A 62,504-nucleotide genomic window follows, 5' to 3' on the forward strand; every position below is an offset into this window, starting at 1 on the left:
CTTCTCAGTTAGTACTGAACTGGTGTCCCTATGATGTTAAACGGGCACTGAACTCTTAGAAATGCTCACGGCCGCCCAGAGGAGGGGGCAAGTGGGACAATTTGCCCCAGGCTCCGCAGGGGTCCCCACGAGCATGGCTGAAGCTTCCCCACCCGGCCCCAGTCTCCTCCCCACCCGTCTCCTGGAGCCTCAGCCCACGCAGCAGCAGCAGCAGCAGCAGCAGGGCCCCTGAGGCCCCCCCCCCGCTCAGAGCCGCGTGGTGAACGGGCACGGTTGCGAGGAGCTCAGCTCTGCGTGGCGCTCCCAGCCCCCCCCAGACCACGTGGCTTTGAGCGGGGAGGGTCTCGGACCCCGCCCCTGACCACGTGGCTCTGAGCAGGGCAGAGCTCAGGTCTCGCCGGAGACACGCTGGAGCTGTTGAGTGGAGTTACTGGATACGCTGAGTCTCCGGGTGAGAGGGAGCCAGGGTTAAGGGGCAGGGAGTCCCGGGGACAGGGAGGGGGCAGAGGTTGAGAGAGTGGTCGGGCGACAGGGAATGCGGGGGTTGGATCGTGGGTGTTCCAGGGGGTCTGTCAGGACTCAGTGGGGGGTGGCTAGGGGTTGGGGCAGTCAGGGGACAGGGAGCAGGGGTGGGGTCCTGGGGTGGTAGTGGAGGGTCTCTGGGGGAGGGGGGCAAGGAGCAGGATGAGTTGGGGATTCTGATGGGGGTGGGCAGTCAGGTGCAGGAAGTGGGTGGGGGTTGGATAGGGGGCAGGCGCTAGGCTGTTGTGGAGGCACAGCCTTCCCTACCCTAAAGCTCATTCAGCAGTTTGAGGCTTGCAGAAGAGCCAAGCTGTTAGCTTTTCCATTAGGGCTACCATCCTTTTTCACTTCTCAAAATGCCAAATTATAGTCTATAATTTAATTTCAGTGCCCATAGGGAGATTCATGTCAGGGGAAGGTAGCTTCATTGAAAATTAGCCACGGGGGAGGGATCACATGAGAAGAGCAATATTCTACACCACCTACCTCCTTCCCAACCCTTCCCAAGGGAGAACCCTCCCTTACATTTCCTGAGGTTCCAGAGGGGTTAATTCAGTGGTTCTCAAACTTCTGTACTGGTGACCCTTATCACAGAGCAAACCTGTGAGTGTGACCCCCCCTTATCAATTAAAAAACACTTTTTTAAAATATATTAACCTTATTATTTAGCCCACCTCAAACCGACTGCTTTGCCTCTAGCATTTATAATAATGTTAAATATATTTTAAAAAAGTGTTTTAATTGATAAGGCGGGGTCACACTCACAGGTTTGCTCTGTGAAAGGGTCACCAGTACAGAAGTTTGAGAACCACTGAATTAACCCCTCTGGAACCTCAGAAATGTAAGGGAGGGTTTCTCCCTTGGAAGGGTTGGAAGGAGGTAGGTGGTGTAGAATATTGCTCTTCTCATGTGATCCCTCCCCCCGTGGGCTAATTTTCAATGAAGCTACCTTCCCCTGACATGAATCTCCCTATGGCACTGAAATTAAATATAGACTATAATTTGGCATTTGAGAAGTGAAAAGGATGGTAGCCCTAATGGAAAAGCTAACAGCTTGGCTCTCTGCAAGCCTCAAACTGCTGAATGAGCTTTAGGGTAGGGAAGCTGTGCTCCCAACAGGCCTAGCCCTGCCCGCCGTATCCAACCCCGCCCCACTTCCTGCACCGAACCATGTCTCCCAGAACACTGGCGCACGGGAATGTCTGCATTTTAAAGCAGCAGTCTCCCTTGGTTATTCTCGCTGCAGGTCTGTGCACAGTGTTGGGACAACACTAGCTGCAGTTCTTCTAAGTCACTGATGCATCTGAACTGATTGTAGCAGGTTCAAAAAGTTTTGGATTTTTTTTTTTAAGCATTTTTTGTTGTTGTTTCTTTAAACAGTCAAACACAGCAAGCAGCAGATATTTGGCCACACACTTCTGAAACCCCAAACCATATTCAGGTTATGGCAAACTAATTTCAGCTTTTCAATTAAAAAAACCACAACAAATTTTGAAGGAAAGCAGACGTTGTCCGTGATATTTTTCTGCTTTTTAAAAACCCCTAGTTTTCAGTCCAGAAACAGTTTTGACGGCACATATATTTGTCCAACCCTTTTAATGAGCTTTAGTGCCTTGTAGCACTAGCTGATGCTGAGACGCAGTGATACCTTGTAAAGAAGTTTTCTCAAAACTGGATTTGTGCTGAGATGCAGAAGGTTTATTTTTCCCAGGGCCGGCCATGGGGGAGGAGCAAGTGGGGCAATTTGCACTGGGCCCCACAGGGGCCCCCATGAGAATATAGTATTATAATTTTTTTTATGGAAGGGGACCCCAAATTGCTTTGCCCCAGGCCCCCGAATTCGCTGGGCGGCCCTGGAAATGCTCAGTGAAATCTTGGCCCTATTGAAGTCAATGGCAAAATTCCCATTAACTACAATGCAATCAAGAGTTCGCCCTGAGTCTGTTTATATAGGAAAAGACAACACTTCTGATCACTAAAGATCATATAGTAGTTCTTAAAAGAGTAGGGATATTGGTCCTGATATCATGGCTAAATTTCATCCTGGGCAATTACATTTCTCCTACATAAAACTCCCCCTGCAATTTCAATTGGATAAGGGATTCGTCATATCCCATCTTCAGCTGTTGTGTGGTGTTGGCAGTGCCTTGTTAAACAGCTGCCACATTCCACTCTGAATTAGTTGCATTTGGGATATGGCTAAAGTGATTGTTATGCATAGTTGGTTAGGTTGCTAAAGTCCTTTGGGGAAAGAAAGCATTTATGGAAGGATATAATTAGTGTCCCTGGTTTTACATCCAGCTGAGGAGCCATTCCACACATTCCTCTCTGCTCTCTCAGTCTTTATCGCTTCAGATTGTTGAAATCAGATATACAGACTCAGGAAACTGAGGTTGTTGAACATTTTATTTATATTCAAGCGTTGCTTCCCATAGCATTTAGAGTTTCCATTTTAACTGCTTTGTGCGGGAGGTGAGAAGGATTAGGTTCCTCATTTTAGGGGTGTCACCCTTTTTAAAGCCCTGACTATGACTCTCAGTTGGGCCATGGCAGTGGCATGCTGTGTAATGCAGTTTGGGCTGAAGCAGATGCACTGGAGAACATCAGTTTGGATCCACAGGCAAAGATATACACACTGTACTTCTCTCTGGGGGAAACTTTTGTACTGACAGGAGATTGTACTATGTCAGGTACTCAGCTGGCACTGATAACTATAATTCCCATCTTTATGTAAACATTTGTTTGTAGAAAGTCTTATCAACAGATATCAATTAATCCTTGCCATTTGTACCCCAAAAGTGCTTATATAAGCCACAAACACTACAATTCAGAGTAAATTTCCTCCTAATTACAGTGATGTCATGTGAGTTAAGGATGCATGAAGCTTTTTTCCATTACAAAACTTCTATTTCCAGGGGTGTATTGCTTCCCAGCAAGAATCAACTGCAGGGGGAGACCAGCCATACAAAAATCTTACCTTCTAGGAGGGTTGTTTTCATTGTAACAATACAACCTGAAATAAACATTACATGTGATGCTTATTACACAGTAGTGGTTGACTAAGTCTTTCATGTTGTTGGTTTGCATTCCATTTTTAACCCCAGAAAACTGTTTGCATTTATCCAGAATAAAAAGTGTCTGTTGTGTGGACTAGCAGTCTGGAGGATGAGGAAGAATTAAACATGACTGCAGTGGTCAGGCCAGTGCTCAGATGGATATGGTATACCTGCACTGCTCACTGCTACTGAGTCAAAATTCCTGCTCCCATTCCTGGAGTGTTCTAGCTAGTTGCCACCCTCTACCCCAGAAGTAGCTGCATTTAAGCAATACCCAGTGATAAGCAGTGAGTGATCAGTGAAAATGAAAGGTGATGTGTCTGAATAAGATACTATTGTGATATTCAGATTTTGCTCTCATTTTTTGTTTTCTTAGCTTTTTAAACTTTTTAAAGAAAAATATATATATATACTTTCTAAAACTAAAAAACAGCAGGTACTTATCCCAGGGGTGGGTGGTATCTATGTGGCCACAAAACAATGAACAGTTACATTTCCTTAATACCAGCATGGAGGTCAGGTTGCTTTGTATTTGCTCTTCAAATGCATTACAGCTCAGACATTCTGCCAAGGGCATTTATAAGTCTTGACATCTGCACTGTCCAATGGCTGCTCTTCCTGGGGTTTTTCTCTCTCCAGCTTTTCGGGAAGCGGGTTGCTTGTGAAGGGTTAACTCTTTCTCCTGATGGCTCTGGCATTGCTGCTGCTGAGGATAAGGTGACACTTGTCTGACCCAGGCCTGAGAGCTGCAGAAACCCCAAACATGCTTAAGGATGGGAAAACTGCACGTATATAAACACAAGTGACAAAAGGCATCAGATTTATCAACGGGGCAGCAAAGTGGGAACGTGGGAGCTGTTGCTAAAATGATAAGTGAGAGCGCCAGATATTGCAAAACACCCATCTGCCTCCATTCAAAGCATGCAACCAGACTTGCTTATTTTATCTATAACTAACATTATATTTTACTTCTTTCTCAGTGGGACCAGAAATCGCTAGTGCACATAGCATGGTTATTAAAGGCAGCGGAAAGCCCTTGATATGACTGGGAGTAACTGATAGATAAAGCTGGAGGAAAATATAACATTATATATATTTAATCAGGCTGCTTAGAATAGTTAAACAAAAAGGTGTCTCTCTCCCCCCACATCAGCTACTGTGCAGGAAACAGCTTCTGTGATGCCAGCAGCATGTCTGGGTCAGAAAGCCTGTGAGAGCACTGACTGAAAACAAGAGCATTGCAAACAAAACTAACCATCACCTTATTCCCCAGCAATTAAAATGGTTTGGAGCAAATCCTCACCTGGACGATGCTTTGATTGGCAGGATGGCTGGCTGCTGTGCTTCATCCTTCCCCTGCACTGCTGTTGGAGCTCTTAGAGCAGGTAGATGATATAGGAGAGGATCACCAGGCCGATGATGGCAAAAAACATTAAGATGAAAATATCCAGCATGGCGGATGTGGCGGAGGCAGGGGCACAGGCTGCCTGTTTGGACTGCAGGGGAGGGAGAGCCTGAGCCGCAGATGCTGCTGCAGTGAGGGAGGCAGGCACGGTGGCTGTAATGGCAGAGAGGAGGACTAGCCTAGATCTCGTTCCCCAACCCCCACAGTATTTCCCTCCTCTCCCAGCTGGAGGACAGGGAGCCATGCCCAGGACAGAGTGAGGATGCCTGATCATACTGAGCTATAGCTTTTCATCAAGGACCACAGCAGAGTTTTAAAAAAATGAAAAGGAGGGGTCAGGGTGGAGAGCAAAGGTTCAAACTAAGGAGGAGCCCCCCCCGGTTCCTAAGGATCTGACTGTACACAAAGGGGCTCAGCCCACAGTTGAGCTAGCAGGAAGAGTTGCTTTGCCACCCGCTGATTTGAACAGACCAAGCACCAGGCTGCAGCTGGTTCAGAGGAGGCTGAGCTAAATGGATGCATTGCTGCTAATATTTGCAGCTATGGGCCCAGGCTGGGCAGAGTCACAGGTAGGAGCGAGGAAATGGGACAGCCCATTGGGGCCTGGTTTTGTTATGGCTCAGACGTTTATTACTAGCAGTCATGTTATGGGGCTCACTTTTAAAGCTGAGTCATCACTGCAGCATGTCTGGATAGTTTGGTGCCTTTCAGGGCATCCCAATGGAGGCCTGAGCTACCCTGTTAAGGCATCACCCTTGAACACAGGGCTTGCTGTGTGTTTGCATGGCTGGCTGTAGAGAGACAGTGAGGATGAGGCAAGCCCCAGGACAGCCCCTGGTTGCCTTCCCAGAGCCAGCTGTTTACAGAATGATCCACACAGGGCTCCTCTCTTCACTATGTCATTAGTGGCAGGGGGGGACGGGCTATTTAACTGGGGATGTGGCCTTGCTTTCTGCCTGTGAAATGGTAAATGGGTTCTTAGCTCCTCACACATGCACTGAGCCCTGGGGAAGGTGTAGGGCCCAGATCCTACACAGCAAGCAGAAACCAGCAGCATTTCAGAGCCTGGATCTATAGACTGGGGCTTTTGCAACAGTGCTAAAAATAGCTGTGAAGCAATTCTGAGCCTAAACCTTTACACAGGTAGAGTCCCTAGACCCGGTCTCTGAGACTCGCTGCTGCAGGTTTCCACTTGGGGTGGAGATGTCGCTGGTGAGTCCTGGTAAGTCAGTTATAGAACGGGAGCCAGGCCTCTTGACTTCCAGCTTGATGCCTTTCCCTTGGCATGACAAGCAAAGCCATTTTGATGCAGTGACGTGGAACCAGTTTAAAAGGGAACCTGCAAAACTTCCTTCTTTGGATTCTGACACAGCTGCTCCCTGCAGAGACACTGCTACTTGCTTTAATTTCTCTAGAACCCCCATTTGCATGGGAGGGAGTTAAAAAGTAATGGTGACCTTTCCCCCCCTCATGTAGGTCTAAGTAATATTCCTCTCTCTTCTTTCAAGGGGATTTTCTACTCCTAAATCTTTCAGGTATCCTTGAAAATCTCACCTTGCATGGCTCTAACAGCCAAAGTGAAGCACTAGCCGCCACCTTCTTTCTGACAATAGAATTTAGTCACCCGCTGGAGGAATGATGGGCTACTTAGGAGGTATTCAAAGTTCAGGTGTAACCAGGTACACTGTAACAGGAGTTTTCCCCTCTATAGGGAAAGGTCTCCAATTTGACCAATTAACTTGATGTCTGCAGCGATTGATAATTTCTACAGGGAGGGCATAGAAAGCCAGGTTTTGCCAAATGTTTTAACTTGCTAAACTCACCGACTTCTATCGCCCTCATGACAATGGTATCTGAGAACCTCATTCAGAGATTTATCCTCCCCTCTGCGTGGAAGGGAGGTATTTCCCCATTCTGCAGAGGTGTTGAAGGCACAAAGGTTAATGAACAGATATATGGGAGACCAGACCTCCTATGGGGTGCAATGGGAGCTACCAGACACCTAGTGTTGTGGAGCTCTGAAAATTGGGACCAGGCAGCTAAAGGTTTGGTGTAGGGCCCAGATCCTCAAGAAATGTTTAGGTTTGTAACCAATTTCAGTGGAACCTAAATACCTGTAAAAGATCAGGGCCTAAGCGACATGCTAACAGTCACACAGGGAGTCCATAGCAGAGCTGGGAATAAAACCCAGGTCTCTGAAAGCCCAGGCACAACCATTCTCCTCCATAGCAGCAGGGCTGGCTCTACAGTTTTCACTGCCCCAAGCAGCGTGACAAATTGCTGCCACAGGTGGCGGGGGCAGTCCATGTGCCCTTAGGGCGGCAGGCATGTTTCCGCAGCAGCGGCAATTCGGCAGCAGCTTCTATGTTTAGCTGAAGCCGCCGCTGACAAACATAGAAGCTGCTTCAAATTGTTGCTACCGTGGTAACGCGCCTGCCACCCTAACGGCGCATGGACTGCCCCTGCAGCCCATGGCGGCAATTCGGCATGCTGCTTGGGGGCAAAACAACAGGGATTGCTGCCCCTTGCACATTGCCATCCCAAGCACCAGCTTGGAATGCTGGTGCCTGGAGCCAGCCCTGCATATCAGGAACAGACATGGCTCTGAGCTAGGCAGACAGTTATTAGGAATGGACTAGAAGCCTGGCTGTTGATTTAGCTCCCAACGGACTTCACTGGGCAGCACACTGTGCCCATGAAGTCACGTCACTGCAAAGTTGTTTTTAAAATATCCCAAAACTGATTCAAATTAATTTCCTTTGTTACTTGCCCTCCTGCTTCCAGCACAACTGGTAACCTGTTTAAAGCCAGAGGAAAATTAAAAAAAAAAAAAAAAGACACAATTAAGACCACAGCAGTCAGCAGGTAAAAATTATATTTTTATTTTAAATTTGAATAAACCCAGAAGAGGATTTGTTGGTTTGTTCCATTGAATGGTTCAGTTAAAAAGGCCAAATACATTTCATTTTCTGGGGGGTGTTCAGGCCCATCGGAAGAAATATACAGACAAAAAACTCACCAATAATAATAAAAAAAATGATCTAAACCTGGCACTGAAATGCAACTTGGAAAGCTAAGATGTAAGACTTGTTTGTTTAAAAACAAACACACATTAATGAAATGGTTACAATGATGCAAATTTAGCTTTTTTTTTTTTTTTTTTTTAAGATTTTACTTATTTATTTTAAATACAGGTTTAGGTGCTTTTTCAGCTATGAAAAAAAGGCAAAAAAGTGCATAAGTCAGAGAAAAGGCAGAAATCAAGCAGTAAGATGTCTGTTTTTCATGTCAGAAGGAAAAAAAGTGGGGGGCAGGCAGGAGAAGGGGAGGATAGGGACAACAGTGTCAAGTTAGCATTAAAAAAGTTTTAGGCCCAAAAACTTAAGTTTCCTGTGTTTTCATTTGGTCCATTAAAAAGTTTATTCACATTGTTACTTCCCCCCTCCCCAGACAACTGGCTCTAAGAACAGAGTATTAGTAATCGGGAATGTGCATCTCTCCATTCCCCCTGGTCTTGTGCTCACATGTTTCAGCATCACCAAGGATTTCAATTCCCTGCAGCCCATCGCTGTCACTTTTATGCTGTGCCCAAGGCTGACTGCATCTTCTTTCAGCCACGCCCCTCCAAAGTCTCCCACAAGCCCTTAGATGAACAGGAAAGTTGGTTAAACAGAATGTTCGCCATTATCCCCAGCCCTGCTGCTAGCTGGCTCATCCAGTGGGATGGAACAGCTCAGAAACCTTTTTCGTAAAGTACATTGATCTGTGGACAGGAGACCAGAAACCCTCTTGCCCATACAAACTTCAGCACTATAGCAACTACCAGAGAGAGAGACTAGGAAGTGACAGGTTTCAGGGCTCGCTGCTGCTACCCACCCCTTAGGCCCTCTCACGCAAACATTTCACCTTCAATTCAGTGTCCCTTAGGCACGGTTCTGCATCTCCATTGTGCTTCTGGAAGTGAAACAATGAGCACATGAGAAAGAGGAGAGGCCATGTGTGGAGTCCTCTTCCATATTTCAGGGGTGGCTTCCCCATTTTAAGAATCTAGCAGCCTGTTTCTCCCTTCCTCCAAAAGGGCAGCACCAAGGTAAGAGTGTACAGAGCAGAAGTGGAAGTGTACAGAGGGGTAAACCCAGAACAGTGCGCTGGGATTGAGCGGAGGTCTCCAGTGCGCTCAGTGAGAAAGGGGCACCGATCAGGGAGACTCTGGAAACTGACATGCTTCTCAGCTTAGTCTCCACATTGATTCTTAAAGCCAGATATCAAAACTCAATTAAAAATTACAAAATGTTTAGCCAGGCCTGTCTGCTTAGAACTTACAGACCACCTCACCGGATGCACCATCAGGTCAGACTCCCCTGGGATAACGAGGGCCATCATGCTACATGGAATTCCAGCTGAGAGGGAGAAAGGCACCAGGGAGTGGGGGTCTCAGCATGCCAAGGCAGAGAGGGCAGCAGAGTTGATCCACTGGGGAAATGTGGGAGGATTTGCAGCTAGCTATTATCAATGCCCAACTTCCTTAACCAAGGACAACATAGCACCGTCTTCTCTGCATACAGATTTCCAGTTATAGTGGCCCCTGGGCCCAAAACATTGGCTTGGGTTGGGGGATGTGCTTTGAAGTTTTGGTCCCTGATGCGATCCAAGCCAGCAGGAGCCTGGAATGTCTACCACCAGCCTGGACCCAGTGAGAATGCAGCGAAGGTGGGGGTGGAATGTATCTGTTCATTGCCCTTCCTGGTCCCTTTGCCACTGACCCTTCCCTTCCACGGAGAGAAGGCTGTAAACAAACATCCCAGCTCAAAATGGAATGGAATTGGAACTAGAACTGGCCCTGCTGCCCCTGGGAAAGGCACGGATGGAACTGGCTGGCTCCCTCGCCTCCTTCCAGCTGAGGGTTGGCTGACTTATGTGGGGAGGTTTGTTCTACTGAGCAAGGCACATGCCAGTGCAAAACAGAAACTAAGTGGAACTTGGTAGAGCCAGTCCCTGGTCTTTGCCCCCCTCCCCCTCCCCCAAAACCCCAAGGCACCTTGTGCCTTTTTCACAACATCTCCACCAGCCACTCATGGCAGAATCTCTCCCATGGTCAGCTCAGTTCGTTCATGGACATAGGATAAAAGCAGAGCTAGACTGAGCAGTCAGTGGCTCCAAACAGCCATGGGGCAGGGGGTAGTGAGGGGGCACTAGAGAGTAGGAACCACTCCCCAGACCCTGCTCCACACGGCCATGCAGACAGGGAGTTCATCCAGCAGCAGGGATGGGAGAGTGAGCAGTGACCCTGGCTGAAAGCTGCTGAGCGAGGTGAGACAGAACCCTTCTATGCACATGGGCCATTCCCCTCTGCTGGAATGGTATTTGGTTCTAGAGGAGGTTCTGGGTATTGCTTTCCTCCTCACCCCCCCCCATGGGGACTCCTGGATGACCATGGGGGAGGCAGGGAGTCACCCTCTGCCCATAGCTCTCAAACACAAGCAGCTCATCCAGCCTTAAGCCATAAGCAGCCCATGGGCTACTCCTCACTCCCAGGGCAGCTGCAGTCACCCCACAGAGCGTCAAGAAGGCCCAGAGATGAGATGGCCCAATCCAGGGGAGCTCAAATGGCATGGCCAGACCTGTGCTGCTGCTTTTAAGAGCCCTACCCTGTTCGAAGGACCACAGCCCCAAAGCCCCACTGCCTGCCACTTCTGCCTCAGTCCCCCTCAGATCCTGGGGATCCCAGCACCTCTGCAGGCAGTGACACAGCCCAAAAGTCAAGGAAAACACTAGAGGAACAGAGCGAAAAAAGATTAAAAGGTTAATCGATTGATCTTAGATTCTTTGGAACTAATATTTTTTGTTTAAGTTGGTGAAAAAATGAGGAGTGGAAGGGGGAGGGAGAGAGACTGAATGGAAACATTTAATGGTGGCAATGAGGTGGGAGAGGCGACTAGGGATGGCCCAATGCGAGATCCCTGCAGGCTTCCCTGCTGCCAGCTAAGCCCTCCCTCCAGGTGGGAGGTACTTATGGCTCTAGAGAAGGGGATCCCCACTAACCCCCTCCTCTAACTTGCTGTTAAGGAGACACCCCCTTGTCATTTGTCCCTTACTGTCCCTCCAGCTGCCTGGCTTGGGCCCTAGCAGAGGTGGATGGGTTTGGTCCTATCAAACAGGTCAGCTGGGATCCTTTCTTAGCTCAGGATGGCAGCGATTCCAGTTGCTTCCCTGGGGATGCAGGGCATGCGCCTGGTAGCTAGGCCCCCACCCCTTCAGAAAGATGGAGGTGAAGGGCGAAGAGATTAGAGGAGGGAAGCTGCAATGCTAGGGCCAGCCTGAGTGGCCCCTGGAGAAGGTTTCCCACCTAGTCCCAACAGAGTTATAATAGCTACAAAACAAAGCTAAATTGGCAAGAGAAACCAGAGCCCGCTGCAGAGTATGGATGGGCCAGGGGTGCAGCTCTGATGGAGTAATGGCAGAATGTGGCAGAGAAGGAATGCTGGGCGAGAGAGGGGACCTCGGGTGGGCTGGATGCTTCAGGTGTCACTCCACACCCCCTCGGCCACAGCTCAGATGGCCTCCACGTAGTTGGCAGGGAGCATGCCGGTGTCCCCTGTGCGCTCGACCGTGCCGTACATCCAGCCATCATCGATCTGCTGCACGTTAACGATGGTGTCCCCATCCTGGAAAGAGACCTCGTCTTCGTCAGCAGCGTTGTAGTCGTAGACTGCACGGAACCGCTTCTGGGGAGCAGGGAGAGGAGGGTCAGGAACACGTAGGGGCTCTAGCTCCCGCCCCTCCCCCCACAGCCTGTTCATGGCAGCAGCCTCTGCTCTCCTTCCAACCAGTAAAGTCCCCCCAGAGCAGCTGAGCTTTCGATGGGGAAGAGCTTGCAATCAAGGGGAGTTCAGGAGCATTGAACTTTGAAGGATCCACTCCTGGGCTCTGTAGCAACAGCTTCATTGGTCAGCGAGCTGCAGGGCTGGGCCCAGCTCACAGCATCCCAGTGCAGGCCAGACACTGGACTGGAGGGCTCAGGAAGCAGCGTTCAAGCTCTTCCCCCACCATGGGCCTTAGAGAGCAACCAAACGGCAAAGTAAGGGGAAATCCCTGATGATGGCTGCAGTAGGATAGCACAAGGGGTGGGCCCCCCCAGGTGGCCCCCCCCCCAATCTACCTGACCCTCACCCCCACGCAAGAGGGTTTGCAGCAGCTGGGATAGGTTGCATGACTGGAGAAAAATGCTGACCTGCACTAGTGGCCACTACGGGGATCCCACCAACTAGCGTCAGCGCTTGGTAGGTTAAGTGCTATTGCCGCCCTTTGGGCTATACTCACTCCTCCTCCTCCTCCTGAAGGGGCATTACGCTGTGTAGAGGCTGGTGCTGCAGGCTCCTTGAAGCCATAGGGCTGAGATGGAGGCTGCTGCTGCTGGTAGGCTGAGAGAGAAACAGTCCCGGTTAGTCATGGCAAACTGTCGGAGAATTGGGTTATGGAGACCCAGAGCCTTGCATCTCTCAGGAATGCTGCCCTTCTTTGTAACGAGCCTCACTCATAGCTTGGGCTGGGGGAGGGGGCTTTAAGGGGGAGCCACAGGTGGGCAGACATGTTGGGAAAAAGGTCCGCATCACTGGGCATGGACTCCAATAGCCCCACTGCAGCCAGCGAAATGAAACCTGGCTTCTTTGGGGCATCGATGTCAGAAGATGAAGGTAGAAGGGGGAGGTTGTGCAGGAGACAGGCCCTACCTGCGTAATCAGGGCTCCCCCCAGAGAGTGTTCAGAGCTCCTTACCAGGGCTGCTGGGCTGGACTTGAGGAGGCGGCTGATGCTGTTCCACAGGTCTCCTGTAATTGGCACCATCCTGGGAGTTCCTGCGTTCCATATCACCACCCTCGCCGCTACTTGGGCCCATCCTGCTCTTCTCAAATTCTTCATGGTACTTGATCTACAAGAAGAAATTTAGAATTAGAACAGTTTGGGGGGGCCTCTGACCCAGATGGGGGCCTGTCCATGCCAGTCACAAGGTCTGCCCCTGGAGAGCAGGCTTTAACCCATTAAGAGTGCTCTCCCCCCCTCCAAAAAAAACAGTTGCATCAGACCCATTAGCGCAGCAAAGACTAGAGACAGGACTTTTGCAATCCCCAGGCAACAGCCCCAGCAAGACCTCACCTGGACCAAGCCTCAGTGCAGTTGTCTAGGTGCACTGGGCGCTACTCTTGTGTGCCAGGCCCACAGCATGGTGCTGTGTGCTGCAGCTGGAGAGGTCATCTTTGCGGTCATTGATCCCACAGCCCTTTTCACAAGGGGCAGCTAGAATCCGGCCATGACTTCCAGGCTATTTACGTTCTGCCCACCTAGGATTCCACCAGACAGTTTCAGTGGTGTAGCTCTCGCTGCCTGTCCTGAAGGGTCACAGCATTAGCAGGATGTCAAACAGTTCTGTCCTAGCCCAGAGCTGCAGCGCAGCCAATCCTCCACGCTGCCTGAAAAAGGCTGCGTTGGGACCGCTCGAGAACTATTGCTATTCATGTGCCAGCCCAGCAGGTGGCACTGCAGACTCTTGGCAATTCCAGAGAACCCTGGTTGGGGGAAAGGAATCAGGCATCCTAGTCCCCTCCGCCCAGCTGGAGGGTTTAACAAACAGGAGAGGCGATGCTCCCCCCACCACCACACACACACTTGGTTTGGACAGATTCCTGGCAGGTGATACCCTTTTTCTCCTGCCACCCAGCATCAGTTCCTCACCTTTGCTGCACTCTTCTAGAGCCCTTAGCTGAGGGGCCCATTTGTGTCACTGTATGCTACCCAGGTCTTCATGGGAAAGGAGCTTTCTGGCTGTCTAGGCTGCTGGGACCCCTGCCCAGGATGCTGGCCAGTGTTGTCACTGTTCTTGTACTCCTCCCCCATCTGGCACTAGCCACCTGCCTTACGCACGGATTGTGAGCTCCTTGGAGCCTGGCTGCAGTGCCTACAAGGCCCAGGCACGGACCAGGACCCCTCGTGCTAGAGTTCAGCAGTGTATAAACAGCGCCCCATCACCCAACAGTGCTCGAGCAGGCCTGCTGAGACAGCTGGGAAGGGGCAGCGATGTACAACACTGCTAGGCCCAAGTCAGCTGATGGACACTGCTGGACTCAGGGCTGGCTCCTAGGCCTCCCTCAAAGGAGGCCAGCCAGGCCCATGGGGCAAGGCCAAGGGGAAGGATGCCACAGGGATTATTCCAAGAGTGCAGCTCTAAAAAACAGGTTGTAAATCCTCCCCACCCCTCTCCCGTCACCACAGTGTAGCCTTCTGGCCAGCTCAGGAATGCTGGGGACAGTAGCTGGCTGATGGCATCCCCTGGAGTGATAGTTGTGTGTGTGAGGGGTGTATATAAAGTGTGCTATAATGGATCTGCCATAATGATAGTGAGGGCAAGGGGGATGAGGGGAGAGAAGACTCTGAAGTGACATGATGAAGCAAGGGGCCTGCAGCCAGTTAGTGAACTTGACCTGCAGCCACTGCTATGCCAGTCCTAGAATCCCCCCTGTACCTCTGCTGCTGCCCCTCAATGCCAGCCACAGCCCCCCTTCTATTCCAGTCCTGGGCTCCCCATGCAGCTCTGCCAATGCACCTAGATTGTGATTTGCAGCAGCCCTGTCTCTTCACATTCCCAACAGCTTCTGTCTGAGGGTGGCAGGTTAAGGCCAGGAACGCTCTGAGGTGGTTTATTTGGTTCCAGCTCATTTCCACTTGTGACCAAGGCAAGGTTTGGACCTAGGTCCTCAGAAGAAAGGCTAATGCAATAGCCACCTAGCACCAGCCTCCACTGTGGCCCATTTCTCTCCAGTCCCCCCAGCATCCTTGGTCCTCACTGACGCTTTGCAAGGGAAGCACACACGTGGAGGGGAAGACACCCTTTTCAGGCTGCCGCAGGCTCTTGGCATGGCTGCACTTTACAGCCTCACACCATGGCAATGCCTCCAAGAGTGGTGAGAAGCTACAAGCCTGCAGAATCCCCTGGGCAAGAGGCCTCAAATCTCCCAGGCCTGACAGAGGCTGCTGAGGAACGTCCACCCGCCCCCCACCCCCAAAAATCTGGCTCTAAGCAGATTGCAGGCACACATGCCTGCAAGTGTTAGCTTCTCTCCCTCCCTGACCCCTGCTTTGTCTTGTGCTTCAAGTCAGGACAGTATTCAGTATGTGTATTACAGTAGCACCTAGAAACCCCAGTCAAGAACCAGAACACCACTGTGCATGGTGCTGTACAAACAGTGCATCTGTGACTGTAGCCACATTATAGGACATCTTGAACACATCCCCTGATGCTGTGGCAGCAAGTGCCAAGGGGGTTTTAAAGCAGAGAACAGGCCCCAAAACCAACCCCAGATGTTGCCTTCACTCAGTTACACAGAGAGCCTGGCACACAGCCTCTATGTCCTGCATCTCAGCTCAGAGCCCCACCACAGCAGATACAGTCCTTCTGGTCTCCTTCACATCTCTACTGGGATCTCAGAACTGCTCCTTCAGCAGCTTGGCTCAGAGTTACTTAATTGACACTTAGGTCCTGCTCACATCAAGATTAGAACCATGCTTGAACACAGCTGGCAGGGGTGTAGATGGTGTCCCTAGCTGGTGCAGATAGCAGTTACTCTGAGAGCCACATTACGTTGTTAACAGTTCAGCCAAAGATATAGGCAGCTTGGGTACCGATGGTGCCCTCATACACAGTCAGGGAAGCAGGGCTTTGAACTCTGCTAGCAGCAGCAGCTGCTTTTAACAGCTGTCACTAGAATGGATCTGAGGGCTGTGTTGGCTCCCTCGGTCTTCAGGCTGCTCTGGGAGAATCCCTCACTCCTGGCTTTGGCCTCCAAGGCACAGTGGCTCAGCCTCAGATTCCTGGAACTGGGAATACTCCCAAGCACCCAATTAGGGCCCCGCAGCTTGGCAGCTAAGGAGAAGCAAAGAGGCTGCTGTCCAGGAAATCAGAGGGCAATTATTCAATCCAAATGCTGCAGTATTTATAACAAAGTGAGACAAACAGAGGGTGTGGGAAGGGAATCCCAGCAGAGGATCTAAACAGAGGGCTACAGATTAGATTCATCACACCACACCTCCTCAATTAGGTTCCCCACATTAACCCTTTGAATGCCAGCTCTCAGACAGCCAGAAGGAGCAGATTATCTAGCCACAGTCTGGAGATGTTTTGCAGTAAGGATTAGAGGAGGTCCCAGTTACCCATCCTGGGTGCAAGAGCCCCCACACCACCCAGACAGCATATGGAGGACAGAGCCAGGGATGAGGCCATGTGCTAGAGTCTCAGTCAGACCAAGAGGGGCAGGGTTAGTCCCCTCTACTGTACTGAAAACACAGACTCTGAACCAAGTCAGATGCTTCAGAGTGTCTCAATCAGCCCTTACTTGGCAGACAAGCATCCTGTAAGTGGGAGGCTGGTACTACTTGTCTCTCCACCCCTGCAGCGATGCTGCATGTGGCCAGCCTGCTAACAGCAACAATGCTACTGAGTGAGAGCAAATATCAGAATCCCCAGTCAACTCCCTCCCCAAGTACTAAGCTAAGTGCTTGTAGGTGTTTGTGCTTAAAAGCAAGGAGAGAAGCTGGCGCAAGACCAGGTCAGACGGAATCCTTCCAGTGCACCTACAGCCATTCCTGACCTGCAAAAGCCCCCTTGCTATTCCAGTCCTGAGCCCTTCCTGCTTATTTATGATCTGCTAGGAGCAAAGTTAAATCCCACCACCCCCATCTCCTCCCTCATGAGCCCAGGCAGATGTGAAACCTAGGTTCTACGAAGTGAAAGTTTAGCACATGGACCTTAAGGTATGTGTCACCCTTCCCAAACCTGTCACCACAGAGACCCCCAAAACAAAGTCAAACTCTGGCAAGCGCACTACCAGAGTTAGCCCTGGGGAAAGGAGGATCAGCATGAGGAGAACGCTTTACAGCGACTAATAGGGTATCTGTCCTACACATCACTGAGGAAGATCAGCTATGGGAAATCCTCCTGAATAAGGACCTGAACAGTTAACAGAGCCAGGGAGACTGCTGGGAAGGAACCAACCGGAAGAAAGGAGGAGGCTATTGTATTTTCTAGAGGCAACAGTTAGCCCCCCTGCCCATTAAAGCAGGGATGGCATGTTGCTACCTTCTGCCCAGTTTCAGGGACCTTCGTAGTAGAGAAGAGACGTGACTTAATTGCAAGTGAAAGCAAAGGAGACCGCATCCAGCAGCCTGAAAACAGAGCCCATGAGAACCATGGGGTCAAGCTCCCAGACTTGTAGTCTCTCCAAGCTGGGCCTGGACCCAGTAGCCACAGATGGAATTGCTGGCTGCACTACACTGTCGAACCATGTCTCCCAGAACACTGGCGCACGGGAATGTCTGCATTTTAAAGCAGCAGTCTCCCTTGGTTATTCTCGCTGCAGGTCTGTGCACAGTGTTGGGACAACACTAGCTGCAGTTCTTCTAAGTCACTGATGCATCTGAACTGATTGTAGCAAGGGACACGTCCTAGTGTAGACAAGGTCCTGGGGCCCACCCCTCAGCTGCACGTCCAACATCTCTCTACATGGTATGTAAACAGGGCAGGGGTGTTCAGGTCATTGGCAGAGCTACCTTAGCCATGTATTACAAACGGGCAGAGTGCGCACACAGGCATGGGCGAGGATCAACTAATCAAACAGAACCTCAGAGAAAGTATTTAATATTAAACATTCTGTAGCAGGCAGGGGCAGTTTTCAAGGGTACCCAAGTCCCCTTTTCAAGAGATTTAGGCTCAAGTCACTCTTGAAAGTGGTACTGGGGCACTTTTCAAAGTGTTACCCAACATGCTCTGGGCTACTGGTCAGATGACTCGCATCCACCCGTGACACTGCAGCCTGCTAATCTATTGAACCTCTGTCCACCACTAATTAAACTGATTTTGGTCTAGAAATCAGAGGGGGTCCTAATCACAGGCTCGGCAGCCTAAGCAGGCTCAGAAGCACAGCAGATGCCAACTAGATGCACTGGTTGTGTACCACGCTCACAGCCTTCCGTCTCCCACTGCAATCTGTTTCTGCTTCACTTTTGCTCAACGGCAGGCCAGGAGGGCAAAGGGTTAACGTCTGGGTGTGGGTGTAAAAATTAATAGCTACTTGAGTTAATGAATACACAGCCAGTGCAGGAAGACACCTGCAGCCCATTTGTTGGCTGGTTAAACAGTTATTTGCTGCAGGACATGAAGCACAGGCAGGAGGGAAAGCCTGGCACAGAGCTATGCTTCTGGGAGGGGAACTACCCTGAGCAAAATAGTTTGCTCTATAAGTCAGTGAAAAAATTGCATCTCTCCCCTCCTTAAGAGAGGTTGAAATCCTGACCCGAGACAGCCATCACCTTGCTTACAAATCCATGCTGTTGCGTGGTCACAGAATCAGGACTCTGGGTTCTATCACTCCCCGGCTAGAATACGTTGCACCAAAAGGTGCCTGAGGCTGTCAATGTTTGCCATGGACTGCTAGAGCCTCTGGAGAGAGGCACCACTCTGTCAATTCATAGAGAAGCTTTGAAGTGTGAGGGGGAGGGGCAGAGCAGAGAATGGCATTTGTCATGAGCACTCCCCTCCCCCATCAAGGTTTGGAGAAATGAATTCAACATGCTGGGGGCCAGGCACCTTGCAGCCCAGGTACCCCCCAGCTGCTAATTCCCTGTAAGCCTTAGAGCTCTGCCTGTACTCCCGGGCCCTTTGTTCAGGTCAGAGTGGGTGTTTGTATCTTTATTAAATAAACTAGTTTTATTGGAGGACAAGTTGGGCAGGAATGATGCTAGACAGCACAATGGGGAATCCTCCCAGCCCTAGGGGTGGGGAGGGAGGTGGCTGAGATAGACCAGGGAAAGTGAAAGCTAAAAGGCCCAGTGCCGCTCTCCTGAAATCCACAGCAAAAAACTGCTTGACGCAGCAGCAGCAGGACAGAGCCCACCCCACATGGCAGCATTGAGCCGCCACACAGCACAGATGGGCTCAGGGCTCCATTGTGGTTCTTGTTCCTTGCCGAATTGATGGGAAGCTGCTGACCTGCCCAAAACAAAGCTATTGTTTCTATTTAGCAGTAGACAGCACCCCACACTTACCCCAGCTGCACCGCAGGGGAGCAGGCTGCAGCATCCATAAAGCACCTCACCTTGGTGAATGATTCCTCTGCACCCAAATGGCTGCTGGAAGTGCACTGGCACAGGGTGGGGAGGGAGAGACGTGCCACTCAATTTCAGCTCCCCCCCAGCCAGGGGTTATGCTTTAGTCTCCCAAGGAGATAACGCTGCACCACTACATGCTGCCATGGCTACCTGCTCTCTCCAGAGGCCTGCATCTTGCTCCTCTTCTCCCACTGAGTCTTTCATGCCTACCCAAGGGAAGATCCTCCATGTAAAATTCCTCTTGCCCCTCCCCAGGCTCATCCCTTCCCTTTCACTGTTGCAGGCTAACAGGGTGTGTGGATTGGGGCTGGGGAGAATTGGTCTCACCTCAATCATGCAAGGGCACCTGGTTTAGCACCGCACGTTGGAACCCTGCAGAGATCTTCACTAGCTTGCAGAAGCTGCCCTACAGCATCAGGGCAGGTGACCACTTTGGAAGCTTTGCCCCTCCCCTTCCCCTGAACATTTTCCTAAGTTGGTACCAGACCAAGTTTGACGGGCTATCAGAAAAAGGAGCAGCTAAAACCCAGCTGTGGTAGTGTCCTCTGGGCACTGCTGCAGAAACTCTGCATCTGCTCTCTTCACAGAGAGGGGCCAGGATACTTGTACATTCTTAAGGAGGAGTATCTCTAGCTACAGCTTTACCACCCAGATTACTGCTGGTAGAGATCCCCCCTACCCCACCCCACAAAAAAAACACGGGAAGGGCAATAGTCTGCCCTCTACTTCCTACTGGAGGTGGTTATGGGACAGGACAGGGGACTCAGCTTCCTGGCCAGGACCCCATCTGGCCACGCCATCTTTTCCAACTGAGCTGGGGCAAGGCCAGAATCTTACCAGCCCCTGGGCTACATTAATCTTGGACGTCCCCAGTTCATCCCTGGGACCAATTTCAGGCCTTAGCCCTGGCTAAGGCAGACACGAGATCTGCCCCAACTTGCACCCTGCATGCCATGGCCACCATAAGTATCATGGAGGCTGGAGAACAGCCAAGCACAAAACTGAGAGGCTCTGGGCTCCAGGGGTATTCTCTGGGGGGCATTACAGTTGCTTTGCAGCCTTTGTGCTAGCCCAGGCCTAGGGCATCAGAGAGCTACAAATCTCTAAAGAAAGGGAAGTGACTAAATGGAAGCAGGTTGTCAAGTGGAAAGTGAGCAGGCAAGATCACGTGCAAAGCTACAGCACTGAGGTTTGGTTTCACTAGCAGCATTCTGTGGATCCTGCCCTTGACCACACCAGTTTTGCAACAGCCTCAGTCTGATAAGAAAGTTAAATACACACAGGGCAGCAGCTAAAAGTTAGTTAACTCTGTGTTCTGGAGGAAGCAGATGCTGTGCACCCCCCCCCCCCACCACCACCACTCAAACCCTACCGGTGTGGGAGATCTCACACTTCCTGCCAGAAGGAGTGACCCAAACCCAGTGCACTCCTGCACAGGGCATGGTACATGCGTGCACACCTGGCCCTCCCTCCAGCTGCTTGTGGGGAAGAAACAGTAACGCACAGACTGGCTGGCATCACACAAGCTCTGGAACTAACTGTGCACCAACCCAGACCCTTTGCAAGAGGACTGAATGACCAGGTTAAGTGTCTCCCAGATTTGTAGACTTAGCTTTCAGCTCAAACATGAACCTTATTTTCGGATTGGGGGGGGTGTGGAGAGGGGACGATTTAGGGCTAGCTAGTGAGACAATGAGCATTGGACTGGACTCCAACTTGAAGGGTTTTGTGCTCCTGACAGTAGCCACTGCTGGGTGAGGCACATACAAAGTCTCTAGTGCACCACTTTAACCCAGCCACATTGCTGGGGATCGTTGCCTCCAAAGATGTCCACTAGAGAGCGTCTTAGAGGCCCTAGAGACAAGACAGTAGGAACTGGGCCCTTCGTTTGCCATCCGAGTGACAAGGCAAAGGGCAGAAGTCCCTTTAAGCCCTTATGAGACCTAGTCAGGGCCCCAGACCACACTGTGCTAGGCCCTAGAGAAGGTCCATCCAGGTCAGTGTGTGTGTTGTGGGGCGGGGGGGGAGGGGGCGTTGCTGGCCTTCTCAAGCTCTGTTTGGAAGGCTGCGTCCAGCACGGAGTTTAGTGAGGCAGCTGGCAGCCTAGCAATCAGCACTCTACAATGCCAGGTAGGAAACTGGGTTACACAACCCATCCTGCTGGAGAGCAGCAGGTGCCAGGATTACCTTGGATACAGTGTCTATTAAGCCCCTGCATGGCCTGAACAGCTGCAGCAAAACCCTCCGGCAGCCAGGCTGCTAGAACCAGCTTTGGACAATTGGAGGCATAGTCAAGTCAGAGGAAACTGGCAGAGGACACCGCACAGTTGTCTAAGTGAGACACAGCAGGAGGAAGCGAGGTGCATTTGGCTGAGGTTTCCTGAGACAGCACGGAGGGTGAAGTTAAACTGGAGTCATTCTGCACTCTGGTATTCCCACAGCAGGACACATCATGAGATGGGATTTGTTACTTAGACAGTTGTCCTGCAGCCCGGGATTCAGTATCTGACAGAGTCCACAGTATGGGGCAGATGTGATTGGCCCATTCAGGGCCATTCCCTAGGGCTCACCCCTGCTTTGTTTCATTTTGCGAGTCCCACCAGCTTCCAAATCCCACTACACTTTGCAAGTCTGAACTGTGCCATGAAGGGTTCAAAGACCTGCCAGCTCCTGCTGCAGCCCCATGATGGGGCATCTGCAGGGAACAGAGGCTTCCCATTCCAGTTGTACAAACATACAGAAATTATGTGCACTGGCAGGAGGACTGTGCCCACTCCCCTGCCCCCAACTATCCTAGAAGGAACCAAAAGTTGCAGTAAATAAAGACCTTGTTTTCACACCGGCAGAGTTTGCAGGGCTGCTCCTTTGTCCCCCTGTCCCACACCAGAAAGCCACAGGGTAGCACAGCTACATAGTGCTCTAGAGCACAGATTAAAAAGCTACATACGTTGCTGATCTGGTCCTGAGTCTTCTTGATTCTCTGCAGCTCGGGGGTGTCAGCCACCACGCTGAATCCCTTCCCTTTGTTCTTCTCAAAATCCTCCTTGTAGCGAATCTAGGGACGAGAGATAAGCAAAACAAGATGTTTTAGACATCATGAGAATCATCCAGAGCAGCCCATGTAGCAAGACCCAGCCTCTGCGCAATCCGCCCTTTTTCCAGCATTGCATGATACCCCCACAATAGGCTTTCAGCCCAGCCTCCCAGCAATAATGGCAGGGTGGGTTATTCTTAAAGGGGGGTTACGAGCTCTGGATACAACAGCACTTGTGCAACAAAGTGAAAGTCTGCCACCTCTGGAGTGGAACCCAGTTAGGACAATTATAACCAAGTTACAAAGCAGGGAGAATTGTGGGAAGCAGACTATGGTGATCTCGATTTGTATTTGGCTAGTACCTGAGGGAATCAACAGATCCATTCGGGGGAGGGGGGGGAGGGCGAGGGGAGGATTTATTTTTTAAAAGGTCCTGAGTCACACATCTCTCCTCTGAGCAGCTTCAGCACCATACAACTATTAGATACACTGACATGCCACCAACCAGACCTACCGAATAGCGCTGAGCTAATCCCATCCATAGGGATTGCCGGGGCCCGTCCCTATTTGACCCTGACTCCCCACAGTACAGCTTCACCATTCCCCAGAGTCAGCCAGAGCCCCAGTGGCTTCTACAGAGACTAAAAACCAGCCACTGACTCAATCCCTCCAGCAAGGAAGCAAATGCTCAGACCAGCCTCACTGGATGGAAACTGTGCTGCCTGCATCTCAGAGGAGCCAGTCACAGCTGCAGGCCAGTTTAATAGCTGGTCACAGTTGTTAGGGAGCTTTCAGCAGTAAAGGACTTCCAACAGAGAGCAGCAGCAGGTCAAGCAGCACCTTGCCTCCTAAATGGGGAGTGGGTAATAGTCTGCATCCAGGCCTTCCCTAGCCCTCTGGATCAGCTGCCACCATCTGCACCAGAGGGGCAAGGGCCTCCCCAAGGACTACGGGTCGGATTTTCAAGAGTGCCCAAGGGATTGAGAGGCACAAATCTGTGACCGAGACACTTTGTACCCAGATAAGCAAGTACATATGAGCCCCAGTGCAAGGTTTGTGCAGGGAGGGTAACAGCTCAGTTTAACTCTGCAGCGACAACGCACCCTTTGATGCTCCCAGCTTATCCCTTTTGGATGCAGTAAAGCCTTCAGAGAAGGACCCTGCTTTGCCTGGCAGATGCTCATTTTAAGGAGCTGCCCTGAGGTTACCTCAAAGCTTAGACAATCCTCCCCTCCCCTGCTTGGGGATACCACCTCTGCTAGCAAGTGAATCCATGACTAGAGCAGTCACAGGTCACCGCACTCCAGCATCAAGAAGGAAGGTCAATAACTTGACTCATAGCTATAAGATTACACCCTCTGCACCCCTGTGTGTGATGGGCACCCATGGGCCACTGCACCCTCTGATTTGGGTCTCTAGTGTCCCAGCCCCTCCCCATGGGAGGCTGGGACACTCAGGAGGGAGAGCACTCATGCAGCCCTCTGGGGTTTCAGGCACTGCCCATTCTCAACTCCTACACTGCCTGCAGCGGAGAGCAGAGGAATCTGAGCAGGAGGAGTCTTTACAAGGAGGGGGGCTGGGAGGGTAAGAAGGCAGGAAAAGGCAGGGCAAGGGAGCATGTGGACACGTCACACTCCCTCTCACTCCCCTCCTCATCTCAAAGCTGGAGCGAAACGCTCAGAGCGGTGGCCAGACACCAGTGAGTCTAGCCAGCGCCATCAGTTTCCTGTAACCCTTCCCGGCCCACAGCCTAAATAGGCTACAACACGATGACAACTGCAGAGCAGTTAGCCAAGAGGCTAAATCACAGCTAGGCATGCCAGAGAAGGGCTCCTGGGAGCCCCACACCAACTAGGTCTTCAGAGAGTTGTACACACCATGCAGACAACCCAGGCTCAGACCCTCCCCCAGCCAGCAACACTAGAGAAGGATGCAGGAGGAGACACAATCCAATCCAAGCAAGACAGCATTTCCACAAGAGTACTTGCTTCTCTGCCCCCTGTCCCTACTCTTCCTGGGCATCTCCTGCACAGTAACACTGCATCCTTCTTCTTTGGCCTTGTCTTCACATGCACACACTGCAGAGGTAAAGCGTGGTGATTTACTGCACAAAGGAGGAACAAGCCTGTGACTGCCCCCCTCCCACATTCAGCCTAAACCCAGAATCTTTCAAGCTGTCTGGAGAGAACTGATTTTTGTGCAACTGAACCCAGAAACAAACAGATTTCACATAGAAACATGGCAGCTCTGTAGAACTGCTAATACTTCTCTAGAAACCAAAGCACTAGGAGCGCCTTGTCTGCCTGCGCAGGTTTCCCGGTCCTTGGCCTTGTCTGGGCTAGAATTAAAAGGTATGATGTCAGCGAGCACATCTGAGAAGTACCGTGTAGGCCGGGCAATGGATAATCTAACAGCAGTTCTCAAACTGTGGGTCGGGACCCCAAAGTGGGTCACGACCTCCTTTGAATGGGGTCCCCAGGGTTGGCTTAGACTTGTTGAAGCCTGAGCCCCATTGCCCAGCATAGGACAGGAGAAAGCACAAAGGTGCTGGTTTGTAAGTTAAACAAGCAGGTATGGGAGGCTGCCATGATTGGCCACCTGCAGACAGGAGCTGATCCCTGTCTTGCTTTCACTAGAAATTGTGTTTTCTAGACTAGGATTTAAAGATATGTTCCCTAAGGCCCTCATGAGGAAGGGAGAGAGTTCTACAGGGCCATTTGAGGACTTGCCTTAACCAGCATTTAAAGATGCAACACCTAACAGATGGTAGCGTAGACAATGCTGTGTACAACTAGCAGTTTAATCACATTAGACAAGGCAGCATGTATGCTATGCTAGGATCTATTTGCGTTTGCTAACGTGACTTTAAATCCTAGTCAAGATAAGCCCCAAGCTGTTACTCCTTGTCCTACCCCATACATTCTGCTCTCTAGCCGGTGGATTGCATCCCACCAGGTGGCCATTTCTGGTTTAACTGTTACTCCCAGACTCCTGGAGCACTGTAACAAACACGCTGTTAAAACCAACCCAGGCCTTCAGAGAGACTTGCTGCTGTTCTGCTTGCAGGGAGCAGAAGCCCATGATATCAGTGCTGAGTTCTCCCAGGCCAAGGGCATCACATTGCCAACTCGGAGCACAAGCAGACAGGGCAGGAACAGGGCTCTAGAGCAGACAGCAAGTTAGCCTGGTCCATGAGTCATTTCATTCATTCAGTCCAAATTACTCTAGCTTAACTGTGGGCTTTGTGACTCCTGCATCTGAACCACAGGCGCAGGGTAGCAGTCTTAGTAAAGGGGCAGGTTTCTTTCATGACTTAACAGAAAAGGGGAACCCAGCCCTTTAACCCCATATTCTCTGCATCACAGTCGGTCTTTCAATCATGACAGGTTCCAAAAAAAATAAAATAAAAATCTGTGGTATTGAGCTGCTGCAGCAGCTCGACACCCTGCTGTTTTGTTCAATTCTAGTGCTTGGTGTGAGCTCCGGGAGGGTTTGAGAGAGGAGAAATGGGCCTGTCAGAGCCAGCTAGACTACAGACCCTATCACTCAGTGTTTGGCCTGGCCTTAAGTTACCCAAGCCAGATGGGGGAAGGCAGCCAGGTGTGTATTTCAGCAGTGAGCCAGGCACAGTGACGGATGGGCATATGTAGGAAGAGCAGTTTCTCTGGAGCAGCCACACACAGGGTTAAGCAATGAGCAGGAGAGAAGGGAGGAAGTGCTCAGACAAGGCAGGCTTTTAGTTCTTTCTGCCCTTATATGGGCACTAGGCTGGAAGACGCTGAGCAGTGAACATTTGCCTGCAGAAGGCCAGACAGAGTGAGCAGCAGAGGCATTGGTTCCCACATACTGCTCTGCAGCGGGCTAGGATGGGGGAGGGCAGACAACGGAGGCAAAATGCACCGGGGGGGGGGGGCAAGCCATGGCCCTCTGACCTACAGGCAGCCTTCACTCCTCCACTGCGGCAGGAATTCCATTCACCAGCCTGGAGTCCCTGCCCAGTGGATAGAAGAGCTGAGGAAAGCCATTAGTCTAAGCTGGGGCTTGCATTCAAACCTGACAGTAGCCTTCTGCAGGGGCAGCGGGACTGATCACCTCAAAAGAGGTGTTGGGGTGACAGGTCTGGGCCCTGCAATGATGAATGGTTTACCAGCTGGCTCCCAGCTCACTTCAACAGCTCCTTCCAGCCTGGGATTTCAAGCTGTTAATACTTGCCTAGAAAGATCCTCAGGTCTCCTGCCCTCTCAACCCCTCCCAGGTGCATATTGTTTGCCCAACTCTAGGGATGCAGAAATGGATGGGAAGTGACCTGCCAAAGCTCACACCAGAAGTTAGTGACAATGCCAGAAACAGAACCAGGAGCTCACACCTGTTGGTGTCCATGTTCCACCCCAGTTTGATAGGCCTCCTCACTACTGGATCTGGTCTTCACTCTGCCAGGGCTCCTTCCCCATTTGAGAGACAAGGTTCTAGCCTTTTCTCTATCACTGTGAAACCAATTCACTCAGGAGGGAAGATTCCTCCACTCTTGAAGTGGGAGGCACAGACCTGAAGACTGCTGTAATGTGGTACAATTTACCCCAGCTACTGCTTAAAGGCAGCTACCAAAGAAATACCCCCTACTTGGCCACGCCCAGCAGCTTTCATTTCCTGCGCATTAGTGAGCTGGTGTTTGAATGTCCTTTAATGAATGGACTTTCAAGGAGACCAAAGTGCAAGCTGCCTTGCTTCAGAAAGGGGCACATGGAGCAAAGTGTGAGACAAAACAGCTACATGCCACCCACAAAACAGGTGCCTCCACTCCTAGACAGGAAAGATTGCATCAAAATATTTCTCCAAAGGGGCCAATTTCAAGAGTCTGGGAGGGAAGCCACAGGATGAAAACCCTGTGATTCTTCTGGCATGTGTGGGCAGGAGGCAGGGAGCGAAGGCGTAAAAGCTGTCACTTTGTGGGCCTAGTTTAGCTGCACACACGATAATCATCTGCTTCCGAGAGTGACCAGAACAAGAAACGCCTTCTTGGTGAATAGAAATAGAAACCAAGAGATTTGATGCAGATTATAGTAACCAGTTCCAGCATGGCACACAGACCCACAGCTCCCCTGTCCACAAGAAAGTTTAAAACTGGAACTAGTAGTTGGAATTTTATATTCAGAACATTGTTTGGGGGGGGGGGGGGNGCACAGACCTACAAGGGTCCATACACACATGGTTAGATCCAGTATTAGACCCTGTGTATAGGCCAAAAGCCAGTATTGGGGATGTGTCCATTCCATCTCCAGTTTGAAAATCCTCCAGAGCGAAGAGACAGTCCTACCAGTTCTCCCCTTCCTTCTCCAATATAGCTCAGTGCCATCCCCTCCAGTCTCTGGGACAGGCTTGTAGACAGCCACAGGCCACTCACTCCCCAGCCCTGCAGGATCATAGGACACTGCATGCTGGTTGAAAGGAGGGCACTGGAAAATGTTAGACAAAGCACTAGAGATGGAGTCTCGATAAGCGTCCTGAAGAACACAGCCTGAGACAGTTCACACAGCAAGCGCCATCTTTCCACGCCACTGAACCCCTCCCCTACAGATTCTACAGCCACGTCTACATTTAAAGATTTCTGCTGGTGTAGAAGTGTCAGCTTGGGGGGTAAGTTCATTTTTATACTGGCAAAAGTCATAGTATAGCTACCGTTACACTGGCACCACTTTTGCCAGCTGGAGCTTGGCTTTGTCCAGTTGGCCTCCAAGATTGGTTCACTGATAGCACAAAGACTACAGGAGTCACATTCCAGACTCTGCAGGGTTTGCTCAGCTCTGGGCAGATTTGGCAGCTATCAGTCTTTGAAGTAACTGTCAGTAAAGATAAAAGTAACTGTGTATTAACTAGAGTAAATGTTTGATGCTTGGAAAACAGAAGACTCCCTTTGTAAGCAGAACAAGGGCAGACATAAGGAGAGAGGAATTAGGATCTTATGCCTGTTTAAGATCTATCCTCCCTAGAGGGCCATGGGCATTTTACTCAGGTAGTTTTCTCCTATTCCATAGCTCTTTGCTCCTCCACCCTACCTCCTCCCCTGCCAGCTGCAGTAAGGCAGGACGGACCACAAGGGAACCAGCACCCAACAGCAGCCTCTCCTCCCTCAGGCTCTGCAATTAGATCTTCAAAGAGAACAGGAGTACTTGTGGCACCTTAGAGACCAACACATTTGAGCATAAGCTTTCGTGGGCTACAAGCCACTTCAGATGCATAGAATGGAACGCATAATAAGATACACACACACACACATACACACACACACACACACCCGTGAAAAGGTGGGAGTTGCCCTACCAACTCTAAGAAGCTAATTTAGATGAGCAATCATCATCAGGAGAAAAATAACTTTTGTAGTGATAATCAAGATGGCCCATTTCAGACAGACTAACACAGCTACTACTCTGAAACCTGTCAATTACATCTTGTAAGTCATTCTGGCCTGGAAGAGATGCTCAGGGTGGAATCCTGGAATGCACACGTATAAGTGAACATACTCCTCTATCAGAAGCCTAGTAATTGCTCTCATGTGAGCACAGACCTCCTCAGCTGGAGGAGCATTTATATGCTTCTGCACCAGCCCATTTCCAATCAAATATGGACCTGACCCTTCTCTCGGTGATCCCACAGAACCAAGGGAGTTACCCTCTTCCTCAAAAGATATTTGTATGGCCTACATCACCACAGCACTGAGCATCTGGGAAGTGCATTGCACAGATGGGCAATTTAGGCACAGCACAGATTAAGAGATTTACCCCAGTCTCTCAGACTCTGGTGTAGCAGGGAATTGAACCCAGACTGACCCTAGCCACTGGACCATCCTGCCTTGCCCAGCTAGGATTTCACTCTACTAACCCTGTGCCCAAGCCATTGTCACTGGACTATGCTTCCCGTCAAGCAGCAGTGTTCAGTGCTGCTCCGTGCTGTTAACAGTTGCCTCATTCTACCCTGGGAGGCGGCATGTCTGTAGTAAATGAAGCAGAGCCTTATAGACTTTGGTATTTGCCAAATGATTGGGAGTCTTCAGATGAAAACTGCTGCACAGATGTTCAGGTGAGCTAGAGGAGACCAACAAACCTTCCCATAACAGGGCCCTGCACACACCACTGGGGCAGGAAGAAGCTTTGAGCCTCCCAGTACCATAGGAGAGGGGAATCCTGCCCTAGTAGGATCCCTCCAGAGCTACTGTTGCTTGGGGCATTGACCCTTTAATCTGTTCTATACCCAGATGTTTGGGCCAAAACAGGTGCCTGCTCTCGCCTCCTAGAGAGAAGTAAAAAGTACCCTGGGGTCCAGACATTCAGCATGACAGGCAACATGCCAGTTAACCTGGCACCCAGCTTGCCTCCCGCCCCCTGCCATGACTACAGCTTTGCTGTGTGGCAAGGGGGTGGGGAAGGAAGGAAAAACAGCATCTGACATTTACAGCTACAGACACACAGCCTCGCAAAACAGCTTCCTCTGGGGTGGAAGGCAGCAGCTAACCGGCATAACAGAAGATGGCCAAAAATCCTTTCCTGTTACTGTGCAAAGGATGCTGGGACAAACTTCTATTCCTATGAGGAGAGTTATGGGATCCTTCCTATCTATGCACGGAAGGAAGTGACACCACACAGTACAGCAACTCCCCAATACAGTCTCAACCCCTCTGAAACAGAGGGGTTTGAATTTATGATCCCAGAGAACGGCTCTAGGGTTAAAACACCTACTCTCCTACCCTTCCCCTCCAGTGGTTTAGGTCAGAAAGGTCCCCTGTATTCAGAGCACTGGCAACAAGAACTGCCCCTCAGCTGGGGCTGCTGCTGGTCTGGAACAAATGACGACTAGTTAGTCCAGTCTGCCTGTGACTGCAGAGTCCTGCCTGTCATGTGGTAAGCTCAGCTCCTGCAGCTGCATGACACATCCTCCCCCACAGCCACAACTGGTCTGTTTTCTTTAGAGAACATGGCAAGAAAACTAGAGGTTCCAGGCCACTGAAGGCTGTTTATTAGGAGAACTGGCCCAAGGATGAAGGAGATTCTACATTTCAGTTCCAAGGTTTCCCCCAACCTGACCCAGCAGACTAGCATTGGCTCCAGTTCAAAACAGGAACTCAGAGAATCTTTCTATGTGTGCTCCAGGAAGTCAGACTAGATCAGGGATCTCAAATTCAAAATCACCATGACGGCCACATGAGGATTAGTGCATCCTTTTCATATAAAAAGTGCCCCCACCTCTGCCCCTGGCCCTGCCCCCACTCCACCCCTTCCAGGAGGCTCCACCCTTCCCCATCCCCATTCCAACCCTTTCCCTGAATCTTTCCCACCTCCTCCTGAGCACACAGCTCCCTGCTCTTCCCCCCTCCCTCCTGAGGAACACTAAGCATAGCCAAACAGCTGTTTGGTGGCGGAAGTGCCTAGAGGTAGGCAGAGGAGTGGGGACGTGCTGCGCTGGGGGTGGGGGGGGGCAGGTGAGGAGGAGCTTGCTGACACAGGAAATAACTCAGTGGGCCATGTGTTTGAGACCCCTGGACTAAATGATCCCAATGGTGATCCCTACTGCCCTTATAATCTAAGAATTCCTCTAAGTAGAATAGATCCAGTGGGGAATTGCAGGGACACCAGCGCCAGCGAGGTCTTAGATAATCTTTGTGCCCAATGGAGATATGCTAGAGAATCTCCTGGGGCAGTACTCCAATGGGGGAAAAAAAGTAGCACTGGCTAAAGCAACCTGAGCAGTGAACTCTTGGGCTCTTGTGTTACCCTGGAGAAGCACCACTTTGCCTCCCCCAATAGCTCCAGGAGGCCCAAAGCAAGTCTTGACTGTTCAGGCAAAGCCGCATTTGTGTAAGTCAGAGAGTTGTTGGGAAACTTGTGTGAGGAAGGGACCTTACAAAAGCAGATGTTTCAAAACTCGAGCTGAAGGGCCCCTCCCAGAAGATACCCCAGCAGCCAGCATCTGCCCTGTGACCTAGCTCCCTCCCCCTCCAGCAGGGAAGCCATTCCCAGCAAGCTGCCTTTTAGCTCCTGGCACTTCTCAATTAACGGGAAAGAGAAGGAAGGTCATGGTGCTCTTCACAGCACAGCGGGGACGGGAACGCACTGATCCTGAATGATGCCTGCTCACCCTGAACACAGCACTAAGGCAAGCCTCGGGTGGTACATCCCTTGCCTGGATCTTTTCAAGCCCAATAGTGCCTGTTAAGCTTCTTCAGAGCCAGGCCAGCATGCCTTGGTGAGGCCTTCAAAAGCAGGCTGTTTACCCTATTTCCCCACCCTCCTTTGGTGAAAAGGGGTTATCAGATTCTTAGCGCAACTGCCACATTCTCATGCATGTGTGACAAGCCAAAAATTGCTCCTGGATGCATTTTCCTGCCATGGCAGAGTATTCTGGGCTCTAATCCGAGGCTATGTTGCTGCCTCAAAAATCAGAGGCATAACAGCTCAGGACAGTCAGAGTTCTATAACTTAGCAGCCATGAGATCCAGGCCTTGAGGTCATCTCCTCTGGCTTGGACTCCCCCGCACAGCCCTGCTCCCCACTCTCATACCTCAGCAGTGCCAAGGGATAGTGAGTAGGCCGAGAATTCACACTACAGAAGGCCAGCTAGCCAAGCTGTTATTCCCAAACAAGCTATGCCCTGTTTAAAAGGAAACTCTACAGATCATGATCTAAGCTTTTGAGCTTCAAATGCTGCATATTTCAGTGCTCCAGGCAGGAAGAAGAGACCTTCTTGGCCCACCTCGAACTCTTAATAGATCTAAAGCTGAAGCCAGTTCCTATTGTGCCATCGGAAGTTAGGGTACTAATCCAGCTCAGAGCTCTACCTTGCAACTGGGGGCTCTTGATGACCCAGTTCCATCTCTGGACCACAGAATGGGAGGGGGCTGTCCAGACACGGCCCAAGCAAGCTCAGAGATTTGTACCACAGGGAGACTCTTGCACCACACCAGGTCCCATCCCTTCCCCCCCTCCAGTTTTCAGCCTTGGGAGCAAGTTGCCTATCTGGGGGGAAGACAGCTCACAGCTTCGTGTCATCAGGCCTGTTGGTCTAACCAGGAAGGAAAATGCTGGTATAAAGAGAGAAGAAAAACCAGACTGCAGGACATCCTGGCTTCTCAGCTCAAAGAGATGCTGAAGCATCAGGGCCAGGGTACTGGGACTAGACTGACCAATGGAATTGCCAGACTCGATCAGTCCATGCAATATTTCTGAAGTGACCCACCCCAGAATAAGCTAGGGATTGAGGGTCACCAGTGGCACAGTGGCCAGGCAAAGGGTCAGGGAAGCCTTGGACAGCATTCTTACCTGGCTCTGAAGCTCGCTCTGCTGCTTTAGGCGCAGGTTCTCCGGAGTGTCTGCCACCATGGTGAAGGACTGCTTCGGGTAGTGTCTGAGAGGAGAAGCAAGACCCTGTTAGCCATTACCAACCCAAAGCCTGGTTACAGCAAACTGAGCTCATGCAAGGGGCCACCCTGATGGACCTGCCCCTAGGAATACATCAGCCCCACTCCTAACCCCTCCCACCCCCCAGTTCAGTTCTTTGCTTCAGCCTTGAGCTCACCAAGGATTCTACAGGCCTCTAGACTGAATGCCTTTAGTTCTTCAAATAGTTCCTCTGCTAAGAGTAGAGCTGCAGCATATTGTAAAGGCATTGATAGCAGCAGTGTGGCTAGAGGACTGCAGTCTTCAGGGCTGCTAACATGGTGCCTTTTGCTAGAATGGAGTCAGTTTACAAGGAAAGAGGTTTTAACGCTTTAAGAGGAGACTCTTTAGCACCCCCTCTCCTATCCCCTTCAAAGAGGCAGGAGAAAAACCTAATGTTTCTGGAAAGAGTCTAGCACACCTTCCTGAAGCACACTGATTGTACATTAAGCAGTGTAGTGGTCTCCATGTTAATAGTTGTAAGGCCTGGCCTATGCAGATTTTTGTGCCTGTTTAGTTGTTTCAGCTGAGTAATTTTTTTTTTTTAAATTAAATAAACTCAAGTAATTAGAACAGTACAACCAGCAACACTGATGCAGTTCTACTGGTCCAAAGGGGTCTTCTGCCAGTGTAGACTATTCGTGCTGTAATACAGCTAACCGTTCACTTACATCCGCACTGGGGATTGTACTTGGCTATTCTGGTACAGAATTAGCATTATCACTTGGGTTTAGACAAGCCCCAAGAACTCATTAACATGGGGGGTGCTATACAGCAACAGAATGTTGTCAACCTTTAGCACCTCGCCTAACTGCTGCTATCCACAAATGCTCTGTAGTAACATCAGAATGTTACATGCAGCCATTGCTGTAGACAACACAAATTAGCACGTAGAGGAATTTCAGTACTGAAGGCAAATGCTGAATCCTGCAGCTGGAAGACAAAAAGGATGTTGGGAAGGGAGGCGACTCTCTCCATCTAATCCAGGAAAGAGTTTGCACTGCCTTCTTTACCTATGATTCAAGACACAACTGAGCCACAAGTGATGCAAGAGCCCAAACTCCACCACAGGTACTGGGCACAGATGACATTTGAGCAGGACTTGAACAACAGGTCAGGACTAAGGTGCATTGGTAGATATGGGGTATGAAAGCTGGCGCAGCACATGCCTGTGCTCTAAAAATACCAGAAAGTGGCGCTTAGTGTGGCTGAGGAATTTGTTCACCATTTCCCCACTGTCCAACAAGACAGGCCCAAAAAAGGAACCTGCCTTGTATTTATCTTGCTCTCCTCAGCCAATAAGAGTGTGGCAGGCAGGATTTATACCTGTGTTGTGTGCGATACACAGATGCTGATTCTTTCTTGGCGTGGCTGATTCCCAGTTCTAATTGGCCAGAGGTAAGTATTAACCCTCCGATACCAGTGCAGCCACCACTCTTACACCACCATCAGGCAATGCACTCTTCTGCATTACAATCAACTCCATGCATTGAAAAGCACAACTGCCACAAAAGTCAGTCTGGTCTTTTCCTTGCCTCCACATCTGGGGAAATTTAAGGTTGGGGGAAAGACAAGGCTAAGGAGAGAGGAGAGCTCCAAGACTGGTGCCTGTTCAAACTGCCCTGAAATTGGTTGTCATATGAGATCTTAACTATTTATGTACCAAACTTCCTGGGAAAGGTGTGCTGAGGAAACTCAAGCCTCAGTGGTGGTGTAACTGCTTTGTGGGATGGCAGAAGTTAGAAGATCCCACTGCAACACTCAGGTGTTGGGCAGGAGACATTGAAGAGAGAAAGCTGCCTCAGTAGTTTGTCCTGGGAAACCTCTGATCCTTTCAGGCACGAGACAAAGGACAAGGAAATATGGATTGAAAACCTGAAGAGATGCAGTAGTGCTGTGCGGTTTGATGGTAGACCCAGAAACAGGAAGCAGGGGAGAGCCACTTCCTATTACAGCAAGGCCAATGGAAGCATAAGGTTGAAGTGACACCTAAACTCCATGAAGTAAAGTTCTTAAAGATCTACTAATGAAGCGGAGACCTACTGAGGTTCTGTGAAACCTACTGTTTCATGGTAATCTCTGGTGCCCCGGGAAGGAAGCAATTGCTAAATTCTCATGAGAAGCCATGGCATTTAGATGCTTATCAGCGGTCTGCATTTATAATGTTAAATGTCTCACTCTTCCATTGTGTCTCAACAACCTACTCCAGCCCCGTTCATAGAACAGACTGCAGTTGCTGAAGAAAGATCCAAGGAGGAAGGACTAAAGCGCCTTTTGCAATTTTAAGCCTTTTCCTTGAAATCATGACATTCCCAATCCTGCAGGGGAATTTTGGCACAGCACTGAACATTGGCCTCTTTCTGTAGGCTCCAGCCAAAGTGCCCTAAGCTACAACCAGAGAGGTCTGGTGTTACGGAGTTTTTGACCCCTCACCCAGCAAAGCAGATGGCGGCTACAACTTGGGTCCCCTTGTAACTGAATTAAGAGCCCATGGTTTGCGTATCCCTTTAACAGGACACCAAGAATCCCATCTACACTGCAGCTTGGGGTGGGGTGGGGGGGAGAATCTGTTTTCACTTGTGTCCTGTCATCTGTAAACTGGGGACCTGAAGAAGAAGGCAGGGAACTCAGAGCACAAAGCAGCACTCTGTGCACACCTTCCCCTGTCCACACCTCTGCCACACACACCAACTGTGACCCATAAGCTCCACATTAGCCTTAGGTGAGAACCACTAGTGAGGCAGCAGAGTCCTAGCTGTCAGCTACTGCTTTTGCACAGCTCAATCCTGGTGCAGGACAGCAAACAGACTTCTAAATAGACACCCAGCCGCAGGCCACTGCTCCCCTTCCCTCAACAGTAAATACCTGTGAGCACAGCAGCAGTGCAGGAAATTCAAGGTTAAAAATAGGTCCCTACCTTAGGTTTCAGAAAAAAAGCCAAAACCCTTTCTAGAATGTAAAAAGCAACAAGAAACAGCATGCTGTCTTCTCCCCTCCCCCAATCCTGCAGTGCTATCTTAGGCACACAACCCCTCTCCCCCAATCAGCTGTCTGAGAAGCATAGCAGCAGACAGTCCATTCCCCCAGCTCCCCCAGACACACCCCTGCACAAATTCCTAGTAGCAGGTGATGTTACAAACGGGCTGTGCCCTGTCAGCAGAGACAGGGACACTCTGGCTTGAGAGTGGGTACAGAAATTATAGCTAAGTGGCCTTTAAATCTCTGTAGAAAGGAAAATATTCTCCCCACCTCCAGCCACATTCATAAGCAGAAAACTACCACGCACTTCAGGAGACTGGCCCCCCACACCACAGGGTGTGGAGCAGAGAGATACGGACACATGCAGCCAGGACAAACCTGCTCATCCCTGCACTGCCCAACCAGAAGTCTGGCTAAATGAGAGATTTAGAAGGGGGTGGGAATCAGTTTTATAGCACTACAGACCGCTCACTTAAACCAAGGGTTTTGTTTTTTTAAAAAATTCCAATTCAGATTAATCTGATTAGAGTGGATATACATGGTGTGTACAGATGACACCTGCTGCCCTCCACATCCCAATGCAGACTGCAAAGCCCTACAGATGCAGCTATGTACTCGGTCTGAACACAATAGCAGGGTTCTGCTCAGTGGCTATCCCCCAGAACAGCAGTAGAAGGGTGTTGCCTTCAACAAGAAGGCTCAGTTCCCTTTGAGAGCACTGGGAGCTTCTGGCTGGGTGCTCCACACCTGCCATTCTACCCACTTAAACATTTAAAAAAAAAAAAAAAAAAAAAAAAAGGCTGGCCTCCCATTTAAGTCAGGCCATCAATGCTAGCCAGCAAGTGGCAGTAGCAAGGGGACTAAAATGTCAGTCTAGCCACAATGTCATCTATGCTTGCCCCAGGCAGAGTTTAAAAAGCTTGTTAAAAGTCCTGACCAATGGATTTTTAAAGAGGAAAGAAGTCTCGGGGGGACAGCTTGGCTGTTGCTGGCACAGATCTGACCCCATCTTTAGACCTGTCTACCCCACTGTTAGGAAGTTTCCATGGGCTTCGTGGAAGGGTTTCAATGAGAGAAGAAGAGTTCTAAATGGGTTAGATGCCAAACTCGGATAGTATTCGACTAGCATGGATCTCAAACCTAAAAGTTACTGGGCTGGGGAAAAAAAAAATAAAATAAGAGTCTAACAACTGGCTTTAAATGCAGTTAACATGGTTTCAAACCTAGCTGGGAGAGGGCTTAAGAAGGGGAGAGGCTCAAGACCCCCAATACAAGAAATGTGAAAGTTGGCAGGAGCATATGGTTGGGGGAAGAGGGGGAAAGATAGAAGATATGAGGAAGTGGCTGCTAATCAGTCAGTCATCGGTGGTGCAGAAGTGGTAAGGTTGGATATACATATCAGAGATTTAGATTTAACCTGAACCATGCTGCTAGGAGACCCTGTTCAGAGCACTGTTGTAGCCCAACTGTTTCCTGCCACTGTTTTTATTCCCTGATTCAAAGGCTAAGCTAGGGACAGAGTTGGTCCTGACACTATACAAAGGCAGAAGAAATCTCCCTTCATGACAGAATTCAGCCTGTAACAGGCTCCAGAATGTGGTACCAGAGTTGTGACACTGGTACCACTGGTCTCCGCTGTTCCAGGCAGTATGCGGAGATGATGCAAGCCCTCTCCAATGAGGCCTGGAATTCTAGGGCATCACATCTCTGAATCTCTTAGGGATGGTGTTTCCCCGCCCCCACATTGCCATTTCCTCCTCTCTGCTGCCCGCCCCCATTCCTTCCCTAGGAGATTCAATGCCAGGAGCAGAGCTGAAGTTTCTTCTGACATTTCAGACTGAAGGTGACAAGGCTGTGGTTCAGTTAGAAGCAGACCCTGTTACACTTTTACTGCAAGTGTTGAGCCTAGCCAACAGTAGTATGTTAATCCAGTAACACACAGCCTCTGTTTATTGTGGAAGGAGAAGACAGTTCAGGCCTTGCTCTCCTGCTCTTTCCTCACACTGCCAGGAAGAGGCTGCCAGATTCCAAGCTGCTCCCCATACCAAGCAATTGAGCTACAAGGCAGACTCTCTTTTCATGGTAATGAGCGCAGTCTAAGAACCCAAAAGAGGATCCAAAAGCCAAGCCGGCTTCTGTGTTGGAGGTTTGAGAGCCAGAAGATTCTTCAGGCCAACCCTAACTTCACTTATAGCCAACCACCTTGAAGACACTGGGTTGTCCAGGTCTGACACTGCAATTAGAATAGATAGACCCCAGCTTCCCTCTCCCATGATACCCGTGGGACTGAAGTGTCACCAATATCAGCTGATCTGCCTATATGCAGAGAGAACACATCTGCCAAGTAAGGTGGTGAGATCAGTAGTCCCTCTTCTAATAAGAGCTACATATGGACTTTGGTTCACTTTTTGGAGAGTGACACCTCCCCTGACATACCAGATCTTACTGATAAATGGAGGGAAGGTAGAAACCCTTTCTTACACCAGAAAAAAAAAGAGGAAACCTTTATATGTTCAGGCCAGCCAAGGAAGCTGCTGCACTGCAGTAAGATATATGGGTTCTGCGAAGGGGAAATGCAGTTTGTAAAAATCTCACACATACTGGCAAGAATGGATCTGCATTTATGGTTCAGTCATGGCCCATGAGCTTCACGCTATCTGCTAGCACTGAGAGCCTAATCATTAGGTTACTATGGTAACTGCATCCAATGCTCTGGGCATGCTAATGCAAGAGAGCCAGAACTCCCAACCATGGCCTCAGGGTGTTGGTGTGAGAGAAGTGATGGTCATAGCATTGAAAAAAAGCTTTTACTTGGTGAGGGAATTTAAATCCCTCTCAAGGAGCTGGTTTATTTGGGTTTTTTTGGTGCTGGTCTGGTTAAGAGACTCAGGGGGCCTTCCTTCACTAGGAAACACTTCAAGGGCACCTTTTACAGTTTCAGTCAGGCTCTACCCTCAACCCCAAAAAGTCAATTTGTTTTGCTTGTATACCAAGACATGCTTGAAAACAGATCTTAAAAGCTCCCAGTAAAGCACATCAGAGGCATCTGCAGGTCAAGTCCACTATGTACATTCAGCTCACACCAACCAATATATTTTGCAGAGAAATCAGATAGAAGAAGTCAGCTGCTATGTATACGTCACCCTCAGGTCTGCAGGCCCTAACATGGAACACTCACTGCTGGTTGTAACCTCAGTCTCCCATGCAGTTCTCCCAGGGAGATACTAAGCCCACTAAGGATCTCCTTTGTGATGTGCCTGCCAGGATTTTTAGACAGGCCTCCAGAAAGGCAGCTAGCCCTCCCAGCATTCTACATTCTCAAGAGTGCTTTACCAACAAGGACTAGTTAACCTAATGCAGCAGATAAATATCTGCATTTTGTAAGTGGGGAAATCAAGGCAGAGATGATGTAGTTTGCTCCAAGGCCAAGGGGAGAAAGGATTAGAATTCAAGACTGCAGCGCAACTACTGGACTACCTGTTTTCTTGGTTAAATGCCACACACAGTTTGACAGAAGTGAATACTGCTCTGAACACAGGAATAGAACAGGGCTGCCCAGAGGATTCAGGGGGCCTAGGGCAAAGCAATTTCAGGGGCCCCTTCCATAAAGAAAATTTTTTTTGCAATACTATATTCTCATGGGGGCCCCTGTGGGGCCTAGGGCCAATTGCCCCACTTGCACCCCACCCCTCGGGCAGCCCTGGAATAGAAAGCTGCGCGAGTGCCCACACCACTAGGGAAGCAGTCTGGCTGGCCAGACATGACTATATAAAAGAATAAGCAAGCACTTGAACCTTCTCCCTAGATTTTGCATCACCGCACTCATGATCATAAGCATGAGACAGAAGGGCTGCCTGATTAAGAACAGACATTTAAATCCTTTGTGAGTCTAAGGCAGGGAGTTACTGATTTAGAGCATTGGCCCTAGCCAGTCACCCACTCACAAAAGTCATTGCTTCCCAGTATAAACACAGGAGCCTGTATTCTTGGAACAAGGCAGAAAGAATCATCTCATATACATGAGAATCAGCAACAGAAACAGGCAGCAATAAATTAAACCTTAATAAGAAAGCACAGGGTGAGCAGTCTTGGTTCAGCAACAGAATACAAGGCAGCATGCGTGGGAATGACAGCTCTGCTCTCTCCCCCCTCAACATCTTCGGGGCTTCACAGGGAAGGCAGGTTTTTCGTCACATGCCATCTGAGGTCTCCTGGTGAGGTGGCGGAGAACCATGGTGTATTCCTTGGCTTAGAAGGCCGAAATCAGAAACCAAGAAAGGAATGTAGCGGCCAGCGTCCCTGTTCCGCCTTCCCCATCAGCGAGGCCCAGTCTTGGCAGATGAGGTCCCCATCACTCATGTTCCAGAGGGAAGAGACCCTGCCTTTTCCTTCCAAATGCACAGCACGCAACCCCTCCTGAGCACTGAAGTAGATAGTTTGGCACAGACAATCTAGTTGCACCTGGAACAACATGTTCCACTGCATCTCCTTCTGAGCATTTGAGTCTCCATGTGGATATCCTTTAAGAAAAGGGAGCAGCATCCCCCACAGATCCAGTCAGTTTCCAAAGAGACTGCACTACGAGATTAACAGCAGTGCACATCTATAAACCAGGCTACTATTCTCAGGGCCCATTTCTAGGCAACAGTGCAATGCCACAGCTAGACCGTTAACCTCTGTCTGTGCCGTAGGTTAAACCTGGCTCCTGGGATACTGAATTCTTCAGACCTAAACTGGACTGGATGCCCCATCTCACAGCCCCAAAGAGGGTAACTGGCTAATATTTGCCCCGATTATCAGAGTAAAAGCCCCAGGTGAGAGTACCTTGGAAATTCAGGGGAAGATTCACGTTGAGGTTAAGTCTAGACTGTAATACAAGGCACTGCATGGGTTGATGTACTCACACTAGTGCAGCCAAGGATAGCTGTGTAGACAGGCTTCAGCACAGGCTAGCAACTCAGTTACATGCCTAGGGCCCCACTGAAACCTGTGCTGATGCATCTACAGTGCTGCAGTCATGTCTCAGATTGCAGGGGACATCCCCTAAGAGGAAAAGCCAAACCAGAAACCTTCTGGTGCCTTTCTGCAGGTCTTCACTGCAGCTAGGAGTGAGCCTCCCAGCCCAGACAGACAGACTTGGGCTAGCAGGGCTCAAGCGAGTACAATAAAAACAGCAATGTGGCTGTTGTGGCTCAGGGTCTCAAGGCCGCCCTCCTGCTACATGGAAGAAGAGGAACACTTTCCCAGGGAAGGTTTTTAGACACAGGCAGCTGAGAGGGCGAATACAGAGAAACTTAAGTCTAGTCATTGTGACTAACTGAAAGGAAGTAATTACTCCCACCCACCCTCAGAGGTGAGGTTTGTGTAGAGTCTACTGCTAAGTGATAGTAACTCGACAAAAATACTAACCTTTCATTCAATGACAGGCACAGCTGATACATCCATTTAAGTCATTATCTTTACAACTACAATGACATGGAGGCAGAAGCCTGGGTTCAGCTCTGACTACCAACTGCATGTGGCCTCGGAGCAAGTTACTTTGCCCACAGGGAAGAGAAAGTATTGAAAGAGACTTCCACTTGTCCGAGGCTCTGAGTGTGCTGAAGGGGCAGGGTCTGAAGAGGGGACTGGAGGTAGTGAATTGAGTCTCAAGCATGAAAGCCATGCAGGGGTCGTGGAACAGAAGTTGTTTGGCTCCACGCAGAAATGCCACCAATTCTGGGGTAGTAACTACAAAACCTAGGGGCAGTAAGCAAGTGAGATGAAGCAGGGACAGCGAGGATAGGAGATGACCTCCCAGCCTGGTGCACACCTGTGTCTCAGCGGCTTTAGCAGCAATGCAGATGCAGACAGATTTTAAACATCGGTTCTGCTGATAAGGAGACAGCCCCAACAGACAGAGGGGGATTTGCCTCACACTTCAGGCCTCTTGGATGGAGGTTGTCAGTAGCTGCTGAGCCTGATTAGAGTTTAATGAATTGACAAATGGGATGCCCCCCCCCTCCCCAAATCCCCACCACAGGGGGCTGCTGTCAGATTAAGGGAATGGTATTTAAATATTTGGGGCAGAGAGAGACATGTGACCACATAAAGCCTTAGTGCTCTCAAAGCAGGATCTTCCTTCTCCAGCCTTGTTGTTCAGGACCAACAGAACAACAGCCCCTTTAATCGGGCTCCCTCGGACCTAGGGTGATTACATACAATGGGAGAGATAGTAAAAACCTCCCCCAAACCCCATGCAAGCCACACCCAACATAATCAGCTCAGATCTAGGAGGAGAGAGGACAAGTACACAGCTCTCGCAGGGAAAGAAAATCCCCAACCTGACTTGCTTTCAAATGCTGCCGGTCCTGCTCAAGCAGGAAATTAGACCAATGCAGTTGTCGTGGAGAACTCTGGTTTCTGCACCCAGCAAGAAACAGCACAGATCCCTCTGTGGGCTGTCTGTATTACATCTACACATATGGAGAGTCCCCTGCCCTGAAAAGTTCCTTTCTTAGTAAAGAAGATCTCCTCCTAGAGAGCAAGATTGCTACAGAATCCCACCCTAGCCCATAAGACTCCCTATAGGAACCTTTGTAGGAGGTCTGTAAGAGGCTACCACTAGTTCAGCTGCATCAGTATGGACAAGGCTCTGATACATGTACGATTTTTAAATCATGTCCAAGTAAAACTGGTCAGAACTATGAAAATGCACTTTAACAACTCTGCAAGAGCCAGAGTGCTATCAACATGAAAGTTGGGTTGCTGCTGTTCATTTCAAATCCTAGGATTACTTGAAGAGGTCGCTACATTCTGGTTACTTTGTACATTAAATGCACTTTGACTTGCTGAGTTTGCAATTTCCCTGGTACAATCAGTTTCTCCTAGCTTTCACCCCACCACAGGGGGAGAGGGGGGAATTCACACTGGATCTTACAGAGCCATCAAAAATTGACAGTAGAAGTCAGCTCCAGTCCAAGACCTGAGGCTCCTGAAGTAGAGATTATAAACTGAGCACCTCCTAAGGCTACAGGAAAAAGACTTTCCAGTACACTGAGCAGAGGTGGCCATCTCAGTTTCACCCTTCTCTTGGGTCAGGTTTACTGGCAACTCATGAACCAGAGAAGATGTGGCTGCGTTGTTTTCCCCCCCCCCCCCAGACCCAGGACTGGCAGTCTGCAGCACTTGAGTTCAAATCAAGCTTGCTCTCACCAAGGCAAAAGATTTATGGTCTGACCTTCAAGTTAGGCCTGCCCTTTAAGACCAATGACAACTTCAATAACTCACACATAGGTTAGAGGTTTGTTATTGAAGTGGATGGGTGAGATTCTGCGGCCTGCGTTGTGCAAGAGGTCAGACTAGATGATCATAATGGTCCCTTCTGACCTTAAAGTCTATGAATAAATCAGGGAGCAGACTCCCAAAGGTGGAAACTTGAGTCTTGCCACCCAAGATTCTCAAAAGGCATTTGGGAACTTAACTCATTGAAATAGATGGGAGTTACATGGCTAAATGCTTTTTAGTATTTGGGCTGTCCATGCTGCTGTTCAAGCTGAGAATTGACAGTGTTAAGACTGCTCCTACCATCATGGCCTCTACTAGACTAGAACATTGTATTAGTGACTAGTTCTAATGTGACTGGTCCATATAGCAAAGTTGGTAGAACCACAGTTGCTGGAATGGGATTTAAACACCAGCGTGGCTGGTGCCTTGGACAGATCGAAATAGTAAGGAGGGTTGTGGGTAGGGTGACCAGATGTCCTGATTTTATAGGGACAGTCCTGATTTTTGGGTCTCTTATATTGTCTCCTATTACCTCCCCACCTTGTCCTGATTTTTCACACTTGCCCTCTGATCACCCTAGTTGTGGGGTTTAGTTCCCCCACTATCCACAAACATCTAACCCCCAGCCTGCAATGCAGCATACCTTCTCTCTAAGGGGACAAGTCACCTTTTCCCAGCTGTATTCAGGCTTCAGTAAGAGTTAAAGGAAGTAATAGACTGGATTTTTGGCAAAGCAGAAAGACACATCTGCCCTTTCAGAGAGCTTTCCAGACCTGCTAATTCTTGGGAACAAAAAGCTTTATTTTTGAAAACCTGTTTATTTTTAGAGACACCTCCTCCCTGCTGCAGAGCCTGAAAGCCTCTAGCTGCACCGGGAGCGGCTGCTTTGGGGAAGGGACCTCAGTTCCTCAAAACTATTCTAGGGAGAGGCTGCTGAGGTGGCTGTGCCAGCTCTCCATGGCCATTTGCAGCCTGCCTAAGGAACTGGATTCAAATTAGGTAGTTGAGACAGGCAGCTAGGAAGTTGAGAGTGAAGTTTCATTCAATGGGTCTCACTAAGATCTCCATCTTTTACCTCCCATCACAGCCCCCTCTTGGGAATTAGGGCCATTGCACTAGGAGTGGGTATTCTGCAGCAGACTGTTCTCCACTAACTGCTGCAGGGAGCTCCTGTGCCTCTCTTCAAGGGAATGAATCCCCCTGTCCCCCTTCAGCGTGGCAGATCCAGCAATATTGAGGCCAAAACAGGATTCTTCCTTACACACATCAGGTGAAAGTGAGTGTTTTCTAGGCTACTCAGACTGGTTCCTGCCCCTAGGAAAAGAGAAAAAATAAATCAAGGGACTTTCCACTGGGGTGGGAGCAGACAGCGTGCTGGCACCACATCACAGGAGTCCCAGCCTGTGGTGATCCTGATGCATTTAGGGGCTACCTGGCCCTTAGTCTCCTGGGCAAAGGGCACAAGCCTCCCAGTCAGGCAGGAGTTACACTGCTCTGCCAGGGTGGCTCAGACAGCTCTGTAGCTAGTACAGATCAGACCCCTTTTAGAGGAGGATGTATTCCATAATTCTGGAGAAAGAAAAGGTAGCCCAGGTGAGGAGTCAGCTCTCACCTCCACAGCTTCCAGGTAGGCCTTCAACAAACTAAGCCAAGGAAAACTGCCTGCAAGAAGGGGCTTCACAACCTCAGTCTCACCCCACTCCCCTTTCATCATTTGACTGACAATATCAAGCTGTGCACACCCAGTTGTCCCCACACAGGGAGATGTCAACAGCCTGAGCTGGGTGAATAGGTGGACCAGAGCCAGGAGTGAGGGCCCCTCCATCACCAGCAAGCCTCTGATGTTACTTATGGGAACAAAATGGGAGCTGCAAAGAAGTCGGATTTTTCCAGGAGTTGTTTTGGCATCAAGTGGGGACAAGGTGGTTAAGCAAGATCTAGGATGTCAATACACTCTAATGCTCTCCCACCTCAGCAAGGTCCAGAGGAAGGGATGGGCAGACCGCAAGAGGAGGAGTTGCAAGTGGTTACAAGGAACTGCCAGGTCTCCTGCACTTAGTTCCACCACTGACATGCTGTGTGGCCTTGGGAGAAAGTTGCCACCGTGTTTCAGTTTCCCCTTGCCTAAGAAAGTAGAGACCTCACAAGATTTGTGTTAGTGTTCAAGGGCTTTGGGCCCTCAGGAAAAGGTGCCTGGTCAGCAAAGCTTAGACTGTGAGCTCCTTACAGACAGGAGAAAGGCTGCTGCTCAGACCATCCCATAGTACTGTGCTAACAAGCTAGTTCAGCCAAGCCAGCTCACGCATCCTCATTAAAAAAAAAGGAGGGGGTTGTGATTGGAGGGTAAAGTGAAACCTGCCCCTCAATCTTTGCTATGCCTTAGTCTTGTTCAGCTGCCTTCTCAAACTGCCACCATGCTCCTAGCTGAGCCAATGGTCCATAGACATATGGGCCCAGTGCCCTCAGATTACCAGCCTGGGAGCTCTTTCCCTGCAGAGGAAGGCTGCTGAACTTCTCTACTCCCCCTCCTTTTGCTAGAGCAAGTGCATATGGCTCCCCTCCCAAGGGCACCGATTGTGTCATGAGACACTTTCCCTCTGAGGAGTCAGCAGCAACATGTTAGGCCATAATCTCTTGGGCAAGGCCACCATAGGACTGAGAGACTGTTGGTAGAACAGTCTCGCCCCACCAAAGCCAGAGAGTGACTGGGGTGCAAAACAACCCACAAGACAAGCTGGGCTTCCCAGTGCTGCTTTTTTGCATTTCAACATTGTCCTTTAGATAGTGGCTGGCTGCATCAGTGACTCAGGTGATTAGATGCCCCTTGAAAGAAACAGATCTGCTAGGGGAGGTTATTGAGCAGGAGACAGAACAAGGGCCTCTGACAACCACCACTGTTATGTCAGTCAAGATCCCATGCCAACTCCACTTCAGCTTTCAAGTTTCTTCCCACAGAGATGAGTAAGCCCAAGCCCCCCCCTGCAATTATGCAGGGAGGTTAAGTGCATTGATGCTAAGGAGGACAAGCAAGAGGCACAGAGCCAGTCCTCCAGGTGGCACCCACTGTGCAGAGAACTAATGGGTCTGGCAGCTGGGGCCAGTGGCTTTCTGTGAGAAGTCTTGGCTCCATTGAGAGCACTCATGGGCTTCAACCAGAGAAAATCATTCCCTGAGACTTCTATAAAGCCAATCCCAGAAGCTCCTAACCACAAATTCATTTAGAAGAGCATCTGACTGCCACCTCTCCCCTCCATCCTGAAGCTACTACACTAGAAAACCCCCACCCTGAGCTTCTGCTGCAAGAGGAGGAGGGGAAATCTATTCTTGTTTGTATCCTTCCAGTACTCTGCCACCTCACACACACTCAGAGCCAGGTGTATCGGGGTCCTTTCCCCACAACAGCAAATGGAAGTGCCAGCTCTCATTTGCAAGAAGACAGAGAGCATTTGTTCCGAGCCACGTGGCTATGCAAAGCTGTGTACATGACTACAGAGAGACAGTTACTCTGATCCAGGAACTCGGCAAAAAGGCATCGCATAAACACCTGGACTGTGTCCCAGCCGCACAATTCCTCCCTGCCTCCCCACCCCCAGCTTGGAAGGGTCACTTTCGTGTAATATGCTGCTACCAGATGGAGCGATTAGGAGTGCCAAAAACAAAGACTGTTGGCTTGTTTTGAAACTCAGAGCGGTTCTGCTTTTGCCTGCCACTTACTAACTTTTTCCAAGAGAGAAGTTGGCCAAAGAGGTAACAGCCAGTTTGCTCTGAATGGAAAGAAAATTACCAAATTTGAGATTTTCGAGAGGGAATCTCAGTCAAGTTTTTGCAGTTGTTCCCTGAAATCAAAGAAAGTTTCAGAAATAAGGACACTGGTCAATTGCTTGATGCAGAGTTACTGTGGTTCTGGAGTACAGCCTAGGTTGATTCCCCAGCAATCATAAGCAACCGCTGGTTCTGTGTATTGTGCAGCAAGGGTAGCTCAATTCTGTAGTGAAGTGACAAGGTTTCCAGGACAGGGTGGGAAACTGAAGAGCCAGAGAGGTACTACATAGGGTAGCCCCACTTTCTTCTTTGCAAAGGGTTGGAGCCCCAAAGAAAGGTGGAGATCAGGCAAGTGCAGCAGGAGTGACATAGCTCTCCACAACACCTTGCGTAGCATAGCAAGTGCACACATCCTGAGCTTCTTGTGGGCAAGAAATAGCTTGTTTGGTGTGGTATGGGGGGAGGGGAGGCCAGGACCAGAATAAGTAGAGCAGTCCAGTGCTATGTTTTCCTCTGAGCGCTCAGCACAGGAGGGCACTCAGCCCTTTGAAGGATGACTGCAGTGACGGTGAACAGAAGCAGTGTCAGAGACAGAGCCATCTCCCCTGTGCAAGTTCAAACAAACAAAGGATGCTGCCTTTTTAAGAAGGCTGGTCTGCAGAGAGAACTGCTGCATCCTCTTCCCTGGGGGGAAATTGCTGAGTAACTAGGCCATTCACTTCCTGCCAGCTATTCCACAGCATCCAAGAAATAAAAGCAGCTAGCTCTGTGGGGTGCGCACAAGGCAGAGACAGACAACCCCTCTGATTAGCCACATTCAGGCAGGCAGACTCTACCCTGGTGGATACATGTTTGCATTGGGCCTCTGGCCAGGTCTGATGTAAAGGAGATTGCTTAGTCTGTTATACCAGGATAAGCCCACATTTGCACCACTAACTTCAAACCAAGATCAGGGCCTGGCCTAGTATCTTTTCTACAGTTAAGATCCTCTTCCCACCCTCAAAGGTGCAGGGCTGCCCCAAATATCAGGACTGTCCCTATAAAAGTTGGGACATCTGGTCACCCTAGTTGCACTGCTGGGAGCAGAGGGAATTTAAGAGGCTCACAGTGGAAAACTGCAGCCAATACAACAGCCTCAGCAGAATACCCATCATGGCAAATTTAAGCCAGGCCTTATGCTGCAATGACACCAAGCCTATGTACTGAGAATACGTACATTAAGTATGAGCAACCTGAAATTGCTAGGTCTTCTGCACAGAGCTTTGGGATGTGCTGGATAAGAGGGGATATGATGCTAGTGTCACTGCAGATGCCATCCAAATTCAGGCCTTGGTTGCTAATGACAGCAGGAACTGCTGAGCCTAGTGCCCAAGTCCCAGCTCTGCAGAGGGAGTTCTGCTACCCACTTTATATTATATGGGCCAAGCAGCTGACTACACTCAGTCCAATAATGCCACTGGCTCCCAATTTGTTTCAGGAGTAGGGGTAACACAACTTGTTTGAAGCTACCACTCAGGGTCTTGCTTCAATTTTCCTGAGAGACCTGATCTTACCCTGCTTACCTGAACATGCTTAGACCCGTGGCATATATCCTGTCTTATTGACAAGAGCCTTCTCTGCAGTTCTTGCTATCCAAACAAGCATTTTGTACCTTACTTTAAAATTCCAGCTGAAACCAGCCCCCCCACACCCCACCTGGCCTATGCCTCTTCCATTTGTGTTAGGGTATTTAAGTCTACAGAGCTTTTTGGCACCCAATTTGCATGAGACACTACAGACTAACCTAGGATAGGCCAAGCCTGCCAACAATGAACAGCTTGTGTCAGTTGCCCTAGTACTTTGCATCAGAAGTCAATGGAGAAAGTTACAAAGGAGGTTTTAAAAAAAAAAAAAAAAACACAAACAAAAAACGACACTCAAATGTGCTGGGAAAATAAAACAAAGTGGAAGCACAAGCCTCCATCGCTGTGGGGAGGGGGAAGGGAAGAGTCAGAGGGCAGAGTTGAACAGCCAAGCTTTCTTGGAAGGCCACATAGGGATTTACAGGGCAATGTCAGATAGCAGCAGGAAGAAGGCTGGGTTTCCTCCTTGCTTTCTTGAAGAGGGAGGCTTAGGGGCTGGCAAGAGGCCAGCACAGAGACAGAGGAAAGCCTATGTTAAGACATGCTTGGAAAAAAGCAGCCTCTCCTTGCTGGTATAAACGTTGCTTTTCTTCCTTCTGGAAGATCTAGAGCTGCAAAGGGAACAGCTTATCATTGGTGGAGGCTGTTTAGAAAGGGTGGGCCCTATCTGGGCTCTCCCAGTGCCAGAGACAGGGTCATATGGAGGCAAAGCTCACCTTCCCTGGCCACTCCCTCCTCCTTCTCCCTAGAGCACCCTGAGAAAGCCACGTAGCTCCAGCTAAAGGGACACTAAAAGGAGAAGGTGGAAAGCAGGAAACAAAACAGCTGAATGAAATGTAAGACTAAGATATAAATGGCTGGAGCCCAGATTCTGTGGTGACTGGTGCCTTAGACGTGGGCTGCTTCTGTCATCTCTCTGGTACTCAGGTCTTACATTACTATTGTATCCAGCCACCTCAATCCTTATGCATTGATCCTCGACACCCCGGTGACGTACAGAAGGGCTCTGAACCCCATTTTACAGACACATGACTGGAGACAGATTAAGTGACCTGATCAAAGACACATTTGTGGTGGAACAGAACTGAACCCTGGTCTAACTAGTGCAGATTCTCATTACCTCAATCAATAAGAGGGACATTATGACAGGTGAGGGGCACCAGCCTCAGAGTTGAAGGCCAGAGTCTGGAGGAAGAGGACAGATTCTGCAAGTTACCAAGTCAGTCACTATGTGCTGTCCCCACATGTCATGCTGCTTAGTCACTGGCAACCCAGAACAGCCCTAGGGCAAACCTCAGCATTTAAAGCAACCAGTTCAGGTGTTTACAGGAATCTCTTGGGCTGTGATGGAACAGCTGTCTAATGTGGGGCTCCCAAATGGAACCCAGCCACACAGGACAGAGACAAAGGTTCTTTGAGCTTGAAGTAAAAGATTTAGGACAGTTAATTGCTTTATTCAAGCCTCTGCATCCATTCTTGATGGACAGAAAGCTGCCTCTTCTCCAGAGACCATCTCCTCAGGTCACCAAAGGGTTAAGATAGCAACTCTGCATCACAGGGAACTCAAATTTCTCAATCCCTTCTGCTCAAGAGAGGATTGCGCACACTACTTGGAATCTCAGGAATTTCCCACTATTATCCCCACTTCCCTTTCACCAAAGGCAGAGTGAGAGGGCTCTGGGCCCTTCCTTCTGCTTGGAGCTAGAGAAGCACTCCAGGTGCAGGCTCTGGTTCTCACCTTCCATTCTCTGCCTCCCTCCCCCAACCCCACAAAAAAAAAAAAAAAACCACACACAAACACGCCAGGAGACAGAATGGCTTTCATGTGTTTAAGACAGAGGATATCAGCCTTGAAAGATCAGTTAACCCTAGACAACAGAATTTACCTTCTGAGGTTTGGCTAGACCCATGTCCGTCTTTGAATCATGCACATTGGGACTCCCAGAAAGGAGACCCTCATCTGAGCTGATCAGTCCCCACCAGCAGAGCCAGGACTCTTCCTACCCACAGCACTTCAAGAAGAGTTCTTGGAGGCCATGAAATCAGTGGCAAGATGATCAGACACTAGGCCTCTAGACCCCAAGGGTCAGGAGAGGGCTCAGGCCTAGAAGTGGGGACTATTCAGTCTTTGATCCAAAGGAACGAACTATTCATTGCTTTGAGATCTTGTAAAAAGACTTCCAGGATCCTGTATCTTGTACTGTACTGTGCTGGAAAGCACCCAGCTCTTCACAATGCTGCACTGACACCAAATAAAATGTGGTGAGATCTACCCAGTTTTCTTTTGTACCTTCTCTGAAGTGTCCCTGCCCATGAAAGGCCTGGCAAAAGACTGGGGAAGGTTGCTCGTTGGAGACACGCAACAAACACACAACCCTTGAATCCAAGTCAACATCTATTTCTACACCAGTTTAGGCATAAGCCTCAAACATCTTTCTGCCATTTGGAACTGGCTTGTTAAAACGTAGCTCTGTAGAGTAGCTAGCCATCCTGGATCTCATTATATGAGCATCCAGCTTCTCTAGCCAGAGACAAGATGTTTGGGATGAAACTCAGTGCTGAGATCCAGCAGGCATGTCGACTGCTGAACACACATCCTGTCCTGTGTGCCTGCGACAACCTAGAGCCTTCCAGCTTACCAGTAAGATCTCCAACTCACAGCTGGGTCACTGTTGTGGCCTATGTTAAAACCAGTAACAGAAATTCAAAATAAGAGCCTGCAGGACCCAGATTTGATGGCATTGAACAGACAACATCCAGGGCTGGCAATAAATATTATTTTCTTTGGCCTGCAGAAATGAAACATATTGGTGCTACAGAAGTTTCCTGTTCTGCCTACATGTTAGAGCCAGAAGTGGAAGGTGCCAGGACATGACCTGTGCATAGCCAGAGAGAGTTAAGTAGCAAGTGACTCAAAAAAGGATAAGGATAGCTCAGTGGTTTGAGCACTAGCCTCCTAAACGCAGGTTGTGAGTTCAATTCTTGAGGGGGCCATTTAGGGATCTAGGGCAAAAATCTGTTTGGGAATTAGTTCTGCTTTGAGCAGGGGGTTGGACTACATGACCTGCTGAGTCCCTTCCAACTGTGATATTTTATGATTTGGGTTGAAATTCTGTACTAGGAGGGATAGCTCAGTGGTTTGAGCATTGGCCTGCCAAACCCAGGGTTGTGAGTTCAGTCCTTAAGGGGGCCACTTAGGGATCTGGGGCAAAAATCAGTACTTGGTCCTGCTAGTGAAGGCAGGGGGCTGGACTCAATGAGGTCCCTTCTAGTTCTACGAGATATAATAATTGGAGATATACCTTATTTCCCTCACCTCACTGTAGCAATGCATCTCAAATAATCAGAACCTCTAGAGATCACGCCTGGAAGCCAGGAACTGCAGTAGTCCACTCCTAGTTCTAACACTAACTCCTGTGGCCTTGAGCAAGTCACTTAACCTCTGGCTGTTGTCAACACTTTTGGCAAAGATTTTCTTCATTGCTGGAGTCCACGGGGTTGTCGGTAGTTGGGGGAGCACTATGTTAGAGGAGCAACAGGAGCAGAAAGTTTGACAGCATACCTGGTGTAGCAAGGTCTGTACCTCAGTTCTACCCTAACCCCATTTGATAGCTGGGGGCGGGGTGGGGGAAACAGGAAGATACTTTATAATCAGAATTGAAGTGAGTATTTGGTAAATGGAACAAGCTATACAAGTTTTAAGCAGTATTAGCTTAACAGCTCTTAGAAAGAGAATTACTTGGTATATGTAAAGCAGCAATGAAAAATCCCATAGTACAAGCTGCTTTATAGTCATTAGGGAGACATGTCAAATTAACAGTGAAATTCCTACCTATGAATTCAGTGGGAGTAAGATTGGCCCCAGTGATGCAGGAGCCAGCTGTATATTGCTACCACTATAACCTTAGACGTTAAACTGATTTGTCTCTATTCATTCAGCTCTTGCACACTGAAACCAGAACTATCAGTCTCGTGTGCATCAGTTTCACTCTCCCCTGCAGAGATTTAAAAATCCAAGATAAAGGAAGATTGAGGATTATGAACAGGAAAAGTGATTTACAGTAGAGCTTTAAACAGAGTTTCACAAAAGGATTCATTTCGTTTTGATCCAAAAGATTAATCACTTGTAAAATATTGTGAAGATTAAGCACCGGAAATGTTAATGCTTGCTAGTGTTCTGTTATGAAGCATCCTGTACTCAAGTCCTCTTAAGAGGAAGACAACACTCCCTGCGTACTGAATTAAAACACTCCCTGTGTACTGAATTAAGTAACATGACTAAAGGAAGAGGAATGGAAAGTCCCTTTTGACAGCAGAAGGATTGAGAGTAAGCAGTGATGACCAGTCAGAAAGCTAACTTTGTGCCAATCCAGAAGGGACAGTGAACTGAATGGCCTCAGATTGAGGAGGTGGAATTTGTGTATTTGAACAAAGCCCTGGTGCTAGAAACTCATTTTAAGCATCTTTCTTGTGAAAGCATACAAGGTCAGAGCTGTGCTCTGCTTTCAAGTACCTCTCTGCTCTCGCTCCTTTATAGCCTCACTGCCCCTTTCATCTCTCCCAGGTACTTTCAGTCCCTGTTACCACAGTACCTGAACACCTCACTCTGGTGTACTTATGACATCCTTGTTATGCAGGAGAGTGCTATTTTCCTCCTCATTTTACAGCTAAGCAAATTAAGTGACTTGCCAAAGATCACAGGAAGCCTATGGCAGTACAGGGAATTGAAACTGGCTCTCTCAAGACCCTGACCAGTACCCAACCATCCTTATTCTTTCCTCCCCCAGCTCAGCATGGTCCAGACTCCTTCCCTGAATGCGTTTTGCAAACACCACATAGATCAGCATAATGCATCCTTGTGATATGTGGGAGAGGGTTCAAACTCATTCCCCCAAGTTAGAGCTACCCTGTTCAGAGGTCTTGACTTGGCATCTAAGTCAGAGGAGGTTTGCTTTCCTGTCTGGAGTGCCTCACTGTGGTACAGATGATAATCTATCTTGTCTCAAGTTGTGCATCTTTGACAACGTCAGTTTATAAAACTTTGAGATGGGATTGGTCTCTAACCCTCATCCCCCCTCAAATAAAAGCGAGGGCATCAGGAATGGCTTTTGGTGCAAGCATTCTGTGGGAGCAATGGGGAAGCGACTTCCAGCATCAAGAGACCTTAACCATGAATGTTCCCTGCATCTGCTGCCATCAGCTTGAACTTCCTGGCAGTTGGGAAGTGTCTAAGCAAAGTTCAAGGTAGCCAGAAACCATGTCCTACAAAGTTTTGCAGAGCCAGCACAGCCCGTGAAGGCAGAGCCGGCGCTTGCATTTAGGTGGCTTAGGCAATCACCTAGGGCGCCAGCATTATTAGGGGGTGGCATTTTGCCGGAGGGAGCGGCAGGCAGCTCCGGTGGAGCTGCCGCAGTGGTGCCTGCGGATGGTTGGCTGCTCCCGTGGCTCCGGTGGAGCAGCCGACCGTCTGCAGGCACGACTGTGGAGCCAGGGGACCAGCGTGCAGGGTGGCAAAATGGCCGTGCACCTAGGGCGCTCAAACCCCTACCGCCGGTCCTGCATGAAGGACACTTCCAGCATGGCACTCTCAAAGGTGTTATTAGAATGAGGAGCAGAGACTTACGCATTGCAATACGGCTTCTTCTCATAGCCCTTGTAGTTTTTCATGTTTAGGGTCATCTTGCAGGTCTCGCAGTGGAAACATGCTTTATGCCAGAACTGCAAATAGACAAACAAGAGAACAGTAAATGGGAGACCTTTGCAATTCTAACAGCACATGATTCCTCTCCTCAGATAGGATGTTCCTCAGAGCAGCAGGTCTGAGCCTCTTTTCTGGAACTCAATGGCTCCTTCAGCTAACACAGGATCTTTGAGGGACTTTTCAAGGCAGAGATTAGATCAAATGTTCATACCAGCCTAGGACCCTAGGTTCACAGCAGGGAGACCAGGCATCTTTACATACTAACAGGAAGAGGAAAAAAAGAGGTATGGTTTTTAGTATTGTGGTTACACAGTATGAAATAGTCCCTAACCATGACGAGTTTACAATACAAATACACTAGACAAAGCAGGAGGCTATAATTTACTGGCAGCGTGAACAATGGTTTCCAAGCTCCATGTTAGTGCCATCTTTAATTTTGTGCCAAGGGGGGTTGTTAGTGGGAGGGAGTTTGCTAATCAGAGAGACAAAAGGGAGAAGGCACATTAATGGGAGGGGAGAAAGGCCATGAGGAAAGAAAGCAGGGGGAGGGGAGCATGAAGGGAGCAAGGCTGAAGTGAAGCAAGTGAGGGAGGCAAACAGAGCGAACAGAAAAGGAGTGCTAAAGATAAAACTCAGCAACCCAAGGTCCCTGCTCCTGGTGCTTGCCTCTGCTCCCACTGGCTAGAGGTATGGATGCACCCCTTGCAGCAAATTTCTTCCCTGAGCTCATATGGTTGGGCAGAGACAGAGCTACTTGAAACCTGGCAGGGGAACCCTCACCTGGGATCAACACCCCTCCCCATGGCAGAGCTGCACCTGCTTTTCTCTGCTCCTACAAGCAGAGTGAGTGGCCCCTATCATAAGCCTCTTTCCCAAATCTGGACCTTAGCGTCCAAAATCTGGGTGCTTAGCACGAACCTCCAAGCTTAATTACCAGCTTGGATCTTATCTCGCTGCCACCAACCAGGAATCAGTGCCTGGTACACTTGAGCCCCCCAAAACCTTCCCTGGGGAACCCCCAAGACTCAGATGCTTTGAGTCTCCAACAAAGGGAAATAAACCACTTCCCTTTCCTCCTCTCTGACTCACCACAGACTTCCTCTCTGGGCTAACCTGAGAGTTTGATGCAATTCTTTACATCACAATACCAAGAACAGTTCTTTTCCTCCACAAGAAGACAAACCCCAAAGTACAAGGAAACAGAGATGATCCTATCGCTCCCTCCTTCCACCAACTCCCTGGTGCTGCAAGAGCTTACCCTCCGTTTGAGATCTAACATACAGAAATTTCCTCCCCTGTTCCTTAACCTACCCAGAAAGAAACTCAAACAATGACTTAGAAAACTTTATATTATGTCTTTCTTTTTTTATATTAAACTACTGCAATCATAGATTGAATACAGTATCTGCTATAAGAAATATGAATAACGGTTCGGGCCCTGACAAGATATCGCATAGTTGTAAACATTCCAGCATTAACACCATGTAAAACCGCCAATAACAACCATAAAAGCCTCTTATATTGTTTTCTACCTGTACTAAAAGTTGACACAGAAGATAAGAAGAAGAGCTTCTCATTAGCTGGAGACAGCCAAAGAGCCCAGAGTCCAAAAACTATCCCTCCCTCACTTTGAAAAATCCAGTTTTCTGATTGGTCCTCTGGTCAGGTGTTTGGTTCCCTTTGTTAATCCTTTACAGGTAAAAAAAACATTAACCCTTAGCTATCTGTTTATGACAGTCCCCCAGAAAAAACCTGTCCTACTTTCATGCCATGGGGAAGCTTTGAACTGGGAAGAGATAGGTAGTAGCTGAATGGAACTTCAGCCTGACAAAGCAGCATTTAACTAGGCTGAAATCCAGTAGTGATGCATCTTTGTATTTCTCTACTTTTATGGGAACCCCTAAGGATACCCCATTTTCCCCACCCCAGCCAGAGGCCTGTACTCTAAACATACTCAGCAGAATGCCAGTCCCAGTTGCTCCCTTACAGAAACCAAATGCACATACTTGCACTTAAATTGAGGCCAGAAGAGACATTCCTTGAAATCCAGCCCATGACCCACTTTCCTAATATGCCAACATTACAGGTTATGACATTCAGTGAACACACATCTACCCTGCCTTAGCATCTCGGAGATGCTTTTTAGAAGGAAATATTTGCACTCAGCATCTGACTGACAGGACAAGCCTCCCGAAGCTGTCAGAAGTCCTGACAAAGTTCTACCAACAGTACAGAAACACAATCCAGACCTTCCCAGTGGTCACCTTGAAACCAACATCTGGACCAGGAGTGGCCAACCCGTGTCTCTGGAACCACATGCCACTCTTCAGAAGCTATTATGCAGCTCCTTGCATAGGTGCCAACTCTGGGGCTGGAGCTACAAGAGCACCCCTGGTACATCTGCACACTCCTCAACCCCCAGCTCTGCCCCAGGTCCTGACCCCACTCCACCCCTTCCCAAGGCTCTTGCCCTCTCTGCCCAGAGCCTCTTGCATGCCATGAAACAGGTGATTGTGGTGGGTATGAGGCACCGGGTGGGAGTGGGAGGAGCTGATGGCAGGGCTGCTGACATTACTATGGCTCTCTGACAATGTACATTGGTAAATTCTGGCTCCTTCTCAGTCTGGTCATCCCTGACTTAGTCTCCCATCTCCCAGCCAGACTCTCAGAAACATCTAATGCTACTAAGTGTACAAGTTACCCAGCCATGAAGGGATGCTGCAGATGAAACCCTCTAGGCCCAGACTCTACTCATGCAGTGCCCAAAGGCTTCTCAGTTAGGGCATGGGAACAAAGCTTCCCACCAGCGCAGAGCTCACCAATGCCAGCATGAGTTTCATCTGGCATCAGATCACCCTCCTTCCCCACACCCAGAGAAATTCAAGTCATCATGAGGGCTTAAGGCTAGAGACTTGCAAACCTAGGGGAACATGGTTTAAGAGGAGAGATAAACATAAGAATGGTCGTACTGGGTCAGACCAAAAGTCCACCTAGCCTAGTATCCTGTCTGCTGACAGTGGCCAATGCCAGCTGCCCCAGAGGGAGTGAAACTAAACAGGTAATGATCAAGTGATCTCTCTCCTGCCATCCATCACCACCCTCTGACAGAGGCTAGGGACACCATTCCTTACCCATCCTGGATAATAGCCATTAATGGACTTAACGTCCATGAATGTATCTAGTTTTTAATCCCTGTTACAGTCCTAGCCCTCACAACCTCCTCAGGCAAGGAGTTCCATGGGTCGACTGTGTGCTGTGTGAAGAACTTCCTTTTGTTTTAAACCTGTTGCCCATTAATTTCATTTGGTGGCCCCTACTTCTTATATTATGGGAACAATTAAATAAACTTTTCCTTATTTACTTTCTCCACATCACTCATGATTTTATAGACCTCTATCACATCCCCCCCTTAGTCTCCTCTTTTCCAAGCGGAAACAAGCCAGGAAAGTCCCTCTTGAGGCTGCATTTCTACAGCCCCAGTCATGCTAGGGAGTCACTGCTAACTGCGTAGCTAAGCTCCCATCCCTGGATAAAATTCCCCAAGCTCTGGATGGCCAGCTACTGAATTTGCTGCTCTGTTGGGGTGCCAGGAATAAGCTTCAGAACTCTCCTTGCACCCCTTCCCACCCCTACAGGTTCAGCACAACTGGTGAAACATTTTGGAGATAAAACGTGTAGACAAGGGCCAAGACAGAGGCTGCGCTACCTGCCTGTGGACACCACACCCTGGTGTATAAACACAGCCGCAGCCCAGCAAAAGAGAGCATATGACTCAGCAGGAGCAGAGGGCGGCTGTCTTATTTCAGTTGCTCAGGGCAACATATTTGTCCTTTCCTTGTGTCCCCACATGATAATTCTTCCACAATAGGCAGGTGTCTGTTCACTATGTAGTCTCTAAAGGAAGTCCCCTTCCACAAGTCAGATTTTTTCAGGCAACTTTAGCACCATGCCCCTGGCAATGGTATAGTCCCACTTCAGCTAGCCTTGTTCTTCCCACACATCCACCATGGTTCTCCCCCCCCACCCCCAATCTTTAACCCTCCCAGAACTTCGGCCTCGTGGAGGTAAAGGAAGGGTATGGATGGTCCAGTGGTCAGGGTGCAACACTTGGACAATTGGGTTTAATTCCCTGCCATCAGGCTTCCTGTGTGACCTTGGAGAAGTGACTGAAGAGCAGAGTTAAAGGTATTTAGCCTTAGGCATCTAGGTACTTTGAAAATTCCCCTCTGCACACCTTTAAGGCTCTAGCCCTTGGTCTGTGCCTCTGCTCCCCACCTGTAGCCTGGGGGGAACAAAAAAACCTACTTGACTGGAGTGTTGCTAGGCTTATCCTCAAGCTTGTGAGGCGCTCTGGTACTAGGCTAAGGGGGAAAATCATAAATACCTCAAGAGATTGTGCCACAAGTCTTCTGAGCCAAGCTGGCAGATAACATCACTTAAACGGAGCCTCCTCTCAGAGGAATGCCCAGCCTTAGGCAGCCAGAGGGCATTGAGAACTCCTTCCTAGCTAGCATGGTTTGGTGAGGTCACCCAGGCACCATTCCACAGCAGGCATCAGCTGTATCCAAGCTTATGCAGAGGAGCTGGGCTTGGGCAAGAGCTCACTAGATGCTCCTCCTCACAAACAGATTGCAACATAGTATTGTTTACCGGGGCACTGCTGCAATAATCCACTGCAGGAGGAGAGACTATAACAATCCAAAGATTTTACACTAGCATGGGAAGAGGGTGAGGAGAGCAAAACCACACTGGTCACCTATGCCAGGCATACATTATCTACCCACCAAACAGGCCAAGGGATTCCCACAAAGCAGCTATATTCATGCACAATCCTCTAACTCCCCTGCTCCTCACCCCCTAGGAGCAGATTCTAGCTACTGCTGCATTGTACAACTCACTTCACAGCCAGCCTGATGTTTGGTAAGAAGTCTAGCCTGCCAGGACAGGTCCCAAGCAGGCTGCGCCTGCATCCTAAAGAAGAGCGCTACTGCAATTTGCTAGTTCTCAAACTGTTAGTAAGTTGTGCTTGTTCCCTAGGCCACACTTGTACATCTGAAGCATCTACTCCAAGTCAATTCCAACTAGTGGCAAAAATATATTCAGTTGTGCTGAGGGGAGCTTAGCGCCACAGGAATCATGACTGGCCCTTATGCAACTAAAGCCTCAAGTAATGCGTTAATATACCTCCACGAAACTATTCTGAAAACACACCCTACTTCAGCCTGTTTGAAATAGTCTGAACTCAGAGCGCAGACAGGTACTTGGTCTGCCTTTTTAAATCCATTAGAATGAAATCTAAAAAAGGCAGAACCATGAAGTCACCTCACATCAGCTTTTTGGTGGGTTTATTAACTTAGCAATTACAGCCACAACCGCTAGACCAGGCACCACTTGCTCCAGTTATGAGACACACAGGACATAGATCACTTCCACAACGGATGTCACAGCCTCCTCACATGACATTTTATCTGGAGAGCTGATAGGAGTCCACAAAGAAGGGGGTGCAGAAAATATGCCACAACTGCCACACACAATATGTACTCCCTGAAGCCTCAGATTGTCACCTTGTCAATATCAGTAAAGCCCTGATCCAAACAGAGTCCTTCCCCCCCTCCACCTGCTGAGCCCTTAGCGCTTAGATTCTCATTTCTCCATCAATTTTTGGAATGTAGATTTAGAGACTCAAGTTGCTTTTTCCTCATTTCCTTGGAACTGCCAGATATAGCTCAGAACTGGAGTGCTTAGTACAGCTGAGATGCAGAGTCCATTCTACTAAAGCACCTGCATTTTGAGCATAACAGCTGCCACACTGGGTCAGACCAAAGGTCCATCAAGCCCAGTATCCTGTCCTCTGACAGTGGCCAATGGCAGATGCCCCAAAGGGAATGAACAGGCAGGTTATCAAGTGATCCATCCCTGTCACCCAAGCCCAGCTTCTGAAAAACAGGCTAGGGACACCATTCCTGCCCATCCTGACTAGTAGCCATTGATGGGCCTATCCTCCATGAATCTAGCTAGCTCCCTTTTGAATCCCGCTACAGTCTTGGCCTTCACAACATCCTCTGGGAAAGAGTTCCACTGTTTGATAATGTGTTCCGTGAAAAAAAAATGTTTTAAACCTGCTACCTATTAATTTCATTTGGTGGCCCCTTGTTCTTGTATTATGAGAAAGAGTAAACACTTCCTTATTTACTTTCTCTATATCACTCATGATTTTAGAGACCTCTGTCATATCCCCACCCTTAGTCACCTCTTCTCCAAGCTGAAAAGTCCCAGTCTTATTAATCTCTCCTCATACAGAAGCCGTTCTATACCCCTAATCATTTGCTGCCTTTTTCTGAACCTTTTCCAATTCCAATATATATTTTTTTAAGATGGGGCGACCACATCAGCATGCAGTATTCAAGGTGTGGGTGTACCATGGATTTACATAAAGGCAATATGATTTTTTCTGTCTTATCTATCCCTTTCTTGATGATTCCCAACATTGTTTGCTTTAACTGCCGCTGCACATTGAGTGGATGATTTCAGAGAACTATCCACAATTATGCCAAGATCTTCCTTGAGCAGTGACAGCTAATTTAGACCCCATCATTGTACATGTATTGTTAGGATTATGTTTTCCAATGTGCATTACTTTGCATTTATCAACATTAAATTTCATTTGCCAGTTTGTTGCCCAGTAACTCAGTTTTGCGAGATCAGGACGCAGAAGAAAAGAATCGAGGTGCACTGCCACAGCTCTTGGTGAAACCTAATGGAACTTTCCCACATGCCTCTGCTCCCCAGAAGCCCCTAATCCTTCATCTTTGGTTCAGTTCTGGCAGCACTAAAGCAAGCACCTGGCTGTGCATAACAGAATTTCTGCCACAGTCATTCAGACCTGCTCTGAGTAGAGTTCAACTAGGTGGACATTCAGACACAGGATTTCCAAAAAAGGTGAGTGGTTGAGGTTTGTAGCAGATTACAGCTTACATCAGGCCAGCCATTGAGGGGCAGCATTAAAGGATCACCATAGATACTGCTAGAACACCCTACATCAAGGTCAGCATTAGTTGTGCTGGCGTGGGAATTTGCAATTGCCAGCTCAGAGGAAATTGTCAATTGAGCCAAAACAGCACCCACGGATCCAGGAAGCACAGTAGAAGCAGGAATGAAAAATCCTTCTAGCTACAACTCAAACAGGCACCGTTGCTAAGCTTGCATTGGATATTTAAGTCCAATAAGGACTCTAGAAAATACAGCCACTACACAATTAAGACCCAATACAATGGGGTTTGGGCCACAAGAGTTATTTAGTTCAGCTTTAAAAGAATGATTCATGAAATAGGAAGAAAGCAACATCATGTGTTAAAAATGTGAGCAATAGGGTCCATTGTGACTCAGGAATGCTGTAGCTGAAACATCTGCATTCTCCAAGCTGCTCCTTTAGCCCCTAAACTGGTCATCCCAGGACCCTACGGGGTGGGGAGGAAGTGGAAAAGAGGGTGGAGAAATGCACAGCAGCATAGGATAGTTTATCCACAAAAAGGGGACCCATTAGAACTGATGGAAGACTTTTCTGGGCAAGCAACAAACAGATTCCAATAACCAGACGAGCATTTGAATTCTCAATGGAGAATCAACAGTATTAGAGCTTTACTGAGCTTCCCAGCCCTGGTATAAAACACACCGAACTCAGTCACCACTAGTATCAGTTGTGATTTTTATTTTTTTTTTAAAGAAAGAGGAATTTGCCCTTTCTAAAAAAAGTCTATGAAACTGACATTAAAAAACAAGGTATTCAGATACTATAGTGATGAGAGCCCTGCAAGACTCTATATAGAATACGTTTCAATCTGGAGCAGAACAGAAACATGAATTGGAACCGAAAAGTGAAAACCCCATCTAACTTAAAACAGATGAGGGGCTCTCAACTTCAAGGGGAAGCATTAACTGTTTCTTTCCATTTTATCTGTTTAGACACCCAGCTGCACTCCTAACACAGGAAGAAGAAAAAAAGAAAAAAACCAGCACAGTGGCTACCGTTTCCTTTGCTACTTGCCTTGATGTTTAGAAGTGACTTTCTTAAATTATGAAAAGCAGTATCTGGACATTACATTCTACTGGCCTTTGCTTTTTTAAGCAGGCTCTTAAGAGAGTCTAATGAACAAAGTTGGTCTAATTCAGTGTGTCATTTCCAGACTAACTCTTCTGACCTTCAAGCATTCTTGCAAGAGTTTGCCTGGAAAGAAGTCAGATTCAGTAAATCCCTGTGCCAGATTCAGCCATTCTGGAGATTTTTAAGGAGAAGCTGGGAAGATGTTTTTGTACCCAGCTATGAACTTGTTCGTCCAAGAAGGGCAGAGATCTGGGCTGGAGTCAGACTGTTTTTTTTTTAAGCAACACCCACAGACTCGGCAGAAAGTTGAACACGATCTCCCATGCCCTAAAGCGAAAGGGGAAGGTTGTATCCCCGAGCCGGGGCGTGTTAAATTAGCAGCTGAGGGTGGGGAGAGCAGAGAAGATAGGGGGCCTGCAACTGTGATACACATTGCTGAAGTACAACATCTTCTGCACCCCCAGAGCCCCCAAATCCCC

General features: G+C 49.1%; 1 protein-coding gene across 1 annotated transcript; it reads right to left on the minus strand.

Annotated features, from left to right (window-relative positions):
• Positions 1 to 7,841: 7,841 nt before the first annotated feature.
• LASP1 (LIM and SH3 protein 1) lies at positions 7,842 to 58,477 on the minus strand. The gene is made up of 7 exons (XM_032791342.2): positions 58,309 to 58,477; positions 53,847 to 53,941; positions 32,478 to 32,562; positions 22,084 to 22,191; positions 12,759 to 12,912; positions 12,304 to 12,404; positions 7,842 to 11,708 (listed from the first exon to the last, which is right to left on the minus strand). Exons 2-7 carry the CDS (start codon positions 53,900 to 53,902, stop codon positions 11,535 to 11,537), a joined length of 678 nt encoding a protein of 225 aa, XP_032647233.1. The 5' UTR covers positions 53,903 to 53,941; positions 58,309 to 58,477; the 3' UTR covers positions 7,842 to 11,534.
• Positions 58,478 to 62,504: the final 4,027 nt, after the last annotated feature.

This window comes from Chelonoidis abingdonii, chromosome 21 (assembly GCF_003597395.2).
Source record: "Chelonoidis abingdonii isolate Lonesome George chromosome 21, CheloAbing_2.0, whole genome shotgun sequence".
In the NCBI taxonomy this organism is placed as follows: Eukaryota; Metazoa; Chordata; order Testudines; family Testudinidae; genus Chelonoidis; species Chelonoidis abingdonii.

Bases quoted from the DNA above. Each gene is read 5' to 3' on its own strand.
- LASP1 (XM_032791342.2), bottom strand. From the start codon at position 53,902: ATGACCCTAAACATGAAAAACTACAAGGGCTATGAGAAGAAGCCGTAT. The intron at 32,563-53,846 runs GTAAGTCTCTGC...TTCTCCTCTCAG, and splicing joins AAGAAGCCGTATTGCAATGC to ACACTACCCGAAGCAGTCCT. The intron at 22,192-32,477 runs GTAAGAATGCTG...TCTCGTCCCTAG, and splicing joins AGAGCGAGCTTCAGAGCCAG to ATTCGCTACAAGGAGGATTT.